At 33.2% G+C, this 72,089-nt stretch overlaps 4 protein-coding genes, 1 long non-coding RNA gene and 2 other non-coding genes across 8 annotated transcripts; 4 read left to right on the forward strand and 3 right to left on the reverse strand.

Moving 5' to 3' along the window:
* The first annotated feature begins 1,224 nt into the window (after positions 1-1,224).
* LOC128194937 (uncharacterized) lies at positions 1,225-3,165 on the forward strand. The gene is made up of 3 exons (XR_008246402.1): positions 1,225-1,432; positions 2,072-2,165; positions 2,770-3,165. It is a non-coding gene; the product is annotated as an uncharacterized LOC128194937 (long non-coding RNA).
* An 847-nt stretch (positions 3,166-4,012) lies between these two features.
* On the reverse strand, positions 4,013-8,136 carry LOC108336811 (uncharacterized). Its single transcript, XM_017573282.2, has 7 exons — positions 7,985-8,136; positions 6,996-7,500; positions 6,725-6,894; positions 6,561-6,641; positions 6,342-6,417; positions 5,558-5,632; positions 4,013-4,477 (listed from the first exon to the last, which is right to left on the reverse strand). The coding sequence occupies exons 2-7, from the start codon at positions 7,477-7,479 to the stop codon at positions 4,278-4,280; spliced, it is 1,086 nt and encodes a 361-aa protein (XP_017428771.1). The 5' UTR covers positions 7,480-7,500; positions 7,985-8,136; the 3' UTR covers positions 4,013-4,277.
* A 4,692-nt stretch (positions 8,137-12,828) lies between these two features.
* On the forward strand, positions 12,829-12,900 carry TRNAH-GUG (transfer RNA histidin (anticodon GUG)). Its single transcript has one exon. It is a non-coding gene; the product is annotated as a tRNA-His (tRNA).
* Positions 12,901-15,157: 2,257 nt separating this feature from the next.
* LOC108322477 (nuclear intron maturase 4, mitochondrial) lies at positions 15,158-18,828 on the reverse strand. Its single transcript, XM_017554586.2, has 3 exons — positions 18,564-18,828; positions 16,020-18,466; positions 15,158-15,873 (listed from the first exon to the last, which is right to left on the reverse strand). Exons 1-2 carry the CDS (start codon positions 18,655-18,657, stop codon positions 16,164-16,166), a joined length of 2,397 nt encoding a protein of 798 aa, XP_017410075.1. The 5' UTR covers positions 18,658-18,828; the 3' UTR covers positions 15,158-15,873; positions 16,020-16,163.
* Positions 18,829-26,420: 7,592 nt separating this feature from the next.
* On the forward strand, positions 26,421-40,680 carry LOC108321151 (SNARE-interacting protein KEULE). Of its 2 annotated transcripts, none has more exons than XM_017552822.2 (22): positions 26,421-26,612; positions 26,754-26,921; positions 28,806-28,864; positions 30,714-30,795; positions 32,015-32,093; positions 32,912-32,962; positions 33,055-33,151; positions 33,247-33,279; positions 35,329-35,454; positions 35,570-35,761; positions 35,854-35,937; positions 36,019-36,117; positions 36,230-36,306; positions 37,434-37,530; positions 38,440-38,565; positions 38,691-38,786; positions 38,913-39,038; positions 39,112-39,189; positions 39,597-39,790; positions 40,057-40,147; positions 40,232-40,321; positions 40,410-40,680. In XM_017552822.2, the coding sequence occupies exons 2-22, from the start codon at positions 26,843-26,845 to the stop codon at positions 40,461-40,463; spliced, it is 2,010 nt and encodes a 669-aa protein (XP_017408311.1). In that variant the 5' UTR covers positions 26,421-26,612; positions 26,754-26,842; the 3' UTR covers positions 40,464-40,680. The 2 variants fall into 2 exon arrangements, with proteins under 2 accessions (XP_017408311.1, XP_017408315.1); XM_017552826.2 differs by having other exon boundaries at positions 26,423-26,612; positions 38,913-39,032.
* A 6,321-nt stretch (positions 40,681-47,001) lies between these two features.
* On the forward strand, positions 47,002-47,094 carry TRNAY-GUA (transfer RNA tyrosine (anticodon GUA)). The gene is made up of 2 exons: positions 47,002-47,038; positions 47,059-47,094. It is a non-coding gene; the product is annotated as a tRNA-Tyr (tRNA).
* Positions 47,095-53,314: 6,220 nt separating this feature from the next.
* LOC108340114 (uncharacterized) lies at positions 53,315-56,503 on the reverse strand. Its single transcript, XM_017577371.2, has one exon. The coding sequence runs from the start codon at positions 55,910-55,912 to the stop codon at positions 53,651-53,653; it is 2,262 nt and encodes a 753-aa protein (XP_017432860.1). The 5' UTR covers positions 55,913-56,503; the 3' UTR covers positions 53,315-53,650.
* Positions 56,504-72,089: the final 15,586 nt, after the last annotated feature.

Genomic DNA, 72,089 nt, shown 5'->3' on the forward strand with positions numbered 1-72,089 from the left:
TGTTTCAAATAAAGTTTTTTTTGTAAGATCGTAAGTATGAGAATAGATTCATAAAAAAATTAATAAAATATATGAAGAAATAAAAGTGTTGTTCGATTTCAGTCAAATGAAACACCAAACTTTGGAAAATTTGGGTGAGCAGCTTGAAACCATGCCTTAAACCAATGTATTATAAAATTGATGTTAACGTAAGACATAGACCAATTGAAGATAACATAAAGCTCACAAATTAAAGCAACAAAGTATAAAATTAAATATCCTTAAACATAATGAACACAATGTTCAATTTTTCAAAAACTATTTTTAACTTTTCTTTATCTTGCTTGGAGTTATATTCATATGGATCTTCATTTAGAGTTTATTTCGAGAAGAGGTGAGCAGATTTCCAACTTAATTATGTGTAATATCATAGATTTTTATTATGGAAACAAGTTAGCCATTATCATATTTTAAGTTCTTTTGCCAATAATATCATTATTTTTTGTCAACCTTAATAACTAAACATTTGTTACTGATCAATTTGTAATATTATACTTCCTTTAGGTATAGGTGTGTTCCTCTAATGGTTTTAGACTATTTTAAAATTTGTACTATAAATAATATAAAAAAAAAAACAACTTCTCTAAAATTGTAGCAGAATTTACATAAAATTGTCCAACCAGGTTGAATATCAATATCTTATCACCTTTTCATATTCAATCAGTTCATGATGTATATCTTTTCCTCACCTAAGAACAATTACATGATACACTCATTAATTGAACTTATTATTTCTAATATAGAAGTTAATATTATTCTATCGTTTAAATACTCCAAATTGTCCAAGTAATCTACCGATTCGGAATGATAAATTTTGCAATATCTTCGTATGGATTTCTATTTTGACGAATAAACTTTTAAGGAATTTCAACATTATTTTCTAATGAAACTCAAAAAGCTAGAGACTAAATCTATTACATTTATATTATGTAACGAGAATAAATCAATTGAATTTTCTAATGAATTCTATCTTTTTTTTTTTTATGTTTAATGTGATCATTTATCTTTAGAAATTCGATCTAATATTTTATGTTTGTAAAATATGTTAAATTAATTACTTTATCATTTTAATTTGTTTTAAATTAAATTCATGTATACTATATATAAATGTAATGGTATGTAAAATTAATAAAGGGGCCTTTGGACCTTACGTGGGACAGTCAGGTCCATCAGATCAAAGGCACGTGACCTTAGCATGGGTCTTTTTCCTAAGTCAATTTTTCACTCTGCCAACTTTTTCCTTCTCTCTCTAAAAACTCATCTTCTAAATATTGCTCTGCCTTCTCTCTAAAATATCACCCTGTTCAACAGTTCAATTTTTGAATAGGTGCTGCTCAAACGTTCACCGCATCAAGGGCTCCGTAACGGACCGAACGGGTTCTTGTTCCAACCGGTAAGTCACTTTCTCCTTTTCTCCACCGTTTTTAGCACCTAGGGCATTGCTATTTTACTGAATGCATGCCACTAGAAGTGTTCTACTTCAAATTTGTGGTAATTTCTAGCCTAAAAAGCTAATTCTATCACCATTGGGTGATTTATAAGGTGTCTTTGAATTTTGCTGTGAGGAGCACTATTTAGATCATCCTGTCAAGTAAACTGTGAAGTTTTCTAGATAAGGGGAGCTAATTATTTTTGTATGAATTTATTTTATACAAATATATGCAGGTTGAATGTTGAACTGGTGTGTTTGTGAAGCTGTTCTACGATGTTAATTTTTATTGGATAATTATAACTGAGACTATGGAATTGTGCTTAAATAATTTATGCTTTGGTGTTGAACTGGTACATGTGGCAATTATGTTTGTAAGTGTCTTTGGTGAAATTAATCTGTTTTGGTTGAAATTGTCCTGATTTGAGGGTTTGGAGTAAGGGCTCTATGATAGCATGTATATGGGCAGGTACTGTTTAAGGTTACTGTGAGGGGAAGGGTGATATATATAATTGGATATTTGATGTCTAGAACAGTGTAGGACAGTTTTAATAACTTAGATAATTAAATCATAACTTGTTAAAAGCCTTTCTTTGTTGGTAGGATAAAGGAGACTTAAAAACGCACATCCCTGATCATAGAGCAGCTCTGGCCTGGTCCAGTACGTTGTGACTAGTCATATGTGCTAGCACCGAAGGTGAGTCTGATGCGTTCAGACATCTGAACCCTCTCCGGTGACCAATTGGGGGAAAGTAAGATCTCTAATATGATGAAAATTAGACAAGTAGTTTATCAAATAAGAGAAAGTAAGATCTCTAATATGATGAAAATTAGACAAGTAGTTTATCAAATAAGAACCATGATATATATATATATATTAACATATGAAACGTATGATATAAATTGTTATCATAATATATATATATATATATATATGTATGTATATTATTAAATGTTATGAAAATATAAGTTAGGAAAGCATGATATATATATTATATTAACATATGAAACGTATGATATAAATTGTTATCATAATATATATATATATATATATGTATGTATATTATTAAATGTTATGAAAATATAAGTTAGGAAAGCATGATATATATATTATATTAACATATGATATAAATTGTTATCATAATATATATATATATATATATATATATATATATATATATATATATATATATATATATATATATATATATGTATATATATGAACGTAAACTGGTGTGTGGAGGGGATCTCACTCATTTTTTTTATTCTGTTTGGATTGATTGATGTTGTTGGATTGACAGGATGTATGTATGGTGTTCTTGAGTGGTTGTAAAGCATATGAATGTGAACTATGATGTAATTGAGTATGAAGTGGACATCTCAGGTTGAGATGATTGAAAGTGATGTGTGGGGTGTTGTGGTTGTTCTGTATAACTGTATGGAGCTTTGAACTGATATGTCTATCCCTACACTCGAAGCATTGTTCATGCTCAAATAGAGGAGTAGAAGGAGGTTTTCGTCTATAGTCTTAGAGTTTAGACATAAACAGATGGGGGATTTACCTTGCATAGTGTTGGGGAGTGTCAGTTGAACTATGCAAGTGCAAAGACGACAGTTATACCAATACGAATGAGTCGTGTGAGTGTTTGAGTCATGCTTTAAAGTGGTATGTCTTGATTGTTCTTTATATGTAGCTAAGCACGATGATATTTATTGATTGAACTATATAATTACTACTTGTTTATCTAGCTAATCATGCAGTATTAGGATTTCTAAATTTAAATTAACGTTATTTTGAAATACTTGTGGTTATTATATATTTGGGATGTCACAATAAACCTTAGCATTATAGAAAAATATCAAAATAAACTTCCTTCAAACATTTAATAAAACAATATTTAAAAAGAACACAAATAATATTTCTTTTCTTAGATTATTTTCACATATGTCATTGACGTAAGAATTATTTTTAATTTTTATTTTACCGCAATTAACAAAATATTAAAAATTCATAAGAATTTAAAAAGACGAGTCTCAAAGTTATGCATGTAAAAATGGTACTCCACCATATTAGCGCTTTTAATTAACATTTGTAATTCTATCGTGTTAGCTTCACATTAATTAACATGATATTATTTTTTAACAACCAGGTAATCTATATGATAGACAAATTTATTTATTGTTTTACTTTTTTAAGAATCTTAAATCATACAATTTTAAGAAATTAAAATTTTCATATTTTATGTACATATATGTATTGGCCTAATAGTAATTTCATTGGTCTAAAAAAGTTACAAAACTACATTGGAAGACTCATCATCTATCTAACAAGAATGATCCAATTGAATAATTTTCATTTTTAATTAGTAGATTGATTTGTATAATCCTACCCAATCGCAGTTCTCCAAATCACATAACAAGAATTAATTAAAGTAGAATTAATCGATTCTGGACATGTAGTAAGAAAACATCAGGCACACGTTCTTGGCACGAAAACATCTCACGCAAACCAGAAAACATAAAAAAAGTAAACAACTCATGCATGGCGATAGAGGACGATATTAATTTGATGTATTAAGGTCATAATGTCGGTCTTAAACCCCTATCATCACCATAACAATTGCAATGGACAAACCATCCTATTGAATATTGGGAAAGGGAAGAAGAAACATATTAACAGTAACAGTAGTAAGGTGATATACCTGTAGGGAAAGGGAAGAAGAAACGCATAAGAGTAACAGTACTAACTAACATGACGACGCTGTGTACATCGCTAATTGATTCTAAGTATTTTAGCAACATTAAAGCCTTAATTTCGGCCACGCCCTACTCCTGGACGGTTGTATGGACTGCCACCGTTTGAATGTGCCCTTGCTCTCCTGTATTCGCCAGAAGAACCAACTTCATTTGATTCAGATATTCCTGTCACCTGATGGCTATGCTCCGATGAAGGAAGTGCCCAACCTCCCCGCCTCGCCTGCTCAGCCTGTCCATTACTACCGCTAGCTTCTGAAACACCCAAGAGCACAAATTTAAAAGGACAAACAACAATTCAACCGTAGCTCCTTTTAAAGTGAAAAATATACTTTCAACATACTGGAAGTTTGCAAATGTAATACATAACCAAAAGTAAATGAACATAAAGAAGAATACCCGAAACGTACTGGAAGAATTATTTCATAGTGTGAGCGAATGTGGGAGTTGAAGGAATGATGAAAGGAAGATGTCAGAAAAAGAGCTCGAGAATGGAAATACAAACATAGTGGTGCTACGAAAGTGCCCGTGAATAAGCTGGTCTAGTAGTTTTTTTTTAAGGAAAACCTAGCAGCTTTGAAAAATAGTAAAAATGCATTTCATTCATTAAAACTGATTTCTGTGGAAAAAAAAACAATAATGATGCCCATCATTTTTGTACCGAGCTTGATAGATGCAAAAACAATATAGTGGGATAGCTCGTCATAGGATGACCACTATTCTGAATTATTTACGCATAGTAAGTAACTAAATACGCACCTGTTTTCTTCAAAGAGAAAAGAGAATAACAATTAACAAAAGAGAACACTAGAAACCAAAAGAACAGGGGTAAAATGCAGGTGTCAGAAGTGGGGGGTCGCACTCAGGACGCAGAGCATTTCACGAAGACATTGCTCCAAAAAATAAAAAAACTTGTGCATTGTTAAAACTCAAAACTTAAGGTTTAAGAGCATTTAAAAAGTTTAGGAATACTTCACTGGTGCAAGCCAAATTGCAAACAAGTGCGTAACAGGCGCTTACAGCCATGACACTAAACCGTGTGCTATTATACTGTGCAAACAGCAGCCCTAGCCACTCTACCACCATAGCACACTATTGATAATACAGTAAATTACTTTATTTTGTTCAATTCTAGTTATTCAAGTACATTAATAGTTATAATCCAATGAGTAAATTACAATATTTAGCAGATATTTGTTAAAAGAATATAGTTAAGGAAACTATGGAAACATATATGTAAACATATAACAGTAAATATCATAATAAATATATAACTGTAAATATCCTATTGTAAATGGTAGAGATATCTTCCAGTAAATAGAGATAATTACTCACCAATACTCCCAGTCCATCCAGGCATATAGTTTTGACCCTTCTTTTTCCATTCTTCTTCAAAGCCAGTAAGTTCCTCTACAATATCACAACTCAAAAACCTTTCAGGAATGCAGACATACAAGAATACGAAAGTGTGAAAGTAATCTCATATATCCCGAATAGTGGTTCAAAACCATCATATCTCGATAGTGAATAGCAGGATGATCACAACTATCAAATTTCTATACATAACAAATAATTTCCATCACAAGTACATAAATGCTACAAAAATAGCCATAATTAATTGCATATTAACAGCTAAAGTCATAATTCTAGCCAAACACAGGAGTCAAAAACAAGAAGGGTCATGCAAGTAAAATAAAAGGAAAAAAAAAGTACAGAGACAAAGGTCAATGTAAGGTTTACCTATCTGAACTGAACACAACAGTGAAAAAAGGAGAAAACAAAACATAGACATATAACATATCATACGCACAAATGTGAAAAACAAAACATAAGTCCCTTTTTGAGGTGAACAGAACCCCAAGGATGTTATCAGAGTAAAGACCACAGAAAGAGTCCCAAAGAATGTGGGTTAGCTGGAAACTCAGAAGAGAGCTACGGGACAGATGGTTGCATTAAATAGTCACTGCTATATAAAGTTGCAACAAACCAGCCTTCCATCAAAGGGGCCATTGCTGCAACCGTAGGCAACAATACAATAGCAGCACTATAACGAACCATTGACTACTATGGTCATATGATATCACACCATACTTTCACGAATATCATATACATGACCTACCTTCATTTATATTGTGCAAAGTCTGCATAGTATCCACCCTACCATCGGAATGCAGTTTCTTGGAGAGGGAATGACCCTACAAAACATCACATATAAGTAAAACCACATGATTAAGAGAACTGTTATAAGTTAAAGAATTAAAAGTTAACAGCAAAAAGTTATTCCAAAACCAAAACAAATGAATCTACCATAGCAACCAAAGAGAATGTATAAGTATACCTTGCCATGAATGCCTCTAGAAATTAAGTGAGAAGCTTCTCTTTTTGAACTATCAGCCTCCTTGCTCTCTTCAAAGGTCACCTAACACAGAAAAAATGGCATCAGAAAAACAACATTCTGCAAATCTTTCACTATAGCTTTTAATCAACAATTAAAATGCTTACTCCATCACTCCCACTCCTTCTTGTCCTTGAGGAGGTATAATACGTTCCATTTGCACCACCATAGCTAACTGTTGAGCTCTGGAAGTAGAAGCTTTGAGATTGAGGCTGAGGCCCAGTTGTAATGACTCTATTGTACTCATTTCCAGAGTACAAATGTCTGCTCTTCTTCCCTGCAACGTGAATTATAATAATCAGAGTAAGCAAATCCTAGCTGACCCTTGTTAGAGATAGACCAAAAGCCCCAACTGCTGAAGGAGAAGACATGCATTACCTTCAGTTTCATCATCTGGATGTTCAACTGAAGGTTCATCATTTGACCTACTATGCTTTCTTGGATTTTCTTTCCTCTCTTCTGTTGTGTCCTCGTTTTCATCATCAGAGTCCAATTCCTGAATGATTGGTCCCCTTTGTCTACTAGGCTCTGGAGCTTGATGGTCAAGGAACCCAGACGGATGCACCCGCGGGAATTGATGTTGAATAAACCCGGATGGTTGCATCCCTGGGACTTGATGCTGAAGAAACCCAGATGGATGCATACCCGGTGGAAAAGGAAATCCAGTAGAACTACCAAAGGAACTAGATTCAAACAGCCCTCCAAAAGGCTGGGTGAAGAAAGGATCGTCAAACGGGTCCCTACCCCCAAAAAAGCTTGACATTAAACTCCTGGGAGGTCCAAAGGAACCAAACCCTCCAAACCCACCAAAAGGGTCACCAAAATTGGAGAAAGGATCCCTGCCACCTCCGCGTCCTTGCATTCTGTCTATGTGCAGTATTCACTGAAAATACAGGTTGCAACCAGGGTAATTAAAACGCAATAAACCATTCAAATATTAATCAAGGATTTAATACAAGCTATTTCAGAAAAATCTTTTCATTATAAATCACCCTTATGAAGTCTAATTAATGATTATATATTGTTATTAAATTCTTGCTGCAAATGAACGTATAAGAGAATATAACAATATTAATCATTGTTTTCAAATGTAAACACATGCTTTAAACTCTAGCAACTTCCTGATAATCCCTAGAAAGGCCCAGAAAAAGAAGGCCAAAAGACTTATTTGCATATATCGAATTTCAATTACAGAACCAATGAACGAAAAATCATGTTAACTAGTTGATTTAAACAGGAAGAAAGATTAAACAAATCAAACATTAACTAGGAATGAAAAATTCTGAAGCATAGGGCGAAACCAGATTAACATAAATAAAATTCAAAATCCGTAAAATGAAAAGAGGAGATTTGACAGGGAGGTGTACCAGAAAGACAATGGGAGAGTAGAGATGGCGAAATCGAAAAAGAGTGGTGAAAGACCAACCCAATTACTTGAAACCTAGAACTGCTTTCCCAATTTATGCAGGATGATTCGTAATTCTTTCATGAAAACAGAACTTTCTAGCATAATTGATATATATCTCATATAACAGATATCATCGTCAGCATCCATTGAGCGCGAACATAAGTGGGCCTGTTTCTCATAACCGGGCCCAACAACCTTTTCACCACCTCAGTAAATTTCAGTACTTCAATTTTATTTTTAGATTTTTAAAGTAGAAATATATCCATTCAATTTAAATATTCTTAAGTTATTAAGATTTTTAATATCATTTTATTCTTATTATTCTATACAAATATTATCACTATGTTGAACAAAAAATATTATATATATATATTTCTACTAAATTTATATTTAAACAATGTACAGTCTTGCATCATCTTTTTCACAATTTTTTCTTTTATTTCTATAAATGTATTATTGAGTTTGTATATATGTAGCTTTTTAACTTTTTTATTTCTGATATATTAAGTAACTTTATTATTATTATTATAAATTATAAGTGTTATTTTTTAACACAAAAAAATATTGTTTAATATGACATAACAATTAAAAAAATCATAAGATCGATTCAATGCATTTTTCAAAATATAAAATAGTTTAAGAATATTCAACATATGGTAATAAGAGAAAAACAACAAGGAAAACAATAAATATTGTATTCAAATAGGTTTTTCAAAATCTACAATAGATATTTATCTACTCAATTTGACACTCAATAAAATTATATAATAAAATCAATTTACAATGTTAACATTAAGGTATTAATCTTATACAGAGAAGTGTTTTTTAACATATAAAAAAAGGTAAAATTTGTGGATATTACTCGAATTTGGAATACTAGTCAATTTTCTTATACAACATAATTTTTGAATGATAATCCCCTTCCCTTAAAAGTGAAATTCCTAATAATTTATTATTTACCCATATATAATTATCAATATAGTTAAATGAAACATGCAGTATTATTAGTACCATATATCTTTCAATTAAAAATATTGATTCAACGTCTCCTTATTTATCATTTTATAATTAAATTGATTTTTTTTTCATATATAGATGTGTATTGATTTTTTAATAATGAAAAAATATTTCAATGGTGTTCTAATATTTACTGAGGTGTTGTCGAGGAATAATTATTTAAAACTCAACAGAATTTATGTTAAAGTTTAATATACATTTAATTTTCATTAAATTATGGAAAAATTTGAAGACAAATATTATTAATTCTTAATCAGTTGTGATTATTTTAACGGTCATCTTTTAATAACTATTTAAACTAATTATTATTATTATCATTATTATTTAAACAATAAACATTCATACTATTTATTACAATTTTATAAATATGTTCAGTTACTTTTTAATTCTTTCATAAAGAAAAGAATAGGAATAATATAATCTATGATAATGATGATAAAAATATTTGTGTTTGAAAGTATAGTTGGTATACGAGTATTTATTACATGTGAGTAATGAATATTTTACTATCATAAACTAAACGGATTGGTAGGAATATTATACTATTTATATTTATGGATATATGTTACTTACAAAAAATTAAAATAAAAATTTAACTTGTATTTTATTAATTTATTAAATTTAATTAAAATTAAATTTTAATTTATATTATATTTTTTTGTAATTTTATTTTAAAATTTTATAAAATATATTTTTTAAATATCTATGAGTATCGAGGATACAAGTGAATTTTAAAATACTCGGAGACATTTTTTAATTAGATATTCGTTTGATAACCTATAACGGATGAATATTTTTGTTGTGAATAATGATAAACATTGTCTCTACCGACCTATTAGTTTCTATCAGTTATGGGACCTTCTTTCTTTAAGGTAATTAACTCCACCAAACGCTTTATTTTTTATTTTTAAATACTTTTAGACTAATAATCTATCCATTTAGAATATTTTTAATGAATTTTTGTTGGTGGGAAACCAATAAGCATATAAACTATGGATCAGGAAGTGTATTCAATTGGAATTTAATGTTCTTAACATAAAAACAATTACGTAAGTTTTTGTAAAATTGTAATGATTTTTTAAAAGATTTATATGATTAAGATTTTATAATTTAACTTTTGAAGATTTTTAAAACATAAATTTATAAGATTTAAAAAGGAATTTATAAATTTACAAGAATTTTAAAGATTTAACGTATTTTAAATAAAGCATAATTTCTTTATAAATTTACTTTGTGTATTTACATATATGTATATTTGCCTTCTGGTTTGCCTTTTAGTCACAGTTAGAGTTGATATTTAGTAAAGTATCTCATACATAAAAATATTTAGTATTGAACTATTAAATCATCCTTAAAATAATATAATGATATCTAAAATTAGTAGTCGATATTAGAATGGTTAATTTAGTCCCTATTAAGGGTTTTTCTGGATTTACATTAGTAGAATTAAAAAAGTCCACAAAATAAAAGAACTCTCGTTAAAAGTTCATATAGTTAAAATGTCCATAAAATATTATGTGTTAAGCCATGGACTTTTTTAAACATGAAAAAATATAATTTTTTAAAATATATAATTAGACATATGATTTATGATAGTTAGTCTCGACTTTCAATCTAAATAATCATGTTTTGACCTTGAGGTTGTTCAAGATAGACCTTTATTTCAGGTTGGTCCATTTCAACCATTAGTCCAACTCAAACCCGTCTTAAACTTCAATTCGGATTTATCCTAGTTTACTTTCGCCTTGAGTACGGTCGACCAATTTCAAATTTCAGTCTAGTTCGCATCAGTCTTGACGTTTGGCTCGGGCCAATCGTCTTAACCTTCAGCTTGGGTTCCCCCTAGTTGACCTTCGTTCTGAGTTAGATTTAATCAGTCTCGTCTTTCGACCCAGGTCGCACTAGTGTTGACCTTCAGCCTTGGCCAATTGTCTCAACCTTCAACCTTGTCCCACCTGTCTTGAACTTTGACTAAGGCTGAGGCTAAAATTGGGATGAGGTTGACTCCGCTGATTTTGGTCGAGGTTCACTCGGTCAAACTCGGTTGGGACCGAGTTGGCCGAATTTTCATCAGGGGCTAACTCGCTCGAAATTTGATCAATTAAGATAAATGTTGACTAGGCTGAATTTTTGCATAGGGTGACTTGTTCGAATTTCAACCTAGGTCAACTTTGCTGAATTTTGGTCACGACCAACTAGGTCGAATTTGGAAAAATTTCAACTAGGCTTTGCTCGATCAAAATTTGGCCTAGGCCGACTCTTGTGACGTTTGACATAGACCTACTAACCCAAAATCCATCCTAGGCTAACTCGACTTTTAGCCTAAACTAGCCTTTGTCAACCTTCATTTTGGACCAACCTATTTCAACCTTGGGCTTGGATTGACCCATCTCGACCATTGGTCTGGGCCAGCTCGTCTTAACCTTCGATCTTGGCCAATTGGTCTTGACCTTCAGCCCTAACATGCTTGTCCTAAGCTTCAGTCCAAGTTGACCCTTCTCGACCTTTGACCCATCATGACCTTTAGCTTGGGTCAACCTATCTCAAACCTTGGTCTAAGAGGATTTGTCTCAATTTTTGGTCTAAAATGGCTCATCTCAACCTTCAACCTAGAATAGCCTAACTTGGCCTTTGGTCCAAGCTAAAGGTATTGCTTTTAAGAGTTAATTAAAATTTTGTAATAAGGTCAAGCCGATGTTGATCCTGACCCTAACCTACTTGAGAGGGAGTTTTAGGGGTTAAGACTTTTTTTTACCCCATAATTCGGGGGACCCTTAATTGGGAGGCTTGAAATGAAGTGTATTCAAGGGTGAGTTAGGATTAATGCATAAGTCATAAGTCAAATTGACAACTCTAGTCTTTATCATATATGTCAAGATGAATTTAAATTTGTGACTGTATTCGACTTAAAAAATCATGGGTTTGTATCATATTAGATTAGAAAATATATTTTTTCATCTTTGAATTAAATTGAGCCTCGTTATGTTACTATCTAAGTCAAATAAGTTGGAATTGGGTTGCATATGGTTTTATTTATGACCTACCAACAACAATTCTTTCTTACTTGTTTATTATTATTAGTGTAAGTTCTTCGTTATCATTATTTGGTCTTATAATTATGTAGGTTAAAAATTTGATGTTTTAAAAAACTATGGTGTTGTTAAATAACGTTCAAATGTTTTGAATATTTAATTAATTTGTTTGCTAAATTATGTATGTTGATGTAACTTCCAGTGAAATACAACGTATATAAAAAAAATTTCAACACAAATCGTATAAAACATTCAAAATATTTATTTAATTATAACATCTAAAGGTAGGATTATAATTAGTTCCATCAAAAGGTAGAAATTGAAGCTATGCACGTTCAAGAATTATAGCAAAAATATCTAAAGATTCTTTGATACTTAGTGTAGATGGTTTTTGGTGACCAAAATTCAACATAACTAAAGAAAATACTATACCTTTAATGGATTGTGCTAACATCGTTAATTTTGTGTGACTAAACCAATTGTAGTAATCCTTATTTTCTTTTCTAAGCACCCACACCCATTTTGCTCACTAGTTGTAAACCCTCTCTTTTCACTGCTAATATTCTCTCTCTGTAAAACTCCTTTTCATCGACTGTACACTATCACCAATCTTCTTCCAGCAAGACACTTATTTACCCATGAGTATTTCACAGATTTAAGTAATAAAAATTTATTATTAATCTGTCGAATTGGGTATATATAACCCTATATACAAATAAATCAAATAAAAAATATATGGATTTAGTTGCAAGATGTGGTTGTAGTTTAGTGGTGAGAATTCCACGTTGTGGCCGTGGAGACCTGGGCTCGAATCCCAGCAACCACAATTGTGTTTTATAATTTTGTTATATATTATGGTTCAAAAGCTTAATTTTGTTTTATTAATTTATTTTGACAGGATATTGAAAAAAAAATTATTTTAGTAATTATTAAAATAAATATTTGGTTTCACTCAGTCATTTAGACTTAACCTCGTCTTATCTCCTTTTGCAGATTTAAAATACCATTTTATTATTACTAATGGAAACACAGGTGCAATAATATATGTGTATCCACATTTTTTAGATATATATAATATATTATATTATTAGCGACAATGTCTATATATTTACATTTTTTAAATATCTATAATATATTACATTTTAGGTGGATAATATTTTTAATTTTATGATAATATTCAATTCATACAAAATTTAAAGAAGTATAAGTAAATTTTTAAAATAATATAAAGATTAAGAATTTAATAATGATGAAGTAGAATTAAATAATACACATGTACATTGGTGTTTATGTTAGTATTAAACATATTATATTTTTAAATGATGCCGCATTTGTATATAAATATAATATTTGTTATTCATCAAGTGAGGAAAGAGTAATAATATTTTAATACACATTACATTTATTTAATATAAAGATAAAATAATTATAAAAAAGTGATATTTTTTATATATGTAAAAGAAAAGAAAAAAAATATAGGATAGTGAAAGAGATTTATCATTGATTTTTTTTTTCTGGAATGTTAACTTTTTTCCTTTAAGTAAACAGGAATTCAAATCTCTCAATATAATTTCATGATTTTTGTTTTTTTCTTGATTTGTAAGGTTCTTTAATATTATAGGTTCAAATTGATGAATAAAATTGGCTGAAGTGTATATATGTCACGCTATTTCTTTGGTGTTTTTTGACTTATGACTATAGATAATTATGTCATTGCAAGTTTCATTATTGGCTTGTGTCGTTTTAATAACGTTCTTATTCCAATATTTTTCAATATCCACAACAAACAAAAAGAATATCCACAATAAACAAAATAAGAAAAAAACAACGCGAAGAAGTACTTAAATGTAAACAGAATTTTGATGAAGAACAACAAATCATGAAATGAATAGAAAAAAGAAAAACTTCTAAGACAGTTTTATATAAAAACATGTTAAAATAACTATTAATGTTTAAAAAATTAATAAATAATTATACTATAAAAGATAAAATAAGAATAATAAATGTGTGCACAAAAGAAGGTATTTCTTTATATATAATTATAGATAAGAGTAAAACTAGAAATGAAACGTCTACACCAAAAAGACAATTACAAAAATCAATCTTCTTTACCTATAATTATTATTGAAATAAAAAAATATTATAAGTAATATTGCATTAATAATTTTTTTATGAATAATTATTTCAATTTGAAAAAGTAGTTACTAAAATGATAAAAATGTAAATATTTTTTTTTAATAATGAATAATTGTTTGAAATCAAAAGAATAGTTACTAAAATGATAAGATATAATAAAAAATTATTTAAATTTTAAAAGTAATAGTTAAAAGAGTAAAATTAGAAAGAAAAAAAAAAGACACTAAGAGGTGTATCACTGATTATACATATAGATAAATAGTGGTATTAGAGAAGCATATTGCATAGAGTTTTCCTCCCACAGTTCCTTATTCCCTCTGAAAATTTCTAGGTTAGTCTCACTTTAAAAAGCAATTAGTTATGCTGTCTCCTCATCATTGAGAATATTATGTTATATCCTAGGACTTACACATCACACAGATAATTCCTTAAAAGTACATTGCAATTTTACATGTTGACGTGAATGTGTGAATTTTGGATGACAGTGGACATCAAATTTCTGCCTAAAAACATGCAAGCTCGTGGTAACCAGTTGTCATTGTCTAGTTTTCAAAAAATATAGAAATTGACATAGCAATTGGTTGGTCAAACAGGTGGAAAATGTAAAAACTGTTGGTGGATACCTGACCAACGTACAAATATACCATTCATTGAAAAAAAAAATCACTTACTGCAGTTGACTAGATATTGTTTCGCAAGCATGACTTATAAGCCAGTCCATAAACAACCGAACCCAGAATCAATTTTGACTCCTTATTCTAGGTTATAGGGGAAAAAATCATGTGGATTTTGCACACAGAATAGTTAGATAAGAGTTCTTACAACAGAATGTGCAGTTAAGGTGGTTAAGAGTATGAATTTTGCTTTGTTAATGATATGATTAGATCTTTTGCAATTAGGGAAATGTGTGTATAACTGGAAATCAGGAATTATGTTAATTACTTTATTTCTTTAAATTGTATTATTTTATTTTTGTCAATAAAATATCACATTTGTGGTCAGTGTACAAACTTTACAGTAAACATGCTTTCAAACAAGCTTACATAGTAGAGCATTTGTAATCAGATTTGTTATAATGCATAAATAGGCAATAACAGAAAACCTTTGGTTAAAAGGGAAACCCTTGGGCAGAGAATTCTCCTTGTTTTGTTCACCAATCAATCAACCATCAACAGAATTTTGGTCCTATTCTTTCTCACCTTTATCCCTAATCTCTTTCTCTTGGGTCTGTAACACGAGTGAATATCATAGTAAAACTACTCTTTTTCCATCCAATAGCCTTGGCATCAACCGTTAAATTGATGGCCATTGGTTAAAACCTCTTCGGCCTTCACTATTAAAAGGTATTTATGCTGGGAAATCGATCAATGCACAACTATTAATAGATGAGAAGATGCTTAGAGCTCACCTTATATAGGACGACAAGCGTGTTTGGAATTTAATTACATTGAACTGAACGTGGATCTATGTCCTCCCTTCCTTCTATGTTTGCTGCTTTGGAGAGTGGGATTTCCCATTCGGAAGCCTCTAAATTGATTCCCAAACACACTACAAATAACCAGTTCTTGGAAAATTCCCTCAACTTAATAAATGAGTGACTGGGCGCCAGTGTTGCATCGGTAAATTGAAAAATGCACCAAGATCATCGAAGGAAACACTTGACCTTGAGAAAGATTACAGAAAAATTAAATCTTGATTAGAATGACGATAAAAACCCAATAAAGCCGACTCCAACTATCAAATATAGCCGTTGTCATGCTTTGATGCCTTCTAAAATGAAAATCTCAATAATGAAGGACCAAGAATCACCTTTGTGCTTTAAGAAAATCTGCTGGTAAGGAGAAAGTATCGGATACCATCTCATATCTCGTTTTCAATAGTACTTTCACCATCAATGATATGAAGTAATAAGCGAGTTAAATCCAAGCAACTTGAGAAATCTACAAATATAATTTATGACTTCCATGCACTGAAATCAATAGACTGAAGTGATATATGCCCAAGATACAAATCCCTCAAATGCTGCTTACACAACCCTAATCGTCGTTTATTTAAGCTTGGATGAATGCAGGTTGAAAATCCAGTCTTCCAGCTAGGAGACTTCTGCCGTTCCATGACGTGTAGAGTATAGACTCTAGGTGCTGAAGATGAGCACCCTGTTACAAAGCAATTACATGGTCTTGCCTGCGTAACAATTCTCGCTAGAGACAACAAACACACACCACTAGAAGCAATTCCATACATTAATGCCTCATCGTTATCAAAAGCTTGAACGTCCAATGCTTCATTTGTCATCTCCTTCTCTGTTTCCTGTGTTGATGGAATCCTGATAAGTTCTTCACCCAACCGCTTTTCTATCTCAATTTCATGTACCCGGTACTTTGCTGCTAAAGTACGAATGCATGATTTCCTAACGTGATATGTAATCAAGAGCTTTATCTCATCGAAGTTAACACAATTTTCATACCACTTCAGCCAGCGGCAAGAAATCCCTGAAAACCAGTCAATAATTTCAGTTGTATCTAGCATGATAAGCAAATTAACAGACCGTGGGTACCCTTTACTTGTTGTCAATCCATATCTCAGTAGACGCATCTTTATGGCATTGATAGGAGCAACAGTCTCAGTTTTTGCCACAGGATGATCGGTTGAGCTGTTATTATCTGGCAAAAGCTTATGAATAGAATCTGCCTCAGCAGATATATACCGCTCTGCCTGCTTTGTAAATTCATAAAAGGAATCTTTTAGTTCGTGAGGAAGAGCCGGCTCTGCAACAAACTTAGATAAGATAATTTCCTCACTATCGACATTTTTTGCCTGAACATCTTGCATCCATATCTTAAATAAGTGCTTATACCAATGGTCAGTTTTCATTCCAGACTTACGGAAATAGGAAACCCTGTTCAGGAGGGAGCTACTATCTGCTAAATGCTTGATTTCTGATTCCTTAACTTTCTTCAAACCGTGACCCAACCATTTCTTCCCAATTCTAAGTGTCCCATAATTCCACTCCTCAACCTTTTGCAGAGTGAATAGCTCCACTTTTTCTTTCAACTTGTGAACAACTTTTACAGCAGGACTCTCCCTAATTGTTCTTCTCACCAAAGTTCCCAAAAACCGGATACCATGAGACCCATCACAGGGCAATACATCAGTTTGATCACCCACATCCAACAGCAGAGAACTGCTCAAATAACTCTGGACCTCAGACAAATAATTAACAGCAGCATCCCTTGAACCAGAAACTGCAAAAAACATCTCATCCATATAGCGACAAGAGTAAACTTTCACACCAGAACTCTTCCTAACATCATCTCCATCCAACTGTCTCCTAAACCAATCGCGCAACACGGAGCCAGACCTGTCTCGCTCATTTAGCCCTCCACCGCAGATGCCTTCATATTTCATCGACAGCCTGCAAAATTCACTGTCAAAGAGGTCAAGATAAATATTCATCAGAATAGGGGACAAAACCCCTTCTTGTGGGAGACCATGTCCCTTAGGAAAACCCCCAAACTCTAGATTTAACACTCCAGCATCAAACATGCTCCGAATGAAACCATATAAAATAGGATCTTCCATCTTCTCCTCCATTATGGAAATCAGCTTTTCCAAAACAGCAACATCCAATTTCTTAACCACAAGCACTGTGAACCACCAATCAGGACTCAAAACACCCTTGCACACGTACTTCAACGCGGCGGCGCAGCCCCTCCCGCTCCGGCATCCGTGCGAGATCTTCGAGAAATGTGGCTTGTATACAACTTCCAGAGCTATTCTCATCGCTTCCAGCACAACCTTCAGCCTCAAATTGGGAAGCACTAATATCTCTTTGTTCACAGAACCTCTCCTCGTTGAGAACGACGTCGTATTTGCAGACACGTCGAAACCCCCTTTCCCGAGCTCTTCAGCTAGGTCATCCAAAAATGAAGCGTCGTGGCTCGAACTCGAAGTCGCGTCCAGAGTGTTCGAGTTGATCCTGATGCAGTTGTAAGCATCGCGAAGGGTTTCTGCGTTGGAAATCACGGTTTTCATAAGGTCGTGGAACTTGCCATTGGTGTGTTGCTCCTTGACCCGTTTTTTTATTCGGAGCTCGAAAAACCGCTTAAGCTCCATCCGACTCCTGGGTTTCGGTTTTGGCTTCGGTTCCTCGAGTAGAGAGGCGAGGTCCATCGCCAGCGTTGACTTTCCAATTGTGTGATCATTATCCGGTGAATAGTTGGCGCTGCCTTGTTGTGTTTCAATCTGCTGTTTGTCTGTGGGAAATACATAACAATTGATCATCGTTTTTGTCATCATAAGTATGGAATTGAAGAATGAAAATGAGAAAATTGGAAGAGATGTTTGGCTTACCCTTGAACGGAAGGGGGGCAGAAGAGGTGACTCTGAGAAAGTGGAGGCTGCGGAGTGATTTGAGAGAGTTGGCGACGGTAGTAACAATGCGCATAGTGATGAATACGTCCCTGTCGTTTCACAGGGAAGTAAAATGTAGCTGAAACTGGGGCTATCTATTGTCGTCGGAGCACAGGAAGAAGAAGATGTTCTTTGCTTCTGGCGCCTCCATAGCTTCCCGCTAAACTATGGCTTGCCTTTTGGACACACCAGTCTTCACTCTTTATTTAGGGGAGACAAACATCATTTTTGCAGATCGAATTTGAAAGATTTAATTTATAATTTAATCTATAATCCACTTGATAGAGAATTTCAATACATAAAAGTAAAATAAAACAAATTAAAATTATAAAATTTTATAAAAACTAGTAAAAAATGTGTGCCTGTGTATATCACTTTTGTATAACCCTAAATATATATTAGCGAAATTACAGGCACACATATTTCTATTAATGTGTTTTTTTAAATATCTATAAAAATAAATTTTAGAAATAATAATTAGAAAAATAAAAATTATATATAATTATAAATACACAGTTATTGATAAAAATAATTTATTTATTAAAATAAAAAATATTATTAGTAATATTGTGTAAAGTAATATTATGAGTAATTATTAAATTTTAAAAAATAGTTACTAAAATGATAAAGTTGAAAAATAGTCTTTCTTATTATAAATAATTATTTAAATTTAAAAAGTAGTAATTAAAAAGATAAAATAGAAAAAATAAAAGAAAACGTAAAAAATTTATATCTCTTTATGTATAAATATATATATATATAAATATATAGTTATAGGTACAGAATTCAAAATAGTAATTATTAAAATGGTATAACTGAAAAATACTTTTTTATTATAAATAATTATTTAAATTAAAAAGGTAATAATTAAGTTAATAAAATTAGAAAAATAAAAAAGAACACTAAATAGGTGTATCTCTTTATATATAATTATATAGAATTATATATAGATATAGTAATTATTTGAAATAAAAAAAGTATTTATTAAAATCATAAAACTAATATATTTTATTTTTACTATAAATAATTATTTAAATTTAAAACGTAATAATTAAAAGGATAAAATTAAAAATAAAAGACACCAAAAAGGTGTATTCTTCCTCTATATATAATTATTTGAATTCAAAATAGTAGTTAAAATGATAAAACTGAAAAATAGTATGTATTATTATAAATAATTATTTAAATTTATAAAGTAGTAGTTAACAGGACATAACATTGAAAAAAATGTTCCTGAATGTGTATTCTTTTTTATATATATAGTTATAGACTAGTGTAAATAGAGACGTTATTACGCCTGTGGATATATTTTTTAAATATCTAAAAATTATTTAAATTTTAAAAATACTAATTAAAAGAATAAATTTTAAAAAATTGTATATAGTTTTACACATAGATATAGATAAAAAATAGTTTTTAAAATAAAAATATTGTAAGTAACATTGGGTAAATAATATTATGAGTAATTATTTAAATTTGAAAAAATTGTTAGTAAAATGATAAAAGAGTAAATAATCCTTTTATATGAAGTGTGAAAAACACTATTGTCAACCGGAATCGCGGGACGAGATCCGAACAAGAAAAGCGGATTTGAAAAATAGATTGGAACCGGATTCCAAGTTCGAGAATCGATTACGTGTAGGAAAAGTATTAGCATCTTACAATGTTTGTCCGAAAGCAGTACCTTTAATTAAATACGCGAATCTGATGTGGTTTTCAAAATGTTTAATTATCCCAAAAAACAACAATCTAAATAAACAAAATATATTTTTTAGTTTTTTGTGTCCGACAAGGATCGACCTTGCTCCTATGTATTCTCATTTAAAATGAGAAATCAGGATTACGTAATTCTTTCGAAAATTGTTTGAGAAGTTTGTTTGGAAATTTGTTTTGAAATGATTTTGGATTTTTGAAAAGTGAACCTGACAAGGACTAGTTTTGCTCCTACGTATCTCCACTTTTTATGGAGAATCAAGGATCATGTAGTTCTGGCTAAAAGATTGATTGTTTAAAAATGTAGATGTTTTTTAGTTTTTAAAGATTTTATATTTTTTGGTATTTTTGAGAAAAAGAAGATAATGAGTGCTGACGGTCACAGGAGTACTCTCGTACTTTTAGAATGACATTTGAATATTTTAATTATTTTTAAAAGAGCAATAACCAGTATTAAGCACTAGGACGATGCAAACTATCACACGAGCACTCATACAGTTAATTACTTATTTAGGAAGACTTGAGAGTATTGAGTGATAGGGTGATGCGACGATAGCACGATCACTCATACCATTATTTAATTTTTAGGATTAAGGATGTTAAGTACTAGGCCGATTCGGACGATCGCACGAGCACTCATACCATTATTTAATTTTTAGATTGATTGTCGTTCTTTTTTGAAATACGCAAAAAATCATTTTTAAAATTTTTAAATTTTATCCATTTTTTAAAGTTTATAATTTTATTTTTTTTGTAATTTTTATCATATAGAAATAATTGCTTAAAATGAAATAAGAGCTTATTTAGTTATTAAATAAAAGAAGATTTTTAAACACTAAAAACTATTAAATCTATTTTTTTTGTAGTTTTTTAATTTTATCCTTTTTATATCTTGTCTTTATTTTACAATTTTTTTATTAGACATTTATAAAGCAAAAACAGTGAATGCGTAAGTTAATATGGATGTGTCGGAAGTAAGTGGAATAAATAGGTTTTAAAAATGATAACCAAAAATAAAAAGAAACACAAGGCTTGGGGTGATGTCCAGCGGATGGAAAATAGGGGTAGGGAAGTGGGCCAAGGCTCAAACCCTTATTTAGGGTTTTCTTCCTCAGGCAAGAACGAGAGAAAAAGAAAAATGCTGCCCCATTTCTTCCCTAGCTAGCAGTGGCAGAGGTTTCTCCTCTTCAAACAAAAAAGAAAGGGGTTCTCCTTTGGACCAACGTTGCTGCATACCTCCGTGGTCGGTCGGAATCGCTACCGGCAACGTCACCCATGCTGGAAGCGCCGCTGCCACCCACAACGTTTCTCCCTTCACGCGCTGCGACTACCGGACCGTGCCCACCTCCGCGGCCAAGACTCGCCACACTACGCCACTGTCAACGCTCATCATCAAGTTGCCGCCGGTGACCCTGGCCGTCGTCGAAGGTATCACCGGTGAGGGCCAAAACGCACGAACCACCTTCCTTCCCTTCCGTTATGCGAATCGAAGATGAAATCGAGCCGTTGTGATCGCGTCGCTTCTACACGGAATCCACACTCGCCGCCGGCGATGTCGCTGGCGATGCTACCGACGATTGTCTTCTTATTTGTACCATGTTTAATTGGGTATGGCTTTTGGGTTTCTGGTGGTTGGAGGGTGAAAATGGTTGTGGCACGTTGAATCTGTTTTAGTGTTTTCCGTTGTTGGGGACAATGAATGACAATGAATAAGTATTGATCAATGGGTTTCAGGTCCTTATCTCTTTTTCAGGTGACGATTAGTGTTCGTACAGATTAAGCACGAATGGGTGATGAAGACTTTACAAAAAGCCAAGCGGCGAAGAAAAAAAAATAACATTTTGGAAAAAACATAGATTCGCATACGTTTACGCACGAGAGCAATCGGGACTAGCAAGTAGGGACATAAATGCTAACTCTTACAACGAAACAAAGACTCATACATGCAAGAGCGATGGAGTAGCAAGACTTACCTCTGATTTCACTTTTGTGATATGGCTTGTAATCTTCGATCAATGCTCCTTGATTATCTTTTCGGAAGGTGACCTTGTATCATTCCTTTATTGTAGGTGAAAGACCGTAATGGGTGAATGATAATGGTGTTGGAAGTGAGGGGAGTCAAGAGTTTGGGGTTCGGCTATGGTATAATGATGTGAGACGCCATAGGTGGAAGTCAAAAGATGAACTGTGATAATGGGATCCAAAATGGCTCCCTCTCCCCAAAAGAAAAGGTTCATCCCAATAGAAAAAGCTTCCTCCCGCTCTGCTTGGGAATCAGGAGACTTGAGATTTCCTTCCTGTTCTTTTTCGTGTTAGCTTCATGGTCAAAGCCACCCTGTACAAACACCATTTCCTTTTTCGTGTTAACTCTCTTCAGCCAGAAGAACAAAGTCGATCGCACCGCGTGATAGGCATCATGGGAATGGGAATCGTAAGCATCGTTGCTTTGCACGGTGAATGACCGGATAATGCTTACCTCGACTGAATCGAGGAAAAGCAACTGCTGCCAAATCCATAAAAGGACTCTAAAAAAAGCTTAGTTGACCACTGCATTTTATTTTCCATTTTTTCAATTTTTTTCATTTTTCTTTTTTTTACAAAAACAATTAAGAAAAGGTGATAAAAAAATAAAATAAAATTATAATTAAAATTAAATTTAATACAAATAAAAATAGAAATAACAAAAATAAAATAAAGATAAAAATGCAAAATAAAAGAAACAAAAATTGAAACAAAAAACACTCTTTTTATTTTATTTATTTAAATTGACAATATAGTGGAGGTTGAATAGTATTTTTAACTAAACGCTTCAAGACTTATTGTAAATGTTAAAGGGTCTCCAACGAAGGTTAAACAAGTGCATAAATAAAAAGAGTTAAAGAAGAACGTTTTGAATAAAAGAGACAACGACACGTATAAATTTTATATTGGTTCACTCGATCTGAATCATGTCCAGTTTCTCTTAAGGGGTATCAATAATCTTATACAATATTACAGACGAGTATAACTATTGGTTACAAGTATTATTCACCACTCCCGACCTCCGTAATCAATCATTACTAGTCTAAGTATTCTAAATAACTTATGGTTCCCTTAGTCAATCTTAACTAGTTCGAGTATTACAAACCACTATTGGTTTCCCTAGTCAATCATGATTAGTCTAAGTATTATAAACCACTTTTGATTTCAAGTATTGTGACCACTCTTGGTATCTAAGTATTATTATCACTCCTAGTTTACATGTGTTTTCTCACAAGTCACAAACAACTCTTTTAGAAAGAATACATGAGTAATACAAAATATTTCTGAAATTTTGTAATTACTCTCTCTCTCTCTTTTTGATTGGAAGATTTAGATGATGTGAGCTTTGAGAAAAGTGTTTGTTCTACAATTGCTATCTTGTTTTCTCTTTTTTCACTTGTTGAGTGTAAACATTAGCTATTATGAGCTTGAAGATAGACCTTTGGAGCAAATAGTCTATAATAACTTTCTTATTCTTTTCTCTGAATGGAAGTTGTTGACGTTACGATTTTGAGGATAGAGTGGTAAGATAATTATGCAATGATAGTTCTCTTTTCTCTTTTTTTCTTATCTTCCTCTTTGTTTACCTCTCTTGTTCTTCGCATTTTGTCTTGTTTTGGCTTGTGCACTCTACCATATATTTTTTTCTTTATTGCAAGGCATGTTTATATAGACTTCCATGAGAGATGACCATTGGACACAAAGTTGACTTCCATATAGGTTTCATAGCCTTTTAGGTAGCTTGGTGAGACTCGGGTCTATGTTGTAGAGTGATAGAGCAAGAAGCTTTGAGAAAAACATTTTATGAATATCTCTTTATCTCAACGTCTTTTCTTTATCTTTGTGCAGGATTTTTTGAACAAAGCTTGGTGTTATCATTTATTACACTGAAGAAGAGAACAAAGCATGCAAGCATAAAAACACTTTTTTTTTTCATACAATATTAATGTTTTAACCGTTGATGATCATCAAGCACGTTACATGTTCAAAGTATTCTTGCATATGTCAACATAATTTAATTAAAGCATCATTTAATGGCAAATCGATGTATATGACATATTTTCTAAACGTTTGTTTCATAAAGTTGACTACATAATGTTACATTGTTTATGTATGAAAAAGTTTAGTCGCTTTATCATTTGATTAGGCACATGTTTTGCATTTTCAACACTATATGCTGAATATAATAACTTTAAACATTTATTACATAGTGTTGTTTAGTGTTTTAGATCAACCATTATATTGACAAATATTTACTTCATTTAATATTATTTTTTAGTATATCCAGTCATTTAGAGGCTACTTTCTATAAGCAATATCTCACTACTTTCTAGAATTCGTTGAGTATTATTTGATAAAATTCAAAACATGGGTTGCTAAACATTATAGTTTCTCTATATGATTTTTTTCTCAACATTATAAATATTTTAAATTATTATGTAATTATTTAAATTAAAAAAATAGTTACTAAAATGATAAAACTAAAAATAGTTTTTTATTATGAATAATAATTTAATTTTAAAAATAGTAATTAAGAAAGTAACATTAGAAAAGAATATCTTATAGTTATAATATTTACAATATATATATATATATATATATATATATATATATATATATATATATATATATATATATATATATATATATTATAACTACATATATTATGTACATCTCAAAAGTTTGCAATGAGAGATGTGACATAGCAATTAAGATTGCAAAGGTGTATAACGTTGTCTATTACGAGGACAATTCATTGCAACTACACAAACATGCAAAAAGTTGTTATGGTTGAAGAAGTCATTACAAGAGTTTGGTTTTGTGCATAACAACTATTCATTATTTGTTGATAGTCAAAGTGCTATTCAGTAAGAATATAATTTTTCATTATAGGTCCAAACATTTTGACGTGATGTATCATTGGATATGTGATACTTTGAATGCTAAGTTGTTGAGATTGAATAAAGTTTGTATAGATGACAGTGTTGCTGATACCATAAATAAGGTTTGTTATAAGATCATCGAATTAACCCTCACCTCCACATATACGAGTGCAAAGATGTGTTGTGTTGGACTCCCAATTATATGTCTAAAATGTTTCACATAATTAAGTTCATTTTGTCTTACTATTTAATCTAAGTAGAGAAGGACCTCTTAGTTCAAGATGAAAGTTTATTTTCCTAACTCTTAAAAAAGAAAAAAAAGAGAGAAAATTTATTCATATTTCACAATGCCACATAAGAAAAATTGTAATTCATATATAATGTTGAATTGAACTGAAAGTTTGACCACATATTTGTGTTATAGCGTTTTTCATTTTAATGGTTGGGTCGTTAATTAGAAATTTGTGATTAAAGAAATTAGTCTTGTACAAGTACTCTATTTCATGTTTCTCTTTCTTTTCTTTGTTCTTTATATTCGAATATATTTGATTTGATTATCTTACCTATATTAAATCTTAATGAATCTTGATTTACTATTTTTTTTTTGTTTTTCCGTTCTCACGCATCATATTAAAAATATTGATACTTTTTCATATATTATTACATGTTTGGAAAAAAAAATTGACCGCATGTTTTGATAGATTTGATTGTTGTTACTATTTTTCCCTTTAACATTTTTTAAATATGCATGTTTTTAAAATCTTTATAGTAACAAATAATTTTTTTTATTAAAATAATAAAAAACATTAATAATTAAAAGATCTTATTTTTATTTACATTTTTTTCTTAAAATCTTTTCATCATCTATTCCAAAGGCAAAGAAAACAAGGTTAAACATAACTGAATTTTCAGTCTTCGTCAATTTTTGAAGGATAAATTAAATATATACTTACGAAATTAGTAATTCTGTACCATTTCCGTACCCTACATTTTCTCAAAAAAGAAAACTAGAAAACGAAATGTCCACGCAGAAAAGAAAAAGGTAGTTGAGATGTTAAACGATGAGATGAGATAGGATGAGCAATCATATATTTTTTTTCCCTAAAAATATTAACAAATTGGGTAAAAAGTAAACGAATGCGACGATAACATGGGAGGCAGTTGTACACCGAGGCGCATGATAGCAAATGAGTTGGCGTTGGGGGTGGGTCCCACTGGCGGTTCAGCAACATGCGGTTCCGGTTCAGGACCTCGTCCTCAATCGGTCCACTCCGCTTCTGCGAAATTTCTTCGTCTCTCACCCTCGCCTTCTCGAATTGGAACTCCTTCAACCTTTGCACCGTTCAACACGTCATACTCTCTTCAACTATCGGTAATTCTGTTGCTTTGCTTCTATTTATAATTTTTCTCGTGAATTAGCTCCTCCGGTTTCCCTGTTTCCTTTCCCTCGCCGTTTCCATTTTAGTGAAATTGAACAAACCGTTTCCGTTTCTCCTGCTTTCTGTGCTCGTAGCCTGATCAGCTTCTCCGATTTGCCGGCGATCTCCCTCTGTTCGCGATCGATCAACGATTGAGGTTTAGGACACAGAGTCAGAGGTCGAAATGTCCGTGTCGGATTCCGATTCCTCCTCCTCCTCCTATGGCGCTGACTGCAAAAGCCTAAAACAAGTTAGCCGCGAGCGTGAGTACCTCTCCCTTCTCTTATCAATTCACATTAAGTTCCGAATCGCTTCAAGTATCTGTTAGCTAGTAGAACTTTTCTTTTTTGTTTGGCTGTCTTTTTCGCTTTTGGTTTTGTAAAGGAGGCTATATGGTGTTTGCTCATTGCGTATTTTGTTACTCATTGGTTCTGATCTCGGTGAATGCAAATACAATTTGCTCTTGGTGTATGTTCTATTTTTTTTGGGAGTGTTATCAGCTAAATGACAGAGTAGGTGAATGCAAGTCAGCAGCTGGTGCGTTATGGGAACTCTGCGAAGATTGTACTTAAAGGGGATCGGAATCTGCTCGAGAGCCATTAGTATTTAGTTTCTACAATTTTCTTGATTGGGATGAAAATCGCTGTTTTTCTTTTCACCTATGATTTTACCCAAGCTGCAAGAAATAGGAGGTCAATGCTAGTAGTCTCTTCGATACGATGTTCTCCTAAGTGAATGTAGAAGCCAATTGTCAAAGGATATTGCAACGGATATTATTAAGAATCGGACTTCTACATGTGAGACTAGTATGCTGTGTTATAATATGCATAGATTCATGGAAATATGGCTGACAGAAATGATCTTTATGATTTGTTGTGTTAAAAATAGGAACCATTTGAAGCTCCTTTTTGTTTGGGGAACTCCATCAACGTATCTTTTTTTTTTAAGCTGAACTGGTCTGAATAGCTTTGCTTTATATTTGATCGTATTTCTTATTGGATATTAAAATTTGTACTTTTGAGTTCTTTGGGATGTACACTTGGAAGCAAAATTCTGGTTCTTAATTCCTTCCCGTAATCTCCTTTTAGAAATTTATGCTCACCTTTGTATGCAAAGTCTTTCGTTGTTGGTTTTTGATGAACTCACTGACTTCTCTCTAAATGTTGATGTTATGTGTTTTTGCTTCAGTTTGAGACTTGTAGCCATTTATCTTTAGGCTGTCTAGCTGCCCGATATTTGTTGTTTAGGTTGTTTGGTAGTTTTTGTTCAAAGCTGGATCCGTTGATTGAGTTTGGAGCACTTTTTGAAATGCCATGTCAGGGGTTTTGGGAAAACTGAAGAGTGAGTTTTTTGGGCAGGTAGGTGAGAGTAGTAGAAATTAGAATTTTAAGGTGGCTTATGTTGCAAAATGAATATAGGTGATTACAAGAAAATATTGGTGTAGTATTACTGAGTACTGAACATCAGTTACAATGCTTTGAACACCTACAAAGAATGACACTGGAAGCACCAGTAAGGAGAGTAGGGTGCAAGGTTTGTAATCCTGTGAAAAAGGAATAGACAAAGACTAATTAGGGGAAGTTAATAACAGGAATCTCATGGTAAATGGTATCAATTTGGTCTTTAATTGGGCTGAATTGTGTCATGTGGTCCATGTAGCAGACTCGCTTAGTGGGATAAGGCTATTATTGTAGTGTGTATCTTGATGATTATGTTTAGAGAGGAATGATAGAGTTTTGGGATAATTTCTTGCTATTAACCATTTTGTCTCTATGGAGCAAAGAGCTTGTCTGAATCTCGGCTACACTGCCACGTTAATTTTTTTTACTCAAGCTTAAATTGCTTTGGAATGTGTATTTTGTATCCATTCAAGATAGAAGTGGTCTTCCTTATTCCTAGTGTCCTTATGGTATGCAGATCATAATTATTTTAAAGGGGTCCTTTTAGCAAACATGTACAGATATTTGAAAGGGGTCCTTTTAACAATACAGATATTTGAAATCAGTAATTCATTTGCAAGGATTGCATATTTTTGTAATTTTTCTTTCGTCGAACATTTTAATTGTAAAATGCTTAAAATTTAGCCTTGACCAGTTGCTTTCTGATCTGACTATTCTTAATTTCTGTTTATGATAAACTTTCTGCAGGATTGCTACATGAAATGCTCAGGTCAGCAAAAACAGGGGATTCAAAATCTACATGGAAGGTATAAGATGCTGTTAGTTAAATGAATTCTGCCTAAGTTTTTTTACTTCGCCTTAGATACAGACGAACCACCTTCTGTCTGTTTCGGCTTTAGTTTGGAGTTTCATTTTAGGAACTTATAGCAGAAATTTCATTTTATGATGTTGATGATTAGACAAGTGGTAGATTTAGCAAATCTATTAAGTATTCCATCTTGTTTGGACAGTCAATTAGCTAAATCATGTATTTGGAATGGTTTCTCAATTCATTTGATCTATAGCTATGTGCTACATGGCCAAGTAATTATTAGTCATCAGCTTAGCCTAATTTCAAGTGGGATCATTGTGGAAAATTTATCATTTTTCTGTACATTTTGTACTAGAATTAACTATTGAGCAGCAGAGCCTGATGACTATGCCTTTTTACTATATCATCTGTTGGGTTTAGCCAAAAATAAGAGGAATGATTTTGCAAGGAAAAAAGGGAAAACGTCACATTTGAAATCTTTCATCATTTGGTATTGTCAAAGTACAAAGGGTAAAGAAAAAGTTACGGACGCCGCATAAAAAAAGTGTTTCTTTCTAAATAGAAAGAAAAGTGTATGAAAGCTTCTGGAGATTAAAGACTGCAAAAGGCTTATTTATATCACAAATCATTTTTTTATTTAGAGATTTTATGTCATTTTACTCATATTTTGTCCGTTCACGTCCTATAAAAATCATACAGGAGGAATTCATTTTTTCACTCCTTTTCTTTTCTCTCACTTTCTTTCATAAACCAAACATAACCTAAATATATGTTCTTAGATAAGGGGTACATGATGAAAGCTTGCAGAAACTTATGAAAATGAGACATTAGTGTGTGATAGAGAAATGGAGGTTGAGTTTGGAGACAGGTTGTCTGCTATGATGGTTAGAGACATGATTTCATTATATTAGAGATATGATTTGATTATGTTAGAGATGTGATTTGATTGCACGAAATAGGGAGATATGATATGATAGGGAAATATCTCGCCCAACATTTCCTATTATTATATTCTTAGAAAGTGAATTATAAGCCTAATACAATCTCACAATACACAAAATGTATTTTTAAAGTCAGGTTTGCATTTACTTATGTTATAATTTGTCCTTATCTCTAGTCAATATGAGATTTCAAATATATATGTTGATTTTGTTCCTTATTATTGTGTCTTTTCTTCATTATACATAAGAATACTCATGTGTACAAAACACACAAAATTCATTATGTTCCTTCTTGGCTTCTCTCTTCTTAACATGGTGTTAATCTCTTTTGTCACTAATGTTTTGAACAATGACATTTAGTAGTTTATTGGGATGAGTTCTTTATTGTCTTTAATTTACCACTGTAAATAATAATTTTTTGGGATTTCTCTCATGTGTTTCTACTCGGCGTACTCTCCTTGTTATGTATGTAGAGTGGTTTTATAACTTTGTAATGTTCTTTCCTTTTAATGTATTTTTCTTATATGCCTTGGTATAGGAGTGTTAAATTTTAAAACCATTCATGAACTTTTATTAGACAGCATAATCTTTTGCAATAGTTGGTTTCATTACATGGCATTAAAGTGATGATGAAGTGGTCTAGAGTTTGATTGGTCTTGTGCATTTTTCATGCTTGAAGCTTAAAAAACCATAGTGCACGAGATTGCATTGGATGTAAAACCATGCATGGGCCTTCTCCTAATAATATAAGCTTTTGGGATTCTTGGTTCTTCACAGGGAGATTGACTTTTAATCCACACATTTGTTTCTTTTTCAAGGAACCCGCTTTAGCTTGAAAATGACTAAAATATCATGCTTCATTTGTTTACCATCTTGTATGGTTCATGAACTGCTTGCCTGCAGGTACTAATAATGGACAAACTCACTGTAAAGATAATGTCTCATTCTTGCAAGATGGCTGATATCACTGATGAAGGCGTGTCATGTAAGAATCACAAGTTTGATTTACCATTTTTGTTCTGTCCACTGTCAGTGAAAGACCTATTGATTTTCTACGATTTGGTTTTAATAGCATGGTTGTTGAGTTATTCTCTGATATTCAAATGTAAAATTTTTATTTATACTCCAAAGAATGCAATCTGAATATATGCTATTCAAGTTGTTAAATGTGGTTAATTTTCTGTTAAAAGAAAAAGTTACCTAAACAAAAAGAGTTAATAAAAAGAACAGTTGTTTCTTTTTTAGCTTCAGGATTTTGAGTCTACCAGTAATGACGAGACTGGTAAAGTGGTAAATACATAGATAGCAGGGTGATTCCATGTTCTTCTATTGTATTCATCTTGTAGAAAAATAATATAATTATAAATGAAGGAATGTGATTACACCCTTTACCTTGTTCAATTATGTGTGATATGATTCCTTTTTATATGACATTTGAACCGTGGGAGAAATCTGATCCTTCACGTACTAATTGCTGATATTACTTGTCATAACTCTTAGAGGTCTTTGATTGACAGAAAGAAACGCAGAGGAACTGGTTTCTTCTTTCTTTTCTTTTTGGAATTTATTGGGAGTTCTAATCGACTATTTGTTTTGAGGCATTGCTTTTAAATTTTTTTTTTGGAAGTGAGAATGGATTGGAAAGGAAATATATGAAATAAAATGGAAAGGGAAGGCAAAAAATGAAATGGAATGGAGTTGCCTTCCCTTTGTTTGGATAATTAACCAGACAAGAAAGGAGAAGTTAAGGGGTTGTAAAGTTTTAATACAACCATTATAAAAATTTAATTAATTCTACTTTGGCTCACATTCCAATTTTGTGGAAAATGTAGTTTAACAGATTCACTGTATTACATTCCCCTTCCTAAATTTTCTAACTTCTGAATAAGGGGATTGATTTCCTTTTCATTCAGCATTAACTGCCTCTGATTTTAAGATTTGATGCTATTTTTGTGCCGTCAGAAATTTAATTGTAACATTGATGTTTCCACCTTTGTTAAACTTGCAGCTTTTGTGCTTTAATTACACTTCTTGTTCAGCTATATGTTTTAATGAACTTCAATCATTCCGTTAAAGAACTATTTTTCTTAGCTATCAATATTGGATTTAACTAACATGTTTATGGAAGATAATTATTTCGTAACCTATATTTTGCATCACTAGTTCTAATTCTTGAACGGTGTAATATGTTTTTATATTTGCAGTGGTTGAAGACATATACAAGCGAAGGCAGCCGTTGCCCGCTATGGATGCTATATACTTCATACAGCCAACAAGAGAGAAGTACTTGTCCTTTGTCTCATGTTTGTGGTGGCATAGATACTGATTTGTCTTTAATTAATTTGAGGTTGCTCATGGATCAAAAACACAATAGAAGAGGACCTAGAAGTTGTTTTTTTTGTTGGTCTTTCATGGTTGCTTTTTGCATGATTTCTGTTAGTTCTACAGGAAAAGTTAAAGTTCCTCATGCTGAAGGTTATTGTTTAGCAACATGTAAAAAATACTTGTACAACAGAGATTTTGTGTTGATACTGGCCAAGAAAACAAATGGACAGATTGTGTTGTTGATAGTTTTCAGTTTTAGGATTAATGTACTGAAACTATAGTTAATTTTGTGGTGCATGTCTATTTTGGTATGTATGTTTCAGAGTTTCTTTTGAAGTATGTCTGTAATGTCTATACATATGCAGTTTCAAAGTTATTTTTGTTAGCATAACTTCGAATCTCTTGGTTGAAAATAACATCTCAGTGGTCATAGGTTCCTAAATTTGAGAGTATTATTTTTTTTCCTATAGTCTCTTGCAATTAACTCTTTATTTTATTCTTTATTTCATGAATTATATGGTATTTTTTTTTCTTATCTACAAAATGTATCATTTACACATAAATATTTTATTGTTATTCTTTCTATCACTCTGTCACTTTCTCTCCCTTTTTTACTGATGAGAAAATATAAAAGTTAAAATGAAAAATATTCTTAGCTTTTGTGGCTGTAAAATGGCTTGATTCAGCTTTGGTTGTGGTTTTAGTTAACCTATACGCAGTAGGCTTTTGTGAATTGTTCCATGCCTAATGATTTCTTTGTTCATTTTTGTTGGCAGCATAATTATGTTTTTGTCAGACATGTCTGGAAGGAAACCCTTGTACAGGAAGTATGTGACCTTTATACATCTCCAGTGAGTGCAAGTTCATATTGACATTTGCTAATTGGTTTTCAATCCTATTTTATTCTGGGTTTTTGTAGGGCATTTGTTTTCTTTAGTTCACCTATTGCCAGAGAATTGGTTATGGAAATTAAAAAAGATGCACAGGTGTTGCCTCGAATAGGTGCTCTAAGAGAGGTGAGATTTTTTTTTGGGGTCTACACGGAACTTGAATTTTCCCCCAAAAATTCAAAATTTTCTTATTGTCATTTTGTGACCTCATTTTGATGCAGATGAACTTGGAGTATTTTACCATAGACACTCAGGTATGTGGTTGTGCATTAGTAGTCAATTTCACTGCTTGATCACCGTAGTCTTCTATGACTGTCATCGTATATGACTTTTCATATGAATAGAATTACTGTCCTTTTGTTTTCATTGGGATTATATAAAAGAATTGAAAGGCTGTATTTTCTGATTGATTGATGTGTACAGGTGGTACGCAACTATATAAATATAAGGTTGGTTGACATAAGGCAAAAATTCAGCTAATCTAAAGTTGGATAAGTAGAGAGACATTGAGCTGAAACCGTGTGTTTCTGAGACTACTTTATTTATATTGAGAAAACGAAATCAGTATAATAAACAAAGGAGATATGTCATCCTCGAATAATAAAGATATAATACATGGATAAATAAAAATATTCCTAATAATACATATATAATTCATATATTCCTGATTCTAAAGATTATAAAATATATTCCTGATTATAAAAGATGTAAGCATCTCAATGTTCTTGATGAGGAGAGTTGAAGAGTTGACTTACTAGGCTCATTGTAATGACAATATCTAGAAGAGTTACAGTGAGGTAATTTAGCTTACCAACTAATTGTTTGGCAACAACTGTGTCCACAAATTTGTGTATATTCTTCCTTTGCAACCAAGTGAGCTTTATAGCTAGCAATTTTAACATTAGGTTCTGTTTTAAGAGTGTACAATAACTAACACCCAAAAATTGATTCCCCAGTTGGAAAAGGAACCAATTCCAAAATACCACTACTTTGAAGGATGAGATAAAGCTTCATGCGGAAACTTAGGAATAGGAATAAAAGATAACAAGGACATATTTCTAGTCGATGTGTGATCTCTAAAATACCCTTTTATGTCTAGGGCTAAATATCTTGAGTGTGAGACTATTTATTTGTAAGTGGTTTGATATGACACGATAGACCTAACAAACCTCATTAGTAGTTGAGCTATAGGAAATAGAGTGGCATTGAGTTGAAATTGTGTGTTTTTGAGACAACACAAGTGCTTATTTATACTGAGAACACGAAATCAATACAATAAATAGAAGAGATATGATATCCTCTGATAATAAAGATATGATAGGGAATTAATAAAATTCCTAATAATACATATATAATCTAGATATTCTGATTCTAAAATATTATAGAAGATACTCTTGATCATAAAAGATCTGTATCTTATTTATATAATTATAACATTTCTAAATCTGCAACACGACAGTACCAGAATCCGTGCCACATCTGAGCAGTTCCATCGCTTAGTAAGTTTCAAAATATATGACATGTTGATACGCAACATGTGTTTGTCCAATTCCACATAGCCATTGTTAAACTATAGGAATAGAGTTGATGAGCCGAAGCCTGTGTTACTAAGCTGGCATGAGTGCTATCTTTATATTGAGAAAATGGAATCAATACAATAAATACAAGAGATTTGATATTCACAAATAATAAACCTTTGTATTGGACAGATGAAATATTTTTATTGCTGCATCTGTAACATTATAAGGATTACTCACAGTAAGTAAATAGATGTTTTATCTGAGAAAATTGGAAGTACTATTAGATATTTGGGTTATAAATCCTATAGTGTGTGCAAGCCGGCATGAGTGCTATCTTTGTATTGAGAAAATGGAATCAATACAATATATACAGGAGATTTGATATTCACAAATAATAAACCTTTGTATTGGACAGATGAAATATTTTTATTGCTGCATCTGTAACATTATAAGGATTACTCACAGTAAGTAAATAGATGTTTTATCTGAGAAAATTGGAAGTACTATTTGGGTTATAAATCCTATAGTGTGTGCAAGTTGGCAATTTCAGTCATTCATGCATATTGCTTTTGCAATATCTCTCCACTAACAGAAACAAATGATTGTAGAGCTACATTGTTGTAACACAAAATTCGTGAAACCAGGTTCTTTCCCCTAAGGAAAATTCATTAACCTTCACAAATGTGTTTTTTAGGATTTATTTGTCAATCTCTTATGTCATCATCATCCCATTATTCTGTGTCCTCATTCTTTTGCTCGGTATTCTTTGTCATGATAATATAGGGCTTCATTACAAACAATGAAAGAGCTTTAGAGGAGCTATTTGGGGACGAGGAGAATAATCGTAAAGCAGTTGCATGTTTAAATGTGATGGCCACTCGAATTGCTACCGTTTTTGCTTCATTAAGAGTATGTAGTCAATGCTTTGCTCTTTGTGACCGAAATTCAACAATTGTAATTAATAATATTTAATTGTTCAAACAAAGATTGATAACCCTTCTATATTATGTAATCATTTTTATAGGAGTTTCCTTTTGTCCGTTTTCGTGCTGCAAAGTCCCTAGATGCAACCACAATGACTACCTTCCATGATCTTATTCCTACAAAACTTGCTGCTGGTGTCTGGGACTGTCTTATGAAATATAAAAAAACTATACCTAATTTTCCTCAGACTGAAACCTGCGAGTTACTTATCATTGATAGAACAATCGATCAGGTTTGTTACCTCCATTTTCCTGTCATGTAAATGTATTTTCAATAAAATGTTATCATATTGCTTATAACAGGGATGCTGTTCTGGATATGTAGATTGCTCCTGTGATACATGAATGGACATATGATGCCATGTGCCATGATCTGTTGAATATGGAGGGAAATAAATTTGTTCATGAGGTATTCTACAATTTCAATTTTCCCCTCTGAATTGTTATGTTCACTTTCTTGTTATGAACGTATATCTACTGTATTCTTAAGGTTCCTAGCAAGACTGGTGGTCCACCTGAGCGAAAAGAGGTTCTCTTGGAGGATCATGATCCTATATGGGTTGAACTTCGTCATGCACATATTGCAGATGTATGTTCTGCTTTCATTATTTGGTGTTTGTAGTGTTGGCGTTATTGTTTACTATTTAGGGTTCATGTCTTCTACTTACCAATTAGTAGCATGATATTGATGGCTTTGCCAGGCTAGTGAACGACTGCATGAGAAGATGACCAACTTCATTTCAAAGAACAAAGCTGCACAAATCCAACATGGTTCAAGGTCAGTCATAATTTTGTGGGAATTTTTCATTATTGATATATTGTGATCTAAGAGTATATTGATTTTCACCTAATTGTACTACTTCTGTAAAATATAGTCTAATTTTGTAATTCTTTTCCATAGATTTTTATGAGTTGCGGCAATATGAAAATTTTGTTGTTTTTGATGCATAATGGTCTAGCCATGGTAGAAAGAAACTCTTCTTTTTGTCTGTTTGTGTGCGTGCTGCTAAGGCACATACCAATGTGTTGATGCTTCTGTTTACCTATCTGTTAAATATTAGAGTCAGTAGTCGCACCTCTACTTACTACAAATATCTCATTTGAATACTATTTCACAATGATATTTAGACCATGCGAGTGTATAGTTTGACCAGTTTGAACTTGCTTAGCTGCTGTCCAAAATGTGGGTTGAATTGAAGCTCTAAGAGAAATACCTTGGTCACGCCTTGAACTTCCCATTGGACATTCAATACCTTTTTATTTTCTTTTACTGTTATTATTTTTTCACTCAAGCAGTTTTATCCAACATTATGAATATCTGAATATGTATTTTGGCATGGCCGAGTTGCACAATTTAAAACTTTATCATGAATGTCTAATAAAATAATTGTTGGAGAGAGGAAAAATCTAAGTTGAAAAGTAAACAGGAAACTAACAAAACTCTAATTTTCACCTTTCTTCATTCGTGGATGGCTTTTATAAAATCACATTTGTACCATTTATAGCATTTTTCTTATATTTTTATATCAGTTGACACACCTCTTCGTACATGAGCTCCTTGGGAAAAACATGGAGAATATACAAGCCCACTTTACCTTTTGTTAAGAATCAGTTTTTCTGTTTCGAAGAATAGGGATGGATGGATCAAACTTGTGACCAATTGCTTATAAAGGATTTGATACCAATCAAGGAGGGACCTATTCTTCTAAAAGCTAACATATACTGTACTGTAGTGTAAAATGGTCAAGTCCTTGATTTGAAAAATAACCTGACGCGTACTAATTTTCTTGCTTAAATAGTTTAGCCATTGTAAAATTTAACTAAGCCTAGATCTGTTGTTAATCTATTTATTCATTATCTAGTTGTTGTCATCATAAACTTCACACAACTTTGCATTTCATTTAGAGGTAGTGGTGAAATGTCGACAAGAGACTTACAGAAGATGGTTCAAGCGCTTCCACAATACAGTGAGCAAATCGACAAGCTCTCCCTCCATGTAGAGGTTAGTTCTGCTGTAATGCAATCAATAATGTCCTCTCCAAACAATACTATTGTTATATGATATATTTGCTTTTTAAAAAGAATGTGTTGTCTTCACTTGAAAGCTCCGCAAGAGACTTTCTAAGGTGTGCTAATGCATACCTTTTGGAATTTTTATTTTACACGTAGGTAATACCATATTTTCGTTGCATAAGTTAGTTGGGCATTTTCTTGAGTTTGTTTTTGCCCTTATTACCACCTCCTCCCTGTTTAGAGAAAGAAAAAGAAAGAAAAGGAAAGTGTTGCCGTAAGTAATGCCCTTTATTTATTTATGTTGAGGGCATGAGAATGTTAAATGGACGAGTGGCCCAGACAATGGACAAAATTTGGGTGATATTATTGGGGACTAGATCAAAATTTAAGAATTTTACAGAGACAAAAAACATTTAACCCTATCCAACTTAATAATTTCCTTTGTAATATTTTGTATCTATATGCAACAGCATAGAAGAAAAAGGTAACCTTGATTTGACAATTTCATAAGTAGTTTCTATTTTGAAAGCATTAAAGTTGTTTCCCAATCTAACTAGAGCTGGAAGTGTGAACATTTTACAGTATTGCTTAAAACTTGATGTCTATTCAAAATTTCAGTTGTTATCTTGCAGTAAATAAATGAAGCAATAATCTTATTCTCGCCAGGATATCCTCCTACATATTAAGATTATGGTCAAAGAGCCCCCACCCCCCACAATACCCTTCTGCATAATATTTGCTAAGTTTAGATATCTGCCCATTTCTGATTTTTTTTTTTCCTTTCAGATTTTGCCATTAGATTTTAATTTGCTAAATGCATTTATTTTATTATAATAGTGGAGTGGATTATGATTATGAGTTTCATACATGTGTATGAATGGCGAGCTTCTTTGGCCAGATTGCAGGAAAAATTAACAGAATTATTAGGGAGTCAGGGCTTCGGGAACTTGGGCAGCTGGAGCAAGATCTTGTTTTTGGAGATGCAGGAATGAAAGAAGTGATCAAATTTTTGACTACAAATGAAGTAAGTAAGATGGTAAATAAAAAGGGTTTACCTTCTACTGTGTTAGTGGACGGGATAAGGATGTTTTTACTGTTGAAAAATGGTCGTGAAATTAGAAATAAAACGTTGCTTTTCATTTAATGCAGGATACAACTCGTGAAAATAAGTTACGCCTGTTAATGATTCTCGCGTCCATTTATCCTGAGAAATTTGAGGGTGAAAAGGGTCTGAATTTGATGAAGGTGCAGTTTATCTAGATTTGGCGTCAACTATTGCCTCCTGCTGTTCATTTGATGACAAATAATAAATACTGTTTATCAATGATGGTACCGTGCAATATTCTTGTAACCTTTCATATGCTTTTTCAGGTAGCAAAGTTGACAGATGATGATGCGATTGCCATAAATAATTTGAGAATGCTTGAGGGAGAACCTGATACCAAAAAGACTCCGATAAGTTCTTTTGCTCTGAAGTTTGATATGCACAAGGTAAAGGTAATTTATAGTTTAAATTGTGTGATTTTTCAGTGATAAGTTATTTCTTTAAAGTGTCTCTTTATATTGTCAGAAAAAGCGTGCAGCAAGGAAAGATCGTTCTGGCGAAGAGGAGACATGGCAGTTATCACGTTTTTATCCCATAATAGAGGTATGGAATGATTTGAAAATTTCCCCCACATAAAATGTATTATTTTTTAAATTTTTATGGGGAGGATGTAAAACTAGGGTTGAACAATCTTCTTTCCTTATTTATTTATGAACTTTTGGCATGATAAGTGAGCCTATGATTTTTTTTATAAGGCCTAAAGGATCAGATGTAGTTGGTTATTTAAGTATTTCTACAAGCCAGGTTTTGAACAGAAAGGGCACTTACTCAGCTATTGGTTATTTTCTATTATGCCTCACGGCCTGAGTCTCACCGTATTATTAAGAAAATGAAGGACACCGTATTTTCGTGCTATGATATTTTATAATGTTATCTTTATCATGATTTGGTTGGCTGCTGTTAAAACTTTCAGAGCCTCATGTGGTGCCTGAATGGTTCACATTTTTCAGGAACTCATAGAAAAAGTTAGCAAAAATGAATTATCGAAACTTGACTATCCTTGTCTAAATGACCCAAGTCCAACTTTCCATGGTACACCATTAGCTGGACCAATAACTCACAATCCTCCTGCTCATTCGATGAGATCAAGGCGCACACCAACTTGGGCTAAACCTAGAGGCTCTGATGATGATGGATATTCAAGGTTTTACTTTCCTTTCCTTATTACAAGTCATGAATATGAATAGTTCTAATGAAATCAGTTAATTTTTTTTCTCTTCGTTTATGAACCCTGGTCTCTTTTTGCCACCACCGTATTCTTCCCATCTTTTGAGCTCTGAACTTGTGTTAGATACGAGTTTGCTATTAGATGATATGTAAATGACTAATGATTTTCTGTTGGAATTGCAAAACTAGAATCTACCTTTTCAAAGCGCAAATTAATTGTAATATTTTTCTGTTGGCCTATAGCGATCCGGTGTTAAGACATGCATCCAGTGATTTCAAGAAGATGGGGCAACGAATATTTATATTCATTGTTGGTGGAGCGACCAGATCTGAGGTTTGAACAGTGCTTTGATAAAAAAATTGTTTTCACTCTTTTTCTTTTCAGTTTTTCTGGTCTGATGAGATGTTTAATCATCAGCTTAGGACTTGTCACAAGCTTACCGGTAAGCTGAGGAGGGAAGTTATTCTGGGCTCGTCTAGTATTGATGATCCTGCACAATATATTACGGTATTGAAGTGTTTACCTTTTTCTTCAAGTGAAGAGTGTTCCTTGTATTGCAATTTTGTATAATTGTATACGGCCTTTCGTTTTGTAGAAATTGAAGATGCTAACAGCACAGGAACCTTCATTGGATGATCTCCATATATGACTTCGCAGATGCACTGGGAGATGATATTCTGCTTGTCTAATGTACGTGTTGTAACCATATTGTTTATTCTTTTAATGTAACAAATTCTTTGGACATTTGAGCTGTGGTATAGCCAAGCCACTGACTGTTAAAAAATGTGCATATGTTAGGAATTTTCATTGGTTAGAAACAGTTTGTTTTTGAAAAAAATTCTGGTAAATGCTATTCCTTGGAGCCACACCTTTGTTAAATAGTCCTTTACAATAATTGGTTGCATTCGATACCGAAAAGGGAGTTTGTTCCTTCACTCCGCGTATTTTTTGGGTCACCTTCAACAGAATGGCTTTTCCGATATATAATTTTAACATCCTGAAAAACCTATTTCAAGATAAAAGGCAGGTGATTCAAGAAATATGTGCGGTGCAGGCTAGTTGAGTTCTACCAAAAACATATCTCTGATTTATTTTGAGACATGTAAGTCTTTACTTGTATGGAGATTAAAAACAAAAAAAGTTACTCGGAGTATTCAAGATATTCGACCCTGTCTTCTTTAGGGTCAGTAGAAAAGTTATGATATTTATACTATAAATAGGTCAGGAATAAGTGCTTCCTAATCATCACAAAAATTAAAAATATTCAGAAAGCTTTTGAGAAATTTGTTATTTTCATAAGATTTATTTTGATTTGCGTCCTCTACACCAATTATTTTTTAACAACCTGTTTTTTATTATTTGGTGGTTTTTATTTTTTGTAGTCCACAAACAATTAGTATGGTAAATTAATAAAAGAATGGCTGAATATCTTGAGCCTAAAAGGCCTAAGGAATTGATTTTTGGATTTTAATTACAAGTGTTAAATGTATTTTAGGATGATATTTGAGTTTATATTTTTTTGATATATTCTAGTTTAAATGTATATTTGAAAGATTGTTTAATAAGTTCAAAAAATTTAATGTTATTAAATTAAAATAATTATATTTATTTATTTTTAAAATTTAAGAACTAAAATGAATTAAAATTTGAGATAAAGATAAATTTTAAGTTTAATAAAGATTAAAAATATATTTAATTTATAACCTTACCTAATAACGAATAAGAGATATGATTGTGAAGGAAAATGTTTCTTCCAAAAAGCCTGGTTGAGAAAGAAGAGTAGATGAACACTTTTTAAGAAGAAATCCGAGAATGTATATCATCTATGAAAATTATAAATTTAATTTTAATGTTCTTTTCCAAGCTTCATTCTCTCTTTTTTGTTTTCATTGTAATTTATGGTTTTTCTATCCGCGGCGTATTTTGAAAATTTGTTAAATTTGAATAAAGCAAGTCTTGTCTACGCAACTTTCCACACTTCAGTGAATTAGGGTTTTGATTTGGAATCCATGTTAACATTATTATCTTGTCATCAAAATGGATGAATCTTAATAAGTTTTTTGGGTATTTGATATTTAATATATTTTCAACAGAATAGGAAGGATGAACATATGCTACCTTTATGAATCCTATTTTGCAATGTTTAGATTGCTCATGAATTTGTTCTTAATTATAATTTAATTAATAAAAACAAAGAGTTTAATTTATTTCATGAATTCTTTAATTTACAACGTGAATTAAGAATGTGAGGACCTGAAAATAGAGTCCAAGGGGTGCCTTAAGTTAATAGGACCAGACTTTAAACAAAATGGCTTTTCAAACCTCTTGGTCCATTAACTTCAACACACCACTCTCTCTCTCTATATAAGAACTCAGTTCCTCTTTTCTCTGCCTTCTCTCTACAATCTCACCTCCTTCTCTCTTCAATCTCAACATTGAACCAGTAGATTTCTGTTTAGGTGGTGCTTAAACATCCGCGACGTAGAGGGCTTCAAAACCATCTGATCAGTTTTGGGTTCCGAGCTGGTAAGTCCCTCCATGCAACCTCCTCTTTACTGTTCTTGAATGGAGACGTATGTTCTTGTCGGTTGCATGTGCTTTCTGGCTTTCCCTTCTTCCATTTCCACTTAGTTCTAGCTCTAAGAGTTGTTTCTGTCACCAATGTGGTGTCTTGTAGGGTTTGGTCGGGTCCTTGTTGTGTGAGGCACTGTTAGAGCATTCTAGTGGGCTGTACTGCTCAACTCCAAGGTAAGGGGAGCTAGAAATACATCTTTGCATTGTTTGTATGAGGCATATGTATGCTATGATTCTGACTTGGTATGCTGTTTGGAGTGGTATTTTATTTGCTTGGGTATGATGCATTATATGAACTTGACTGTATAATCTGTGATGCTGGAATTAGTGACTGTGTAGTTATTTGCATGAAGTGGATATCTGAAATTGGGTATGTTGGATGTATGTGTTCTGTTGAAGGGGTATTCAAGTGGAAGGTAAGATCAGTATGCATTGTTTTGAGTAAAGCGGTAGAGTTTTGGGTCCCTGGAGAGGAAGTGCGGTAGTGATTTTGGGAAGTAGGGATTCTGGGCACATTTGGGCTGTCGGGACATCTTAGGCAAGTCAATTGTGACTTGTTAGGATCATAAAACTGGACTAGAACATGTTAGAAGTGGTAAAATTGAAATTGGGTCCTTAAGTATAGAAGTTGATGTTTTAAAAGACAAAACTTGATCTTAATCACTTTAGATTAGTAATAGAAAGGGTTAAGATCATCTAGGCAGGTGTAATTGAGCTTAATACACGAATTGGAGGTCTTAGAAGTTGGCCAAGAGGCCTAGAAATGGTAAGGGCTGGTGTGAGTGTGTGATTCTGCAGAATTTACGTTCTGCAGATGATGCAGAGTCGCTATGCGAACTGTCTCGCATAGCGAGACCCTGTAGAGAGTGCTCACTGTTTGAGTCATTCGCTGTGCGAGTTGGTGCGCTGTGCGAATGACCATAGGGTGCTGCTCTCTGTTTGTGGATTCACCTGGCAAATCCTGTCGCTATGCGACTGGTGGTGGTCTGGAACCACTGTCCATTTAATTCGAAAGGCGAGTGGGGCGCATAGCGAGAGCTTTAGGGGGGATGGTCTCTGTCTAGGCTCTCGCATAACGACCTGGGTGCGCTATGCGAGAGGTTGAAAGTCTGATGCATGCTGCGAGTTAATTCGCATGGCGAATTAGGGGGTGCGCTGTGCGAACCCTTTTGGGTCCAGTCTTCTCTTTTGCTCTTGCTTTGGGTGAACCAAGTGTGTGGAATGATTGAAATGCATAACATGATGGTAGTAATGTTATTGAACTGATAATATGTGATGGTATGAAACATGTTTGGTGGTTGAATGTAACAAGTATGGTTGATGGACGTAATTCCATGGATCTCTAAGGAGGTTACATGGTGGTGCCCTATAGTATTGGATGTAATTCCATGATCTTCAAGGAGAAGATTCATGGTGGTGACCTTAGTGTTTAGAATGATTTGCATGGTAGCTCAGTCTTGGGGGTTATCCTGGAACTACAATGGTCAATCATTCTCAAGTAGAGAGGATTGAATCATGTGGTGAGTAGTAGCAGGAGGTCCTAGTCTTGGGTGCTTCCAGTATGGCCCAAGGTGAGTGATAACAGACTAACCTCGTGAGTGTGGTAGGGTGAAACCTATTGGAAATGGCTTTGCAAAGTAGTAGAGACCACCACGAGTGCACGACCCGCCATAGCTCGGCAATCATTCTAAGTCCGGACGAGTCAAGTTTAAGTGCAACAAGTCATGTGTGTGTAGTGTAATGTATCTGTCTTTACTTGCATGTTGCCTGTGACTGCTATAACATGATTTTTATATCTAGCTCACCCTTGCTTGTGTGTTTGTGTTTGCTTGGGTATGCTTTTCTTTTGCAATGATCATCTACTTGGATGTGAGCAGAGGCAGATGAGGTGCCTCTGGAGCAGGCTTTGGAGAAAGACGATGCTGCTACTTAGTCCCCTTAGGATTCTCTTAGTAATTCTTGTATTTTGAATTACTATTTAGTTGTTGAGGATTTCCCTGTGATTCCTATCCTTTTGAAATACTCTATTTTCCTGTCGATTATTTAGCATATTTAGGAAACATTATTCCAAATGGAAGTTGACATTATATTCAATAATAAACATGTTCACATTTAAACGTTTACTTGAAATGAGAATTCAAATTTGGTATGAACACTATTTTCAAAATACATAGTAATTTAAAATTCAAAAATTACATTTCAATGGAATCCCTACTTCTATGATATGTAATGTCATGTTAAGTTAATGATAAGGTATTACGTTAGCAAACTAATTCTGCAAATTAACATAATTTATACGAAGGACCAACATTAGATACCAATTTTACTTTGAAATACTATTTTTTATTTTCGACATTTCTTGTAAGGATTAATTAAAATACGACACACACCTTCAAAAACCTAAAAAAAACTATTTAACTTTATTTATATAACTAAAGCTAATATGTAATTATACACACATATATATAATAAATAATTCAAATCGGCAATAATTTTAAAATTTTATTAGCATCATTATTTTAATATGTTGCATGCTGATATAACACTTAAATAAAATCTCTCTCTCTCTCTCTCTCTCTCTCTCTCTCTCTCTCTATATATATATATATATATATATATATATATATATATATATATATATATATATATATATATATATATATATATATATATATATATATATATATATATATATATATATATATATATATATATATATATATATAAAACTTGAGTTTTATGTCTTGCAATGGTTATGTAAAAATTAATTATGTAGTGCTTGTTCTTAACTTTCTATATTCTTGTATTGTATTTAAATAGCCTTTAGTTTTTATTTTAATTGAAATGAACAAGTCTAATTACTATTATATTTTGCTGATTTAGATTTTTTTAAAGAAAAAACCTTTTTTTTTAATTGTTGATGCTATGGTAGCAAATAATGAGTAGACTAATTACCATGAAATTGAATAATTCATGTATATTGAATGAACATAGCATTGAACGAAAAACTATAGAAATACTTAAATTCTCAAGAATGGTTGTGAATGAAAACTTGATGTAAAATTTATTGTTAACTCATTTTCAATTATATATGGCTAGTTCTTAGTTGTCTGAAAAACCATGATATATTCAAATGAAAATATACGTGATGTGAGTTCAATAGAAATACAAGAAAGAAGTCATTTTATATCTAAGCCAATATTGATTGGGGAGAAAGTTGTGGAGAAATATGAAAAAGGAAAAAACAAAAAAAAATATTGGGAAGTTTGGAATTTTCTAAGGAATTCACACAATATTTGATTGCTTGATTTTAGATGTACATATAATTTGTGATATGATTCACAGATTGCTTACAATTTGAACCATAACTCAAAGAAAAGTTTGCCGTTGTGGGAAACAAAGTGAAAATCAGAATGAAAAATATAAAGTTTATAACATTACTTAAATTTACTAGAAACTGAGGTAATTCGTATATCTCAATATTTACTTTCATTATTAAAATGTGATGTGTTTGGATACTCTTTTAATTTCAGTAATGATAATTTTAATTTATTTAGGCTTAATTATTTCATCTGTACTTAAATAAATTCAATTTTGATAGTTCATAAGTTAAAATTTTCTTATCTTTTCCCTACAATGCAAGCCCTCGAGTGTAGTTCAGTGAATGAATATTTTTCTATCTTGTAACACAAACGTCATATTTTTGGACAAGAATGGAAAGACTACCGACTGAAATCACTAAGGGTGTGTTCACTTGGGGGAGAGTGAGTGGATGAATTTGAGGGTGAATTAAGTGTTGTTTGTTTGAGGGAATTTGAAGATAAATGAGGTTGAATTTGGAAGTTAAGTTTATGAAAATTAGTGTAGGATTTGATTGATATAATAGATAAAAAAAATGTTTTAATAGATAAAAAATGAGAATTACCAAATTGTCTTTAATAATAATAGTAATATAAAATGATATTTAAAAGTAATATGTTACTATTATTATTTAATAATATTATTATTTTTATTATATATAGATATATATTGTAAAATATATATTTAATTAGTTTAAATTAAATTTAAAGAAAAAAAAGAAAAAATGTTAATGAACTACAACACACAACTTAAAAAAATAATAATTATTATATGTATCATGCAGAATAGGTAAAATATGCATACCAAACAATAGAATCTTTTGTTCCAATCCATAGAACCAATATTACAAATTCATGCACCTGCAATGTGAAATAATATATGGACATTTTTGTAAAAGTGTCTATCATAGATAGACTTCACTTGCAAATCCTCTCTCAATAGCGAAGATAAATATTTTGCCTATCCTACAAATCATCAAATACAAACATATAATTACTTGCAATTCCTTTTCTTGTAATAGTAAATACGCAGAAACGAAGTTAAATATTTTCATAAATTGTCTTAAAGGAAAGAAAACAAAAGAAAGAATCAACGACTTGTGGAAATTGTGCTTCTTGGTGTTTGGGTCTTTCTATATTAATGCTTTTAGAATGAATGATCATCATACAATTTGGTCTGTTTCAACTTGGCAAATTTTTTATTGAAGAACTAGAAATTGTTATCTATTTAAGATGTTAATCAAATAGCATGATCCGACCTTAGCTCAGTTGGTAGAGCGGAGGACTGTAGTGGGTTAATAGCTCAAAGTAATCCTTAGGTCGCTGGTTCGAATCCGGCAGGTCGGAATTTTTTTAATAAATTCCAGTTTTCCCATTACATTAGTTATCCACACAATACTTTTGTGTTTGATAATAAACAAAACTCATAATAATATTTTTTTTTTGTTTCTTAAACATTTCTCTCTTCTGATGAAACATTTTCTAAAATTAAAAAAAAAAATAGTTGATAATGGATTATATATATCCTTCATATAACATAGAATCAATTATTACAATTAAAAAAAAACTTGAACAGTTAATATCATAAATAAGTGGTTTTGTGGAAGTAGTTTAAAGTGAGATATTTTGATTTGGGTTAAAAGAGCGATTAATAATTACAGGGAAACTGATCTTATAATATAGTTGGATTCCAGCATACAGATGTGGACATATTTTGATACAAGAGTATCTACATGGAAATCCTGTTGGTCCGAAAAGTATAAGGGTATGAAGCATTGAACAGAAATGAGCATGGTGGGTATGATATGAGGAAAAATGAAAAGAGGTGCTTAGGCATGATATGATGTGAAAGTGGATAAGTAATCCAAGAAAAAATTTGTTTAGCAGTAAGGTAGCGAATGAAGTGGGCATACTCGTACCCACCATATCTGGTTTAGAGATTCTGTACAGCCAACAAAAGCAACTTCATTCCTATAAAAGGACCTCTTCTCATACTCAAACTACACTTTGCATTGGATTCTCCATTCTACCACTTCACTACACATTTCCATCATACTCTATCTACTTCTACCTCTCCACCTCACCACCTCACACAATTACACACTTCTATACCAAATTATACTGCTATTATAATAACATTCAAATATTCAAACTCTGCCTTCCATTTCTTTAACACAGTTTGAGTGATTACGACACATAACTCACCCATTAATTAATTGCATACATGTGTCTTACATTGTTCATCTCGATTATAGTTCGGAGAGAGAAGGTTTTTTATTGGAATCTTTATGCTTTTTGTTTACAAATCTCGGCACGTGAGAGAGGTTTTGTTTTGATAATGCTAAAATTAATTTTGATTAAGTTGAGTTAAGAAGAGAAAAAGGTTGTCTTAGAAAAACGAAGAAAGAGCTGGTGCGAATAAATTTTGAGGGCCAGGCTGATATGTACGCCACATAATTAGGTCTGTGAAGGTTTTAAAAAGCCGTAAAAGTAAGTCATAAGCACTTTGGCACACATCAATGATTTTACTTAAACACCCCTCTCCAATCGCCAACCGTTATAATTATATTTATATTGTTTTATAATTTCCTCGTGGCTTTGGTGAATTATAATTAAAAAAATTGATCGAGAAGTGTAAAAACGACAAGATAGAGAAGGAAACATAACAGGGGTTACTTTGATGAAAGAGATTCAGAAAAAGGAACAGAAGAAAAAAAAGGTCAAGTGTTTCTTTCACGACTTAAATCCAATCTGTTGAAGGAACTGCCATTTGGTTTTCTTTATGCTTCTCATCTCATTCTGAGTAGGAAAACATTCATGCTTGCTAGTTGCTGCTGTGAGCCTGAAAATTTTAGCTAGAATTGGTTAAAAGGAACAATAATTAATTCTGACCAGTCACTGTGGAGGGAGCAATAGTACAATAATGTAGTGTTATATATATGTACATGAGCGTAAAGGGAAAGGACCACAGACAAATATACAATATATATTATATTATATAAACACAATCAAAGCAAAAACGTATAAGGAAAACCAAGTTGAGTCTGAATACATAAAAGAACCAAGACTTTTTGGACTCGTGTTTATGAGAGAGAGAGAGAGAGAGAAATTTCTCAGGCAGAGGTACTATAAAACTATGTACCATACTTCCATGTGAAACAACAGTGAACAAGTAGTCAAGTAGTTCAAATCGTATCTTTCTCTACAAAGAGCAAGCATTTTCAATTCAGGTTATAAATATATGTCCAGTTTTGACTAAGAACGGAAACAACGTATTCAAGGGTAAAAATTCTAGGGTGGTCCATACCTTCATGCACTGTTTTGGTCTCCAAGATAGAAGAAGAACCATTTTCAATTCACATAATAGGGACATGCAACTTAATTAAGACGTGGAGCTTTAAAAGATGTGAATGCTATTCGATTTAAACTTTGTTTACTGTTCATTCTTGTATCTAGTCAATGAACAATTATAATTAGAGAAGCAACTTTTCCTTTTATGTCTTTCTTGATTTCTCCCGGTGAAGACTAAGTTTCTTGATTTCATGAAACTGCTTGACAACTGGTAGTAGTAGTAGTAGTAATAGGTAAAGTCCTTTTCTCGTCCATTTTAGTCTGAGGTGGCTAACTTTAACACAAAGTTCAAACCTTAATTGCATGCAGAATTAATCAAGCGCATGAAAGTGCCAAATTAAAGTGTGGGAGATGCAGTAGTTGTTGCCATGTTAAGTAAAAGGAAAAGGTATAGGGAGGTTGCTTAATTTGGGGAGTTTTGCAAGTATTAAAAGTTGGATGAAGGAGAAGAGGAAGAAAAGGTAAAAGGGGTGAGACATTAAATTTTGTGAAAAATAACGAAACAAAGGCTGCAATGGAATGATTAGTAAGATTAAAACTAAGAGATAGTAGTACTATAGTAGTAGCTCGTGTGGGTACCCATCTTGAAGCACAAGTCACAACGGCATTCTCCTTTCTGTCAAGCATCAATGCTCTTCCGAGAGGAAAAGGACATACAAATAAAGTCAGCTATTAAGTAAAACCAACAATAATAATTAATAAATGGGGAACCAAAGATTAAAAAAGGTTGCATAATTAGAGCATTGGAACAGGAGAAGATTCTCGTATAAAGACACTGTCGTCCAATACTAATCATTATATTTCCTTTCCTTTCCCTTCAAACCACAATTTTTTTAGAGACCTGCACTGCATACCATACTCGTGAAAAACCTCAACCTCTAGAGAGAGAAACAGACACCCAAAAGTGAAAGAATGAACTTTTAGCTTTGGTAACCCTTTGCCGACAATCATTTCTGTCTCTCCACTAAATCACTAATTACAACACCCACATCATTAACATAATACAATACTCCATTTTCTTCCTTCTATATACCTACTTTTCTACTCACTTCATTGACCAACAGGTTTTATAAACATTATTCATATAACTATTTTTTTCTTTTTAAATATATGTACATAAATAAATATTATATATATATATATGTCTCTTACTGACATTTTTTATGTTTAAATGACACAACTGTTACAATATTCTCCTAAAGTTAAAGACTCTCCCACTTAGGTTAATCCTTTCACCTTTTTACTGTTTGCAGTGGTGGGTGTGTGAATGTGAAAACCATCAACCAAAAGAGAGATTCGTGTTTCGAACAGTTCCGATGATATATATTATGACTATAATGACATTATATCATAGTCTCATGGAATAGAGGGTTTGTCAGGTTTCTGTTTCATTTACCTTTTTATACGTAATACGTGAAGTTTTTCTTCTTTTTTTTTTTGGAAAAAGAAGTATGTGTAATGTATATCAGGAATTTTTCTGTGAAAAATAAGGGTAAAATAGAGTAGTGGCAGCTTTTCCATAATGAGTAACTGCTTTGCTCATGAGGGAAAATGATCGAAAACTTAAATCCACTCTCCCAAAGAGAAAAGAGGGTCCATCCCAGCCATTATCGATGGCAGCATAATTGCCACATATGAGCATAATAAGTACACTATCAATTAGCCTTTGTTTTTTACCCAAAAGGAAGACATACAAACCACATCATGAAATTATTACAGAAAATCAATGTTTTTTTCTTGTTTTAAGTCACTTAAGCGAACCTAATGAAAGAATTAAGTGATAAAAAAATCCAGTGCTTAGGAGCAAAACCCTGAAAAGTTGTATTAACTCCCTTAATTTGAAAAGAATTAAGTGCATGCATGCTCAGTTGTTTTTATACAAGTGAATACTTAATTTGAAGTTACAAGATAGTGTTCTGATATGAATCTGAATACAAAATTGTGTTTCGATATATAAACTAGTTTACGAAGATGGATTTTCTATATTTAGCCCCTCTAACTAAACATTGGATAGAGTTCGTTTTTTCCATTGATCAATTTTGTTTGCATTTTAAATTATTTTGAACAAAATAATCGCTTAATTTTTATAAATAAAATGAAAAAGAGAGCATAAAGGCAGCTTAACTACTTTGGTTGCAGTATTGAATCTAGTGTAGCCTAGTTTTCAAACCTAAAGGAGGGAAGAAGAAAAGAGAAATGAATGATATAAAATCTTCAAGTCTCTTGTTGAATAAAAATTTGGTTTTGCTTAGTAAGTCGAAAACAAAAAATAATCTACGTATTTCACTTGATCACTGCTAAGCTAACTTGGACTTATCTTTTCTATGTTGTTATTTCAAAATAATATGGAGCATTCATCTGTGATGCTGTTCTTTGATTTGATACATGCGATAACAACAACATAAGTCCTTCGCTTTTGCTTTGCAATGAAACTGTTACGAGCACCTTTGATCTCCTTCAAGAAACAGTTTTTGAAAGCGGTTTAAGACTTTAAGAAATGGAACTTTAGCAGACAAATCAATTTAATAAATTTTCTTTCAACCCCACAAACCACATGTAAAGTGGGGATAAGCGTTTGAAAGAGAAAAGAGAAGAGAAAACCAAAAGGAAGGAACTTTGGTAATCTTCGTTGTTGAAGAATGCTCCTCAGCATCTTCTGTGCTGCTTCATGCCGACAGCCTTCCCTTGTAGGTCTTCTCAGAACATTTCCCACAAAATCATGGTCATGGGATTCATTCATCATCCAATGGCTCTGCATGAACCTCACAACCTTTCGAATGTTTAAAGTAGAAGTTAGCCAAAGCACAAATTAATGATTTGACTCAATAAAACTTTGATATCTAACGTTTAACAAGCAATGCTTGGAAAAAGACTTCTCCACTTTGTGTGAGAAATGATAGATTTATAAAATACTCTCGCAAAAGCAACAGGTAAATGTTTCAAGAAGATCTTCCACCGTTAATTTTATGTTATGAGTGCTTAAAATCTACGTGGAGGAGTATAATACTTTTTAAAAAAAAAGCATGCATCAATTGGTGCTTCATGAACACGTAATAATTTTTGGTTAATTTGTTTGAAGGTGGGTTCATAGTTGAGACCAGAAGAGCGAGATTGGATAGATTTAGGTAGACCTGCCACTTGGAAACAAACCCTTTTCTCTTGAGTTTAAGAATAATGCATTTGACGCTTGACTGGTAAGGACTCCTTAGTGCCAAAAAGATTTCAAGTCAATTCCATTATCGGATACTTTTGGTTAACTCTTCATGATAATGGTCCAATGAGTTCCACCACCAACCAACAATTTCATGCCTCTCTCGCCAATGTTTTCTACACCTAAACAGGAAACCTCTTTCAAAGTACAACGCTTTTTTTTTTCTTAACATGGTTCCCTTATTCATGAATCTGTTCATATAATCGCAACTTATATCAGTGGCTTAACCATACTTCAAAGTAGAACAGAATCCTTCACGTTTTGCTGCTTAATAACTTTAATTGCTTCTTTATTGAACGACAACAATGATTTGAGTGAAGAAAAAACACAGAAGGAAGCCGCACTGTTTTGAATTTTTTTTAGCTACCCCATAAAGATTGATTAATATCCTTGTATGAGATTCCCTGTAAACTGAATTCGTGGAGACTTTTTCCAGCCGAAAGTTAGTTATTTTGTGATGGACAACAGCTTTTGAGAACAAACGAGGACGGATCTTAGTGCCTAGCTTCTTTATATTCTGCTGACAAAAAATCTGGACATCAAGATGATTAAGGAATCAGCACGGTGACTCATTAAGTGGCCATAAAGTTGTATCACATGGCTTATATGAGTTCCAGACGAGATTAGGATGATTCATTCTCAACTTTGACTTAGGGACAGAAAGCTGATTGCCTTTGGAATGAACAGACTTCAATGTAGGAGTGCTTGAAAGCGAAGCACCTTTCCAGATTTTACAAATGCAGTGGACACCTTTGAAGATTCTACGTAAACACAAGATAAATAAACCACACATCCCGTCAAGACAATTTCTAACGCCAAAGGCTACACAGACTACAACTAAATATACATTCATAGCCATCGATCACAGCTTTTAGCGATATAAATATACAAAACAGATAAACAATGTTTTCACGATTAAGTCCTCTTGAACATATGCATGCATGCATGCAAGCATGCTTCTTTAAGTTACAAACATTGTGAGAAAGTTTGAATGGAAAAAAGGTCTTAAAATCAAAGGAGAATCGATAAAAATTTCCCCTTAACAAATATTATTTATCTCAAACTACAAGAGGAATAAAATTTCTACAACATCCTTCCAGTTCGGGCGTTACAATCTTTCCCGCTTTCCTATATTTAACAACTTGACGATCATGGCAGGGTAAAACACGGCGAGTTGCTCAAAGTCCTTCCAGTGAGTGTTCCAAATGCAGAGGGGGTGAAAAAGAAAGATGGAAGAAAAGGGTAGTGGAAAGAATTCAATAAATCCTAAAAAATTAAAATTCCTAACTGAGTAATTAACCCAAAAAGAAAAGAAGAGGGCAACTAAAAAAAATAAAAATGTTACACTGAGGATGTATCAACAAGAACTTCGTTTAACACATCATCCTCACCGTTTGCCAAGGTGAACAGCTCTGCGTCCTTCTCTTGATCATTGGAAAAATCCCTTCTCTCAAGTTTGGAATGAGCTGCAATAAATATCAACTTCTGGACCTTGTTGAGTGCAGTCCTGGAGTGATGGCCATGAGCACAAACCCATCTCCACAAGGACCAATTGCATTTGAAGCCACATGAGGTTGCATGAAGGAATATTAGCCTCACTGCAACTTTCCCCAAGGACTTGAATTCAGTCAAATAAGTTTCCCACACAAGCCTACTACTCTGTGGATTGACAATCCTCATCTTCCCAGTAATTGGATCCCTCTCCTTCATCTGAACAGCTTGAGCATATACCGGGTCAAGCCCTTCCGTCCTCCACTTCATCAGCTCCATCAGAGCAATATGTGCTTCGTCTCTTGCAACAAGCCTAGTTATGAGCCTATCAACATCCTTCTCCTGTTCCGGTGTCAAGTACTTAAATGGTGGAAGGTACTTGCCACTGGTGTCCCTCACCAAGTAAAGCGGGTCAAGAATGTAAGCAGCAGCCCAAGCAGGGTGGTAATTCTTCTTGAACCTTCTCTCAACCAGCTTTTCCACCACCCCTTCTGCAATGTGGAACTTGGAGCACCAATCCTTCACTTTTGCTCTCAACTCATCCCAAAGGGGAAGGCATTGCCCAACCAGAGGCCTCTCTGCCTCAATCTCCTGAGCCATGTCCTTCACCAATTTCACCAAACCATGAATGGCTTCCAAGTCCTTCCAGAACCCCACATCCCGAATCATGTCCCCAACCTCCCTGGCGCCCTGATCCTCAATGGCCACCATCTTGAACGGCTCATCCAGTAGCACCAACTGCAAGGCCCGAACCGAGCTCAACGTGTCCTCCATCATAGCATACACAGGCCCCAATTCAAACTCGTGCAGGGGCACCCGCAGGAGCCAGGTGTGACCGTACTCCTGCAGCTGGTACTTGTGGAAACTGTTCCTCACCTGAGAGGTGTAATTGAACAAATTGGCGAGCTTGAGACAATTGTGAACCACAGCCCTGAACAAGGGGAGCTCCTTGGCGAAGTCCTTTATCAAACTGTTGAAGCCCTGATACTGACAAGCAAGATTAACCATCCAATGATTCTGATTCTCTAAGTTTTTCAAAGCCTTGGCCTTGAACCTGTCTGCAACTATCCCAACACACTGTTGCACGAGATTCCCACAAATGCCAGTTATTGTCTCCCACAGAACCTCCTCCGCATACTTGGAAGGCGCAGAAGCAGTAACAAACAACGCCCTTCTGTACAAGCTGGTCCCATTCGGAAGATTCACGCTCAAATTCACCAACCCAGAATCGTAACTCTTCCCATTCTCATTCACATTCCCATTCCACTTCCACCCGTCAGACGCAATCTGAAAGAACATCGCATCCCTGATCCTCGCCTCCGACTCAACCTTAGCCTCTTCGAACCTCGCCTCCAACCTCGCCCCTGTCAGCTCCCTCGGAAACACCGCCGGCAAACCAACCTGTGACAGAAAAGCTCGGAACTTCGGGTGCTCCAAACTAGCGAAAGACACGGAGCCACAGGACTCGTATACCCAATCGCCCAAAAACTCAATCGCGCTATCGATTTGGGCCTTACTCAAAGCGGGCCCAGGAGATGTTTTGGGACTCTTCAGCTTCTTCACGCTATCCTCCAACATGGCCAAAGCCCCCAAATCCTCTTTCCCACCCGACAGCACCAAATGCGGCTGCTGCGGAACCAAAGCCGACCCGAACCGCGATGGCGCGTGGTAGAGGGAACCCGAACCGGAACCCGAAGCAGAAGGCGAAGTCGTTGTTCGCTTGCGATGGTTGTGCTGAGCCGAAAAGGGAGAAGCTGAAGAGGGCGAAGAAGAAGGAACGACAACGGGGGAGACAGAAGAAATGGGTTTGGCGGCGGAGTTGAAATTGGGACACGTGCCGCGCTTGAGGTGTTCGGAGGCGGTGCGTGAAGGGTTGGAGGCGGAGAAAACAGCGTCGCAGAGGGTGCAACGGAGTTTCACTGCTTTGGGGAGTCCCGTTTCGGTGTTGTGAGCCAGTAAGGGTTCCAGGTGTGTCCAGTACCATGCGCCTTTACCTTTTATCGCTTTGTTTCGAACCATCAGAAGCCCCTCGTAGCGCTTTTGCGCCGTCTTCGCCGCCGCTTCGTCGGCGGAGGCTGACTCCACCAACGCGCCGGCGTTCGTCGCCGCCATTGCGAGAGTGTGGGGATGAGATTGTAACGGAAACAGTAGTCTTTGGAATGGAAGAGCTGATCACGATCACGTATTCTGCATCATCGTCGTCGTCGTCGCTCCGGGACTCGGGGGAAGGGAGCATTTAGCCGGAGAGTGGCCGGGATTTGAGTTTCCGGCGAGTGTCCATGCGATCGGAGAAGAGGGTGGTTTATGATGATGAGAGGGAAAAGAGGTTTGTGCTGTGTGAGAGAGTGAGTGAGTGAGTGAAGTGAATGAGACCGAAATAGCAAAGCGAATGAGAGTGGAGCAGATACACGTACGGCTACTCCACCCTCAGATGAATGACAGAAAAAGGGCGACGCTTTTTCACGCGCTGAAGTCTGCGCGTGGGAAACAACTTTCCGGGAACCCGACTCCCACGTTGCTGATGATTGGGCAGTGAAGCACACGCGCCGCTCCTCACTTTTCTGCCCTTTAGTTTCTTTTTTTTTTTTAATTTTCTCTTTTGTTTTTGGGGTCTTCCTTTGTCCTTGTCGCTTTCTTTTTTTCTTGTTTTTATAATTCTTATTTTCATACTGTTTTTCACCCTAAATTTATCCTCTCACTCAGTCTATCTTCTTGTTAATCATTTTGTATTGGTGGGCTGAATTCTTTTAGGCTAGTATTCATTAAATTATATATTTTCCTACAAATGATTTATTTATTTTGATATTCTATCATAATAAAATGAAAATGCCCCCAATATTATTTTAAATATTGTTAATACTTTTTTATTACATTTTTAAGTAATTTACTTTCATACTTGTTATTTAATGTTTTTTAACTGAAAATAGTACAAAAATATAGCAATTTAAATGAATTAATAAATAAAATAAAAATATTGGAAATAATATATTCTTAAATGGCATATTGGATATGGTTAATTTTTTTCCAATTCAATTCGTTATAATTATTTGAAATGAATTTTTAAATAATGGAAAGAAAAATTAATTGATATAAAATAAAAGATATCAATAAATTAATGTTTCTAAGAAAACTAAAGCAGTGACTGAACTTTCTAATTCTATCGAACTCACTACCAAGATATGTTTTTCGTGATAAACATTAATTTCTTAATTGTTTAAGAATTAATTATAAAATAAAGATTCGCTGTATAATTAAGTGTACAATATTTTATATTATTATTAACGATAACTTGACATATAAGATCATTTTTATATTTTTAACAACATATTAACAAGTTTTATAGATAATAAGAGTGTAAAACTTGCCTATTAAAAACCCATACTTTTTAAAGCCGTAATTTAAATGACGTGATTTTCTCTCTTATTTTTATCTTTTAGAAATAATAAAAATATTAAAATATAATTTTAAATCTTTGCCAATATTGTTACGTTTGGTTCCAATACATGTAATGAAATATTATTTTTAAATTTCTTACATTTCTCGTATTCTCTTGTAGTAATTTCAACTTCTGTTGATTTGTTGATAAAAAAAATTAAAAGCTTATTTCTATATTATGAAAATTATATGAATAAGGTGTTGTAAATTAAAATGATAATAACTGTAACATCCCGATTATATAATAATCAATATTATATAATAAGGACGTTAACATTCAAATATAGAGAACAGTCAGAATTTTGACGTGTAATTCAATGTGGTATTACAGTCATCCAGAAATAAAAGAAACTTAAAATTTAAACTTAAACAGTTGAAAGGATTAAACACTACAAGTGTTTAATCAAGAAATTCTAAGAAGATTACTCCGCAATATCAACAACCTCCAGCTATGGCTCCAAGGGAAACTCCACGACAACATCTGCTCTCATCCAAGTGGATGATCATCGCCAACGAAACATACCCAAACAGCACATAACAAAACAATGCAAGGGTGAGCTAGATATAAAAACATGTTATACAGATAGAACAGTTAAATTCAATGTTATCATACTTAGATTCGTATAAAAGAACAATTAAAGCATATTCATTAAACCATAATTCCACCCACTCATACAACATGCAAAAGTCATCCAAACATGGTAAACCAACATTACAATACTTTGTTACTTTATACCCCGACTTGTTACTTTATAGACCAACTCGTTACTTCATAGACAGACTCGTCCGGACTAGAATGAATTCTGTGTAGCTTCGATGTTCGTGCACTCGGGTGATGTAGTAACTGGAACTCTCATCAGCTGCCACCCGAGGTTAGTCCTATCTGTCCAGATACCCTAGGACTAGGACCTCCTGCCGTTCCCACACATGACGTACCCCCTCTACGTGAGGACGAGTACTCACGGAACATCAGGATGAACAACCGGCTAAGCTTCCCACATTCATACTTTACAATTCTCAATAATAAAATTCTGAGTCTCTGTGTAGCTTCGGTGTTCGTGCACCCGGGTGATGTAGTAACTGGAACTGTCATCAGCTGCCACCCGAGGTTAGTCTTATCTGTCCAGATACCCTAGGACTAGGACCTCCTGCCGTTCCCACACATGACGTACCCCCTCTACGTGAGGACGAGTACTCACGGAACATCAGGATGAACAACCGGCTAAGCTTCCCACATTATACTTTACAAATCTCAATAGTCAAATTCTGAGTCATTCCTCCTTGGAACGCTCATTTAATCATTCATACTTTCATTTCATCTCATATATAGTTCATCATTCACTTTTGATCATATATTCATAAATTGTAACCGAAATATTTAAATAACATAACTTACTGTTACATTGAACCTTAACCCCAATTATGAATAATCAGATACTACCATATTATCCCAACAATTCCAACATATTTCATACATTCACATAATTCATGTCATAGATAATATTCCAAACATTGGTACACATAATTCAACTCAAAATAAAAATAAACTTAGATAACATACTGAGTAGAATACTATTTACACGAGTCAAACATTAATTGGACGAACACCATTTCCGTACACCAGGACGACCACGATTTTGGACGAACGTCATATTCAGAACGGACGAACGCTCCTTGAGCAACTTTGGACGAACGCTCCTTAAACAACTTTGGACGAACGCTCCTTAAACAACTTTGGACGAACGTTCAATCAACAGGCACAACACTTCTTTGGACGAACGCTCACTTGTCCATTGAAGGACGAACGCTACTCATGACGAACACGAACGATCGTCAAACTACGGGACGAACGCTCAACATTAGGCCGAACGCTTAACAGGTCGAACGCTACACTCACAAGTAGGACGAACGCTCATTATTCGGACGAACACCAACTATTCGGACGAACTCCCACTATTTGGACGAACGTTCGACATGCAACTTAAGGACGAACGCTCTCTGGACGAACGCTAATCTCAAACGAACGCGAAGTCAGGACGAACGCCAACCCATGTGTAGGACGAACGCTCACACGTACAGAACGAATCACTCAATGTCGAACACTTTGATTTAAGGACGGACGCGCACAGCGAATGGGACGAACGTCCACTTTTCACTTCACCAACTTTGAACGAGCGTCCACAAACGAACGCTCTCCAACGACTACCGAACAATTTGGACGAACGTTCTTAGGCATTTGGACGAACGTTCTACGTGGCTCTAAACGGACGAACGTTCAGAAATTTATCTATTTGGACGAACGTTCAGCAAATAACCGAACGTTCAAAAATTGGTTAAGCCATTTGGAACGAACGTCCAATTTGAAACCAAATTGGACGAACGGTTCTGCAGAATTTCTGCAGAATTGCAGATTTCCAGAAACATCAAATTCAACCCTTTCTTCCCAGATTTTTACCCAGATTTGCATCATACAAAGTATATACAATCAATCAAACAAAAGATCTAGCTCCCCTTACCTCTTGAAGACTTCCTTGGATTACTTCCATAGAGTTTGATCTCCTTCCAACTTCAAAAGTTCTTCACTTCTCCTCTTTCCCAGAACTGCCAGCCACTCTTCAACTCTTCCAAATGCACCACCAAAGCCTCCTTGCAGCGTCAACAGCAGCTCCTACTTCTCCCCTCTCAGATTTGGCAGCAAGAATTTCCCCTCCCGGCAGAACCCATAGCTCCCCCTCTTAACCTCCCAAACTCTTCCCTTTTAAGAAGTAGAACCCATGCACTCCCCTATCCCTTCAACAGATGCCCCCCGTGAAGCCACTTCCAAGTAAAACCAAATTCTCCTCCTTTTTCATGGCATCCCGTGACTCCCTAAAGGCTTCCCCCACTCCTTTAAAAAAATAATAAAAGAAATACTAGGTCCTTACATTCTCCCCAACACAAAAATTTTCGTCCTCGAAAATTAAGCTTACCAAAACAAGTTGAGATACGTCTCTCTCATCTTGTCTTCTAACTCTTAGGTAGAGTTGCCGTCCCACAACTCATATAACAACTTATCCGGTAGTTCCCACCGTTCGAAGAGCTCATCAGTACAACTCCCACCACATACAAAGAGACAATTCTAGATCAACATACATAACACATCTCACACCAAAATAAGGTCATTTTTCACTTACTCACATAGCAAGAGATCCTCTCTAAATGAATGCTTCATACTCCCAAAATGTGGCAAAATCCGCATACTATATATTTTTTTTTTTTTTTAAAATAACCGATACTATTGAAGGTTCCGGTTATGCATGACCGGAACTGTGAGCACAGTGAAGTTCTTTGGCTATAAGTAAGGCGTTAGCCGCGTTGGGCGACACGTCGAAACGCTGAGATTCCAGAACGCGTGATAGAGAGAGAGAGATCTGAGCTAGTGAGAGAGTGAGATCTGAGCATCGAGGGTTCTGAGTGTGGGAGCTTCTGAGGTCTGAACCCCTTAGAGTTGGAGATCGGAGATCTTGTACGTGAGATCGGAAGCCCCTTTCTAGCCAAACTTCAATCTTCCCGTTCCAAGGTTTTGCTCCGCCTCAAGTAAGTGCTTCTTTTCTCTTATATCTTCATTTTCTTTACCCATCTCTCCTTTACCTTACTTCTTCCTTCTTCTTTACTTCTCGCTTCTTTTCTTTCCCTTCTTCTTTCTTGCTTCCTTTCACACACTATTTCTTTTCTGTTCTTTTATTACTCGCACTTACATTCTGCTTTCTTCTTTATTTTCCGTTTTGTTATTTCGCTTCTGCTCCTGCATTTACTTTCTTCTTCTTCTTCTATTTTCCTTTTATTAATAAAAACTAAGAACACACTGCATTAACTAAGATAAGGGGTATATCGGCTGGAAACCAGACGTTAATCTCCCCTCGATTGAGGGTATGGCAGAGACAATCGGGTAGAACAACGCCACGTACCCCATAAAAACAGAAAACTTAAAAAGAGGAAATTATTTGTATGTACCGGACATGAACAATTTGACATAGATCCGTTTAGGAACCTTTGCGAGGACCGTGAAACAGATCAGAGACTGGACACTAAAACAACAATGATTGACTGGACAAAAGAACCTAAAAGAGAACAAAACAAATAAAGAAAACACTGAATATTTTGTTCTGATTTTGCTCTTTTTATTTTATTTTATTATTTCATTATGCTTTAGAAATACTCTGAGAGGAAGATGAGTGATATGGAGATGGAGAGGTACACCAGTCAGCGGTGGAAACCTACTGATGATCAGGTCAAAATGATGACCAATATCTTCAACCACGGGGTCACACATCCCAGCAGAGCCCAAGTTGTCGAGATTGCATCTCGAATCAGGGCCTTCGGAGAGGTCAGTGAATATAATGTACACTGCTGGTTCAACAATCATGGTAACCGGGTCAAGCGCTGGCAAGCGGAATTAGACCCCACTGGCACCGTATTTTCTCAGCTGCCGCTGTACATGTATGGTAAGAACCCTAATTACCACTATTTTCATTTTTATTTATTTTATTTCATTTTATTTTTCCCCTTCTATTTTTGACACAAAATATTATTTGAAGAATATGGCTGGGTAATTATGAAGGCGCCAAGGCTGCTGGATTTGTTCCCTGTTCCTATCATCATCGACGATGACAAGGACGAACGACAAATCCCTCAACCCATGCCTCTCGCCTTCCGAACCAGAGCTCCCTCGACAGAGCTCTCCCTCAGACCACCACAACCCGCTCGGGAATTTTTCCATTAAATTTTTATTTTTATTTTTATCTGTAACTTAACGATCACGAGTGATCGAATTCTGAACACCCTTTATTTGCTTTATTTGCGTATTTTATGGACTGTAATATTTAACGATCACTTATGATCGACTCTAGAACATCTTTATTTTAATTATGCATTGTAATATTTATCTGCCCTGCTAGTTTGATGATTATTATTTTTATTATCTGCCCTACCAGTTATATATTTTTCCTAACGATTTACTTACAGGTTATCGTCTTACCAAACTCAAGAGTATCAGAAGAGAAAACCTCACAGAAACACAACCACCTGTTTGTAATTTTTATTGTATTTATTTAAAATATATATATGTACTTGTTCATAAATTCATATTAATTTATTACAAAATTTTGAAATTTGACTCAGAGTTATTCTCAACTATTTTTATTTTTATCAGGCCCAAACGAAAAACATAATAAGTTATCAATGAGTTTGAAACGCGTGAAAAATATGTCTAAAAATTTATCAAGATTTTAACGATACTTCAATACTCGATAAGGTAAACAGAACATGAATTTACCCCAATCTTAAAACAACCTTTGTGTTTGCAGACTCAAAAATAACCAATAGGATTTCACATTAAAGCAAAAAAAATAACAAAGTATTAATGAACTTTGAAAACACAGAATACATACGTTTGACACAACCTGAACGGGAGCCGAAACTGAAAAATTAGCTTGACTCATAATGACATTGAAAATAACAGACATAAGAACAGGAGCCGAAATCTGGTTTAGACACATAGAGGTTGATAACCCAAAAATGATACATGTTAATGAAATGAATGAATGTTTAAGGTTGAACGCGACAGGATTAAAGCATTAACTTGATGACAAAAACGGTTTAAACAGTGTTTAGGCTTAAACACGAGCAAAAGACCAAAACATGGCGCATCAAGGTTAAGACAGGGAGAATTAAACTCATAATGATAACAAATTTTTATAACCGTATTCATGGTGTACAATCGGAGCAAGTGCTCGAATCTGTATGCATACTCAGTCACGACATATTTCCCGGTATTAACTGAAGGAATTCAATCTCCAGGTCATACCTTACACTGTAAGGCAAGTACTCAACATAAGCTACCTCGTTCTCATCTGGACATCTCTTAGCACTACAAATTCTCTCAATGTCCTTAAACCACTGATCAGCTTCATTCGAACTGTAGTTCCATCAAACCGGGCTGGATGATGTTGTAGAAAGTTTTCCAAGTTCCACTCTTGGACCGGAATAACAGAAGAGAAAACACCCTGAACGGTCCTGCCACTAGTCAATCACTTTAATGAATTGTCTTGAGTATTCTCAGATGTTACTCTCGCGTTCTCGGTAAATACCCTTTCGGCTTCTTGATTGTGCAGGATTATGGTATTTTACTCCACCAATGCAGCATTCTGTTGTTGCAATGCTTGGAACACCGCATTCAGCATCTGATTAGAGTCAGACGGATCAACTCCCTAAGACAAAGGAGGAGAAGAAGTAGGTACCATCTTCTGTTCATACAGAAAGAAAGACCATTAGTCTGACTCAAACTAACACAATTTCCAACCCGAGACCAAAGTACACAATCACAAACGAATCGCACCCACAACCTACAGGTTTTTAAGGAAGAACTGCTCTGATACCATTAATGTAACATCCCGATTATATAATAATCAATATTATATAATAAGGACGTTAACATTCAAATATAGAGAACAGTCAGAATTTTGACGTGTAATTCAATGTGGTATTACAGTCATCCAGAAATAAAAGAAACTTAAAATTTAAACTTAAACAGTTGAAAGGATTAAACACTACAAGTGTTTAATCAAGAAATTCTAAGAAGATTACTCCGCAATATCAACAACCTCCAGCTATGGCTCCAAGGGAAACTCCACGACAACATCTGCTCCCATCCAAGTGGATGATCATCGCCAACGAAACATACCCAAACAGCACATAACAAAACAATGCAAGGGTGAGCTAGATATAAAAACATGTTATACAGATAGAACAGTTAAATTCAATGTTATCATACTTAGATTCGTATAAAAGAACAATTAAAGCATATTCATTAAACCATAATTCCACCCACTCATACAACATGCAAAAGTCATCCAAACATGGTAAACCAACATTACAATACTTTGTTACTTTATACCCCGACTTGTTACTTTATAGACCAACTCGTTACTTCATAGACAGACTCGTCCGGACTAGAATGAATTCTGTGTAGCTTCGATGTTCGTGCACTCGGGTGATGTAGTAACTGGAACTCTCATCAGCTGCCACCCGAGGTTAGTCCTATCTGTCCAGATACCCTAGGACTAGGACCTCCTGCCGTTCCCACACATGACGTACCCCCTCTACGTGAGGACGAGTACTCACGGAACATCAGGATGAACAACCGGCTAAGCTTCCCACATTCATACTTTACAATTCTCAATAATAAAATTCTGAGTCTCTGTGTAGCTTCGGTGTTCGTGCACCCGGGTGATGTAGTAACTGGAACTGTCATCAGCTGCCACCCGAGGTTAGTCCTATCTGTCCAGATACCCTAGGACTAGGACCTCCTGCCGTTCCCACACATGACGTACCCCCTCTACGTGAGGACGAGTACTCACGGAACATCAGGATGAACAACCGGCTAAGCTTCCCACATTATACTTTACAAATCTCAATAGTCAAATTCTGAGTCATTCCTCCTTGGAACGCTCATTTAATCATTCATACTTTCATTTCATCTCATATATAGTTCATCATTCACTTTTGATCATATATTCATAAATTGTAACCGAAATATTTAAATAACATAACTTACTGTTACATTGAACCTTAACCCCAATTATGAATAATCAGATACTACCATATTATCCCAACAATTCCAACATATTTCATACATTCACATAATTCATGTCATAGATAATATTCCAAACATTGGTACACATAATTCAACTCAAAATAAAAATAAACTTAGATAACATACTGAGTAGAATACTATTTACACGAGTCAAACATTAATTGGACGAACACCATTTCCGTACACCAGGACGACCACGATTTTGGACGAACGTCATATTCAGAACGGACGAACGCTCCTTGAGCAACTTTGGACGAACGCTCCTTAAACAACTTTGGACGAACGCTCCTTAAACAACTTTGGACGAACGTTCAATCAACAGGCACAACACTTCTTTGGACGAACGCTCACTTGTCCATTGAAGGACGAACGCTACTCATGACGAACACGAACGATCGTCAAACTACGGGACGAACGCTCAACATTAGGCCGAACGCTTAACAGGTCGAACGCTACACTCACAAGTAGGACGAACGCTCATTATTCGGACGAACACCAACTATTCGGACGAACTCCCACTATTTGGACGAACGTTCGACATGCAACTTAAGGACGAACGCTCTCTGGATGAACGCTAATCTCAAACGAACGCGAAGTCAGGACGAACGCCAACCCATGTGTAGGACGAACGCTCACACGTACAGAACGAATCACTCAATGTCGAACACTTTGATTTAAGGACGGACGCGCACAGCGAATGGGACGAACGTCCACTTTTCACTTCACCAACTTTGAACGAGCGTCCACAAACGAACGCTCTCCAACGACTACCGAACAATTTGGACGAACGTTCTTAGGCATTTGGACGAACGTTCTACGTGGCTCTAAACAGACGAACGTTCAGAAATTTATCTATTTGGACGAACGTTCAGCAAATAACCGAACGTTCAAAAATTGGTTAAGCCATTTGGAACGAACGTCCAATTTGAAACCAAATTGGACGAACGGTTCTGCAGAATTTCTGCAGAATTGCAGATTTCCAGAAACATCAAATTCAACCCTTTCTTCCCAGATTTTTACCCAGATTTGCATCATACAAAGTATATACAATCAATCAAACAAAAGATCTAGCTCCCCTTACCTCTTGAAGACTTCCTTGGATTACTTCCATAGAGTTTGATCTCCTTCCAACTTCAAAAGTTCTTCACTTCTCCTCTTTCCCAGAACTGCCAGCCACTCTTCAACTCTTCCAAATGCACCACCAAAGCCTCCTTGCAGCGTCAACAGCAGCTCCTACTTCTCCCCTCTCAGATTTGGCAGCAAGAATTTCCCCTCCCGGCAGAACCCATAGCTCCCCCTCTTAACCTCCCAAACTCTTCCCTTTTAAGAAGTAGAACCCATGCACTCCCCTATCCCTTCAACAGATGCCCCCCGTGAAGCCACTTCCAAGTAAAACCAAATTCTCCTCCTTTTTCATGGCATCCCGTGACTCCCTAAAGGCTTCCCCCACTCCTTTAAAAAAATAATAAAAGAAATACTAGGTCCTTACAATAACAATGTTAATTTCATGCTTATCTGACTTATTTTTTCTCTTCTTTTATCTGTTATCACCTTTTTGCTCTGTACTGTTCTGCTGTACTATTCAGCTTTTGATCCTTTGAATTATTAATTACAATCAATGAATCTCTCCCTATTTTTCATCTTTTCTTAATTATATAATAATGTTTTCTTATTCACTTAATATATATAAATTGCATGACATATAGAAACATAGACTATCTATCCCTGGCGTATAGAAAACAAAAGTCACTCACTGCATCAGATAAAAAAAAAAACATAGACGATATTAATTATGAATATTAACAAATTTAAATATTTACCAATATACATATTCAATGTAGTTTATTTTCAATTCAGTTTCTTTAAAATACGGATTTTATATTTATAGAAAATTTTAAATATTTCAATGATAACTGTTTATATTAATAGTTAATGATCACATAATAAATAAATTAATGTTACTATAGACGTGTTTATATATATTTGTAATTTTTAGGACATGCTTTTTAGTGAGTATAATGCTGATAATTATTAAAACGAAGTTTAAATATTGTAAAAAAATTACGCAATTACTGTATATACTACTTATTTTATGTTTAAAATCTTATTTTAAAAATATTATGTCCCGTTACTCTTTAAATTTATTTCAATTTTTTTCTCTCAAATAAAAATGAATTTTAATAATAAATTTTAATAATAAATTTTAAATTTGATATTTATTGTCTTTTACAATATTAGATTTAAGATTTATACAAGGATTTTTAATTCATTATTTCATTTATTTAGTGTTAAAAAGTTAATTTAATTCATCTTTATGTATAAAATATACAGTAAAATCACAACATTTAAATTTATCCTGTGTAGTTAATAAATTTTAACTCATTATATTATAAGAAGAAATAAAAGTGAAATACGATCATAAAAAATTAATTGTGAATATTTAAAAAAATCAAACAATGTTACACTCACATTTTTATTATGTACTTTAATATGTTACTTTAAATGTGCTATAAAAAACAATAATTATGATCAAAATTAATTATCTATATTTTATATTATCATATTATATTTTATATTATCATTATTTATGTTTAAGTATAATTTATATGTGCGGTGGGCATAGAGAGAAGAGAGAGAAAAAATTGAATAGTACAGAGCAAAAAAAATGGACAGCAGAGGAGAGAAGATAAAAAGTACGTCAGATCAGCATGAAATTAACACGGTTACTGTCAATTTAAGGAACAAAACCTCATTCATACAATTATCATAATATAGGGACCTAATGTCTTCATTTTTAAAACCGGATATAAAACAGAAATCCACCTCTTAATATGGAGGCGAAGTAAGCATTTAAGCCGTAAAAAAACTAATGAAGTAACAATTAACCACATCCTGTAAGATTAGTGAATATAAATTTAGGATATGATTTAGAAAATGATTAAACTTACCATATTAGTTTAATGTCCAAGTACATTAGTAATGGAAGAGAGTATCTTCTACTTCTATCTAAACCTAGCTAGTTTTCCTACATTATAGGGTTAGGTTACTATGAGACACTATAAAAGTTATATTTCAAATTAGTTCTCGTCATAAAAATCTCCACCGATTCTTATTAACTAAATATTTTTCTTTATGTGAGTTAGAATACTTAGTAAAGTTCAGATAATATCCATCTGAGCCCCTAATTAACACATCTTACACATTTCTCTCTTAAAAGTAATTTCACTTTCATCACATCCTAACCACATATTTGCCACAACTTAATCATCACATGCTATCGACAAACTCATAATTAAACTATTATATAAATACACACACATACATGTATATATATATATATATATATATATAATAATAATAATAATAATAATACATTTACAAACTCTATACAATACCTATATTGTAATAGTTGAAGCCTTTTTTCTTATTGGATGACATTATGGCTTGCCTAATGAGAAAATATTGGAAGAAAATCTTCTAATATTCGTTAAGCAAGTGTCACTCACTTAGCGAATAGGACCATTGGAAGCAATTTACATAGTTTCGTCCAACTAGTCCCATCTCATATAGCGAGTAAGATATTCATACTTTTCTAACTTTCATAAAATGAGTTTTCGCTTAGGCCCTGTTCTTTTGAGTGGATTTGAGAGGATTTGAAGATAAATTTTTTTGTCGTTTATTTGAGTGAATTTGGAGGTAAATGAGAGTGAATTTGAAAATAATTTTTTTTAATTTGTCACGTCAATACAATTCTATACTAATTCTCACAAATTTTATTTCCAAATTCACTCTCATTTACCTCCAAATTCACTCAAATAAACGACAAAAAAATTTATCTTCAAATCCTCTCAAATCTCCTCAAATCCACTCTCTCAAATCCACTCAAAAGAACAAGACTGTAGTGAGGATATTACTCCCTCAAAGAGTGAACTTTCTCCTACATCTCTAACTTTGCGAATTATGCTCTCGCCTAGTGAGTAAACATTTGTCCAACAAATCTACATAATTCAAAAGTCGTGTCAAATTGGAAATTTGTTTCCTTGGCTTCAAAGGGTATTTTTTTTTTTTTCTCATAATTCAAAATCAATGTTACCAAATAAAATTTATCCTCCAACACCAATTGAGCCATACTTATCAATCTTTGAAACAAACACATCATCAACCACAATTACACACATCAAAGTTTATCAGAAACATATCAACTGAATCCAAACACCCAATCACATTCTCAAGCCAACCAGTTCATATAATACATCAATTTCACCTAGCCTAATTCAAAATTAAATTGCAATTATATACCAAAAGATAATCAATTTTAAATAAATAACTTCTCTTACATGACTAATAACACAACACAATCTCGTTTGCCTCTAAACACCCATAATCACGAAAAAATAATTTTTGTACAAACAAGACTTAAATCAATAATCATATCATACCTTAAGAATCCTAATTGAAGTGAGATTCATCAAAAGCTCTAAACCATACATGCAATCAAATGGCTAATCATCAATTAAAATACCACTTTTAAGTTTTTTTCATATAAAAAAACTAAAGGGATTTATAGATGAGCTATCCATATTTAATCTAAAATTTTAACAATTTGTAAAAAAATTTCCTTATATATCATTTAACTTTATTATTTTTAGTTAACATATTTTTTTTTCTTAATAATTGATATACCTTTACCAATGGTTTTTAACAACTTTTTATAATGTATATAATATAATATGGGATATGTTTTCTTTTTAAAGATTCTCCATGAACTCTTTGGGTCATGTATATCATGACACATCATTATGTTGTGATTATTGATAACCTCAATATATAAACAATTTTAAGGACTATATCTTTTACATGTAAATATGATTCCTCTATCTTGAATAACCACCTCATACATTTCTTCCATTCACGATGTACTTTAGTTGTCATGAAACTTATTAATGAAAAAACTGATTTAAAAATATAACTTAATATTATCGTCAAAGGACAGATATAATAGTAATAACACACTGATAAAATAATTCTGAAACATACAATAAAAACACTACAACTTGAGTAACTTTTACGTCTCGATTTTCACTTTTACATATTAAGTTGAATGATTTCCCAGATGCACTACTTGGTTTGATATTATGTCAGAACAACATTTGAATAATGAATATAAAATATTTGCGGATCAGATACATTGAATAATTTCTGGAAAAAAGAATTAAAAGGAGACAATTAATAAAACGTGTTAGAACCTCTTTTGACAGTAATGATACAACACACGTGCATGAATTGGATTTTTTATATAGAATTTGTTCTAACCTTTTTCTTCGTGTTATTTTTTCAAATATCCTTTTGTTTTGTGATATATTTCTTTAATCCATCACACAGCGTCAAGGTTTTAATATCTATAAAGATATTTTTTAATTTTTTATAAAAAAGAACTGATCACAATAATTTTGTCACGATGTAAAAAATCTCAATTTATTTTTTTATTTATATTTTAATTTAATTTAGTTTTATTTTTTTAAAATTAGAGCAAATACCATTTTTTTTAAATTAAGATCAAATTTAAATTTTATTATCTTTGTCATCCTCATATGACATAGTGTTGTAAAAGTGGGTAATCCGTCTGATCCAGTTTGATCCACCATAGGTTGGTCACCTAATGAGTCAACCCAACTTCATTCATTTATTAGGGAGTCAGAAAAATTTTAACTTGGTCCAACCTACCGCGTGGGTTAAATGGGTTGACTTATGGACTCATTTAATTACATTTTTTTTCAAATAAAAAAATTGCAATTTGTTTGTATTTCAAATCTAAATAGATTTTACTCTAAAATTATATTAAACTTCAGACAAAAGTCAAACAAATAAGTTTCTAAAATTGATCATTTTTGTGTCACTTATCCATTTATAATATTAGAGTCTTGAATGGATAAATTCATCATATTTTTATATCTTTTTTTATCCTAATCTAGGATACAATAAAAACAATGTTAACTAACAATATTGAAATATAAAATAATAAATAATTAAATTAAATTAGGTGGATTGGTGAGCTAACACGTTGAAAATTGACATATACCAAAATCTGACATTTTTTTAAACTCAACCCAGTTCGAACCTATGGTGAACAGGATTGACCTACGAATTGTAACCCATTTTGATAACACTAATTTAACACATATTTTTTTAAAATAAAAAATAAAAAAATTAAATAATTAAAAAAAATCATAGACTAAGACCTACACCAAATTATTTTATCACATCCGTATTGTTTTCAGTACAAATATATATATATATATATATATATATATATATATATATATATAGTTTTAACCTTAATTAAATATATAAAACCTAGGATTGTAATGTTTTAAAAAATTATATTTATCTTACACACGTCAACATGTCAATTTGATTTGGATGATTGTATTTGACTTTAACCTATATGAAACGTAGCTAAAAAAGAAAGTCCTCGTAAGAAAATCACTAAACTAAAATACTTATAAAAATCATCATGGACAAGAATTAATTATTTTTAAAAATATTATTTGACAATGTAATCTAATTTAAATTATTAATATTGATATTATGAGAATATATATATATATATATATATATATATATATATATATATATATATATATATTGAAATATAATTTAAGATTATTTACAATTTAAAAATAAAAAATACTTAAGTCTTAAAATGAATAGTTAAAATTAAAATTCAATCCAGTTTTTTGAAACTTAAGATAGTTTATTTTATAAAGATAAACTGAGAGTTCATTTATTCAAAGGAAACAAATCAACAATTTTAAACTTTAAAAGTAAATTTTTAATTTTTGTCAAGAAGTTTCATTCCGTAATTTTTAATTATTGATAAATTTATTAATCCATTAGTTTTAAAACATATGATTATATAATTGAAATAATTTTTATTTATTTATGTCGAATTATATTTCTGAATTTTCAAATTATGAACTACTTTGGAAACCATTTAACAATATTTTGTTAGAATTCAACCATCTGGCAGTGATATATTCATATAATACATTTCAATTACTCTTATTATTTTTTATGATAACAAAATGATAAATTATCGATGAACTAATGTTTATTTGTCGAGTGAAAAGGATATGGTGAGATTGAGGTATCATGTTTTATTCAGTATCCAATGTGTTGCTTAATAAAAAGGGTGCAACATGATTATGAAAACCAGTGTAG

The sequence above is a fragment of the Vigna angularis genome, chromosome 1 (genome assembly GCF_016808095.1).
Source record: "Vigna angularis cultivar LongXiaoDou No.4 chromosome 1, ASM1680809v1, whole genome shotgun sequence".
Lineage (NCBI taxonomy): Eukaryota > Viridiplantae > Streptophyta > Magnoliopsida > Fabales > Fabaceae > Vigna > Vigna angularis.

Excerpts from the sequence above, each read along its gene's own strand:
- LOC108322477 (XM_017554586.2), bottom strand. The coding sequence starts at position 18,657 with ATGCGCATTGTTACTACCGTCGCCAACTCTCTCAAATCACTCCGCAGC. Across the intron at positions 18,467-18,563 it reads TGCCCCCCTTCCGTTCAAGG|ACAAACAGCAGATTGAAACA; the intron begins GTAAGCCAAACA and ends TATTTCCCACAG.
- LOC108340114 (XM_017577371.2), bottom strand. The coding sequence starts at position 55,912 with ATGGCGGCGACGAACGCCGGCGCGTTGGTGGAGTCAGCCTCCGCCGAC.
- LOC108336811 (XM_017573282.2), bottom strand. The coding sequence starts at position 7,479 with ATGCAAGGACGCGGAGGTGGCAGGGATCCTTTCTCCAATTTTGGTGAC. Across the intron at positions 6,642-6,724 it reads GAAGGAGTGGGAGTGATGGA|GTGACCTTTGAAGAGAGCAA; the intron begins GTAAGCATTTTA and ends TTTCTGTGTTAG. Across the intron at positions 4,478-5,557 it reads TGGATGGACTGGGAGTATTG|AAGCTAGCGGTAGTAATGGA; the intron begins GTGAGTAATTAT and ends TGGGTGTTTCAG.
- LOC108321151 (XM_017552822.2), top strand. The coding sequence starts at position 26,843 with ATGTCCGTGTCGGATTCCGATTCCTCCTCCTCCTCCTATGGCGCTGAC. Across the intron at positions 38,787-38,912 it reads AGGGTCTGAATTTGATGAAG|GTAGCAAAGTTGACAGATGA; the intron begins GTGCAGTTTATC and ends ATGCTTTTTCAG. Across the intron at positions 40,322-40,409 it reads ATCCTGCACAATATATTACG|AAATTGAAGATGCTAACAGC; the intron begins GTATTGAAGTGT and ends TTCGTTTTGTAG.